Source organism: Prunus avium, chromosome 3 (assembly GCF_965620075.1).
Source record: "Prunus avium chromosome 3, drPruAviu1.hap1.1, whole genome shotgun sequence".
Taxonomy (NCBI): Eukaryota; Viridiplantae; Streptophyta; class Magnoliopsida; order Rosales; family Rosaceae; genus Prunus; species Prunus avium.
In genome coordinates this window covers 6,862,977-6,925,007 of record NC_142286.1, presented here as the reverse complement: position 1 = coordinate 6,925,007, position 62,031 = coordinate 6,862,977, and the positions used below count along the sequence as shown (strand labels likewise).

The following is a 62,031-nucleotide window of genomic DNA, read 5'->3' as shown; positions in this document are numbered from 1 at the left end:
CTGGGTCGTGCTGATGGGCTTGAGGTCGTCTGAAACAAGCGGCCTAGGAGATGGTGTGGGCTTTTGTTTTCGGCGTGCCAAATTTGGGCCCAAACAGATTTGTGTGGCAAAGATAGAGCCACTGGAGAGGGCGCTGAAACAGGTGCAGATGCAACTGAGGTTATGACTCCTACTGATGAAGTTGATCATGTTGATTTGGATGGTGATACACAAGATTTAGAAGATATTCATGTTATTGATGATATTTCACCAACCTCAACAAATGGTCAAAAGAGAAGAAATCATGCATCAAATTCTTCTGATATTCTTCCTACAAAGAAAAGAGGTGCTGTCAAAGATGTTATTGCTGATTCGATTGCTAGAATGGCTTTATCATTTGAAGAGTTTATCCGTGCTGATACTAAGAACCTTGATCCAGCAGAGGTATATGCTGAAGTACAAGCAGTACCAGGTCTTAGTGAAAATGAACAACTCAAAGCATGTGCTTGGCTGATAGAAAATGACAAACAATTTCAGATGCTGAAGGCACTCCCAATTGAGAAAAAAGAGAGTATGTTGCTGATGTTTATTGCACGTGGGGAGTGATTTGGTTTGCTAATATGTTCTATTTGTTTAAGTTGAGTTATTTAGTTCATCAAACGATATGTTATTTTATACTTCGAGGAATACCTTCTATGTCGGTTATCAGTTTTTTTTTTCTTTCGAAATATTTAATTTCTATCATTTATAATTTACATGAGATATCCAAACATTGAAATTTTCAATTTCTGTCATTTACGAAATCCGACATGCATAAATCCAAACACTGAAATCTTCAATTGCTAGAAATTGAAATGACGGAAATCTAATTTCCGTCATTTTAGAATTCTATGTAATTGGCAATTCCTTCATCCAAACGGACCATTAGCCACCTCTTGTGAGCTTGTAACAGCGTTTCCTCCCCGGCAGCCTAGTCCAGGCAAAAGGTCCTAGGCCTCAAAATCCATTTCGAGTGCCCAATTCTTGTCTGGGTAAGAGATGGGCTCCACCAATTCGAACAAGGTCCAAGCCAAGATGAGCCTGAGCTCTTGTTCGTGGGCTGTGACGTAGCGCACAAAGTTAATTTTTTTACCTTTGGTGCATTACGTACATGTGGGGACTGCGCACATCACGCATGCCAACGGTAAAAAAAATTTGAATTTTTTTTCGCTAATGGCTTTCCTCCAACAGCTAGAAGCCACGTGGCCCAATTTGAAATGTCCGATCAATTTTTTTGCTGCCATCCAATGACTTGAAGAAAAAAAAATCATTGCATATTGTGCAAGTGCAAGTTATTGCTTCTACAATACACTTTTGTTTCGCTGTGTTACATGCTGTAGTATATATACAGTTTTTATAATATGAAGTTATAAAATAAATAAAAATGGAGACACTATGCAATGACACCACTTGCATCGTGCCAGGACGCCCCTGCACCCAATGTCACAACATCTTCTAAAACAAATACTGGTATGATAATCTAATAAAAGGTTTTGTCCACAACATTAGAACAATCAGAAGCGGAGCCACAGTGGGGTCAATGGGGTTGCGCAACCTCTTGGAAGCCATGAAATTAAGCTTAGAGGTCCCTTGGAGCTGCTGGTGCGACCTCTTGGAGCTGCACGCCGAGTGGTCGACGAAATGACTGAAAGAAGAAGGGTCTGCAAGCTGAAGAAGAAGGCCTGCGCACGGGACCTTTTTTTTTATAAAAACGGCCTGGGTAAAACGACGTCGTTTTGGCCCAGGGAATTTTTTTAAATGACCTGGCAAAAACGACGTCGTTTTGGGCCAGGTTTGAAATAAAAAAAAATTAAAAAAAGGGGCCAGCATCCTTCTCTAGCCACTGCTTCTCTCCAGACTCGATTCCTCAATTCTAACCCCCAAAGACTAGACAATTACCATAGTCAAGAGAGCACAACTTTGAGAACTCTGGCCAACCCTTGTCAAACCAAACCCAACCATCGTTGCATCTTCTGAGTTCTATTTCCATTTCTGCACCACTTGGAAGCTTAAGATGTGCAGGACTTGATAAATTCTCTCCATATCTCATCAAAAACTTAACTGGAATTTTCTGCATAACAGAACATGTTAAGAGAAAACATTCTTAGCATAGTAATAGAGAGAGAGAGAGAGAGAGAGAGAGAGAGAGAGAGAGAGAGAGAGAGAGAGAGAGAGAGAGAGAGAGAGGTGCTTACAATTCTGGTGTTTTTAGAAGTCTTATCTAGAATGATCCTGAAGAAATGGGGTATGGAAGCTGGACTGTCATGAAGAGAAGCCACGTATGAATTAACTCTAAAGCTTGGTTGAGTTTTATGGGAAAGCTTGCAATTGGATGTATAAAAACTTAAGTGCTGGAATGAAGAAGAATAAAAATCTGCTCTGTTGTCGTGAAGAGAAGTGACTAGACGGAGTCGATCTTAGTTCACTACGCTCAAGAAGGAATCTAATAATTTCAATCAACTCAACAGTCACTACTTTTTTGGTTTTTATTCATGTTTTTATAGTTATCTCTTCATTTTCTTTTCTCTCTTGAGATATAGTTATTTCTTTCATTTATCAGTTAATTAATCGAGATACCATTGAGGCAAAATAAAATGAAATCTCAGACTAGAGTTAATCAAATTTCAAGACCGAAATCAAGTGATTGTCTTGTTTGGTAAGAGCACATCACATTATTCTCCAACCATTTCCATGGATGCCCACAAATTATTTCAAAGTTACAATACTTTTCAATCTTCGAGGCTTTTCAAAAATAATGCCAACATTAATTAATTCCCTACTTTTCCAATCCTCAATTTGACAGGAAACATCACAAACATCTATGTATGTGAAAAAACCATCCAAATCCATCACCCTCTCTGTCAAAAACTCAAATGGTCATGTGTTCACTTCTCCATTCGCCGGCTCAAACGGAAAATCGATGGTCCTATACTTGTTGTCCGCCAATTTACACGCCGGATCACAATAAGGGTTGACATGAATGGTATAGAATAATCCTCACAAGTTACAAACCATAAATCTAGTCACACACCATGAAGCAATAGTAATTGGAACAATAAAATAATTTTTATTTTATATCTCCAATATTGTCTTTCCATGTACAACTACCCAACAAAATTTTTATTGAGACTTTTACACTAAGACCCCGTGTGGTAAGATTCCTGGCTTCGCCACTGAGAACAATGGTTAAGAAATTCGAAGCTTATTAAAAACAGAACGACATTAGGGATCCAGAATCCATGAATATGTAATCCAACTTTCCTTTCATTATAATACGATAAGTAATCCTAGAACTTAAGAATATAATATGTCAAAATGAATAATATATCACATTTGAAAGTTTCTTCAACATGCAACTCGTCCACATGATAAAGGGTTTGTACACTGTAAACATCTTAACTTTACAATCTATTACACGAGAGAGAGAGAGAGAGAGAGAGAGAGAGAGAGAGAGAGAGAGAGAGAGAGAGAGAGAGAGAGAGAGAGAGTTCTATATATGGATGAAATGAGTAACAGCACTAGTAGAGTACTTGCGGTCTCAATTATCATGGTTGAATATTATGGAGTACTAAAACTCCCATTAATCTTAATCCCTCTTCTAGGTTCAACTTCCCTTCCCTTTTTCTTTTCATTTGATTCTGCTCCTCAAGACCCAAAAGATTGCTATGCTACCTGCAATAAAAAGTGTTACAAGTATATAGCTATTCCCTTGATACAAGCCAAATGTACATATCCTTATTTTTTTGGGGTTGCAATAAATCTTAATCACAAGCCTTCTCTAGATCTGTGCATGCACGCTCCATGAGAATTGATGTAATGTAGATGTTCGGTTCATTTTTACACATGATTTTTCATGTTATTCACCCACTATTTTGAGTTAGTTCTTGACATTTTATAGCTTTTTACTTCTTTTTTGTGTTTTCTTAGATTTTACCTTGGTTGTGATGAAAATGAGCTAAAAGTGCATTATTAGTTATAAATTCTGTTTTTGTTCATTTTCGTAGGTCAACTTCTTGGCCTGGGATCAACATGCTCTGGTGCTCGGATGAGGTCATGATCTTCATGAGACTTGTTCCAATGGATGTTAACTACAACATATCCAAATTTGAGCTCCATTGGACAAGTATTGCCTATCCAACCAATCCAGCATGTTACCACAGCTCTGGAAATCCGGATTTGGCCAGCTTTTACCTCCTTTGTGTCATCTTAATTTCTTGTTACCATAACTCTTGGTAACAAGGAATTACCTTTGTAAATGAGATATTTTCTGAAGCTTTTGGCATCTTTGTGAGGACAAAGCTTCATCATGGCAAGGGGACAAGGGCAAAGGCTTTAAGGAAAGTATGAGTTTTATATTATATTTGTGAGCTGGAAATTGATGGGCAATGGAAAGGAAAGTGCAATCAGATTTTGGGAGAGGTTTTGAACGTGGGTAGCCAATTCATTCTATCATTCTACACATTGAGAGCAGATTTTGGAGAGTTTGGAGCTAGGAGAAAGCCAAGGTGCAGCCAAGCAAAGTGGAGAAGAAAGCTTCCACCATTGATGACCTTGAAGCTTTCACAATTTTCTCAAAATCTGTAAACTCTTTCTAATTTTATTTTGAGTTTGTATTTGGAATAAGTATGAGCAACTAAACTCCATAGCTAGGGCTTAGGTTGAAGCCCTAAACATGATTACCTTATTGTTTTGATACTTGAGTGTATGAATTTCTAGATATTGTTGATGAATTCCAATTCACCAAATTAATCTATCCTTGATGTGTGTTTTTCCTTGGTTGGCCATCTTTGAAAGCATGCTTCTTGAGATTGTTGGGATTATGTGTATCTTCATGTTATCCTAAGCAATAAATGGATGAAGTAAGAATCATCCATGTGAATTGGTTTCTTGAATACCTAATGTAAACACCATGCTATTAGGATTCTTGTGATGTTCATATTCTCTTTGAACTTAATGGGTTCTCCTTGTAATTGAATCGAAGTACGAACCATACCTAGGTTCGGTTATGGGGAGGGCACAAGTATTGTAGCACGAACCATGCACTTTACGTATATTAGAGAGAATCAATGCGTCTTGAGCCACGACCCATGGTCTTGATTGCGAACATCTTCATCAACACATTTAGAGTTCATCACTTGAGTATTCATGAACTTTGGTAGAATTGTTTAGGGTGGATTCCGAAACCCTAGTGTTTGTTACATTTTAATTTCACAATTTGATAATTCATCTCTGCTATTCTCATTTAAATTCAAAGTCCATTTACTTTCATGCAATAGAAATAGGTCACTTGAACCAAACCAAAACCCCTCCCCCCCAATGTGTGTGTGAGTTGTGTGTTTGATACGTTGTGTGTCTTGTTTACTGAATTCTGTTTATTTTAGTAACTGTTTTGGACTTTTGGTCCGCGCTGTGTTCTTCCATTTTCTGTGCTGATTCCAACCGTATAAAGAACGTGAAATTTGGATAAACGGTTGGAAAGTTATAGGCAAAACACTGGACAGAGGTCGAAACTGGAAAAATAGAAAAACGAATCTGTCCAAATGGTGATAAAAGGGTGATAGAAAGTGCTGTTTGTGTTTTTCTCTAGTTTTCTTGTATTGTTTCATTTCTTTTACACTTTTTTTACTCATTTTTAGTTTCCATTTTGCATTTGTGGTGTGTCAATTAAGTGTTCTTTACGTACTCAAATTAGAACTTATAGGAAGCCGACAAGTTCTTCGTGGGATCGACCCCGTACTTACATAATCTATACTTCGATAGATCCGTGCACTTGCGGGTATTTTTAATTGGTTGTTTGCACATTAATTTGTGTCCTCTTAGGAATGCAACAGTAGAGGGCATTTAATCTAAATATAATACATGATGTATAAGATTATGTGAAGGCATTCAATTATATAAGATGGTTGTTTTGATTGAAAAATAAAATTATAATAAAATTAATGTCGCAGATGTGGATAATAACAATAATAATAATAATAATATTATAGATGGCCACATTTTTTTTTATACAAGCGAGGGTGGTATTTTCACAAACACTGTCAATGTATCATAAGAGTTTGAACCTGAGATCACTGGTTTGCAAGTTAATGTCCTTTTCTATTAAGCTAGACCCCGTTAGCATAGATGACCACTTTTTGGCTAGATATGTTATGATTATAATTTATATCTGCAAGAATTGTTAGTAATTTTCTTTCTTTAATGAAGTAAACAGTGCTACACATATGTACTATGGATCATCTTGGTACATCTCATTTTTCAAGATGTATATGATGAGAACCAAACTTGTATACTGCTTGATTATCAACAAAAAATTTCCTGATTTTCAAGTTCTGGAAATTTTGGGTATCCTTTTCCGGATTTTTCATAGCTTGGAAAAATATGTGCGTAGACAAAGAAATTTGAATGAAACAGGCCCTGGCCATGAGGAGAGTCCAATGGTGCAATTCAGATTCCAACTTTTGTTTTTTCATGAGCCAATACAAATAAGCCCAAGTCTTTTTTTTTTTGTGTGTGTGTGTGTGTGGAGAGATTTGTTTGCTGAATTTTTTACTTGCAAAAGAGTGGAAATGGGCAAAAAAGAGAGAAGTCAGATGCTCACAACATGTCTTATTTTATTAAAGTATGACAGAGGGTACAAGATTAGGGTGTATAAGAACTCCTTTAATTTGCAAATTTCTCACTCTTTTCCCTCTAATTGACAAACACCCTTCAACCCAAAACCATGCCCATTTATTTCCATCTCCAACTTCCCTCCAAACTACCATTCCTGACCAAAGATCTCTATACAAATAAATAGCCCCATCACTCCCTACACACTTTGTACCTCCCCAACTTCCCCTTTCCCCTAAAAATCTCATCTCCAATTCACTTGGCACCTTCTCAACCAAAACCCAAACATCTCCCTCCCCAAGCTCCCATATACAAACTCCGAAAACACATGCCCCTCCGCCGACAAGTGTCAAGCTCCCATTGCGCGAAACCAGCACGGCGAATTCCAGCTCGTCTGCCATTGGCACACTCAGCTCCCTCCACGTGTTCGACCCAATCTCATACCCCATCAAGCTGTAGGCCCGGGCTGATGTCATCCAATACAAAACCCCATCACAATACACACTCTCCTTTGGGGTCCAAACTGTTAGCCTCACCGCAAATTCCATTGGCATGGATCCCACAATTCGCCACGTGTCGAGCTGCGGATCGTACATTTCCAATGTGGGCTCGTACGTGGCGCCCTCGCGGGATGATTCAGACATCCCGCCTGCCACGTAGGCTCTCGAATTAAGACAGAATGAATTTCTTGGGAATGGAAGCGTTGAGAGGTGCACAACGCCAACAGCTGGGTTGGTCCTTCTGATGTTCAACATTGGGAAAGGCTTGTACTGCCTAGTAAATGGGTTGCACATACCGAGCTGGAGAAATGTGGAGTTACATGGCCTCAGCAAAAGGAGGCTTTCAAGTGGACCCACAGGCCTAACTGGGTCCGGCAAGAAATCCAACGACAGCACATACCAATTGTTGTTGATGGGATTGAGGGCATAGCAGCACAGGCCATGGTTGTGCAGTGGCAAGGCTATGAACCAATGAGGGTGAAAATTGTGGGGCAAAAATGGGCTCTTCGTGAGGCCATGAGGGTAGTGGTTATAATCAGCTGTGGTGCAGGCGCAAGCTTGCCAATGTCTGCATGTTGACTTGGCGCATGCAAAGGAGTCAGCAGAGAGGAAGGAGAAGATGTTGGTGAGCAGATCGGAGGGGAGGTTGCTCCACATAGCGAGAAGGAAGAACTGTAAAATTTGAAAGGTTTTGTAGAAATGTTTTGGATCTTATAATTGGAGGTGAATTATTTGAAGGGCATATATTGACGTTGGGATGCGTGTCCGAAATGAGATATCAAAGTATAAAACGTTATCTGATCTGGCCCACATGTGACAAGTTGCTTGATTGAGCCACCAAGGGACAAGAGAGACATCAATGAAATTGGACACGACCTCTCTTCACTCTTCACTCTTTCTTCTTATTCAATGATTTAATCAAGCACTAAACTATTATATTATTAATTGTTAGTGGAGGGATCTTGATACAAACTATAATGTGTAAGTTAAGTATCGCATCGGAGAATAAAATAATGATATATTTTAAATATAAGTAGTTTATTTTTAATTATACCGAGACTTTTTAAGTTAAAACCCTACATTTAGATGCTCATTGAGTTTAACCCAAAAGGACCTATTAACACAACTAAGAGCCCCTCCAGCCATGCACCAAAACCGGGCAAAAGGCCCCTCGGGCTAGCCCATTGCAGCTCCAGCGGAAGAAAAGAAGCCCGGGCAAGTGGTGGGTCCTACGTACCTGGGCAAGCCCACGGGCAGATCTTGCCTGGGCTGAAGCCCGAAGGCGCTGACGTCAGCCGTGACGTCACGCTGACGTCAGCGGGCGCAAATCAAATTTTTTTTACCGTTGGCGCGTGAATTTCACGCGCCAACAGTAAAAAAAAATTGATTTGCGCCCGCTGACGTCAGCGCCTGCCAGCCCCAACGGGCAGAAGCCACGTGGCGATCCCCCAGCTCTCCGATCCAGTTTTTTTGCAGAAATCCGACGATCCTCGTTTTTTCTACCAAAAAAATTGTAAAAAATTCGAAATAAATTCATAAAAAAATTTAAAAAATATCAAAAAATTCTAGATTTTTTCCCTATAAATACCTATCAATTTTATTCACCTTCCACACCAAATTTTCATACCAACTCTTCTCCTTCCAATATTTTTTACTTTCCACTCGCATTTTTCTCTTACAAAATTCCATTTGTGGAAAAATATAAATGGCCTCTTCCATCAAAGCTGGAGGCTCGTGGACAAACTTTCGAAGAGGTCAAAATCTTGGCGACGAGGTAAAATTTATATATATATATATATATATATATATATATATATTTCTTTCTTTCTTTCTTTCTTGCATTTCTAATTTCATTTTTTAAATAGATTATTCAAGGCAAAACAAAAAAGAGGAAAACCATTACACATGGCTCCTCAAGTGAGCAATGCCCGCAATCGGTTCCAGTGGTGCGTTCCGTGTCGAAAATAATGGCACTATTACGTCCTCTGAAGAAAAATACTCCCCCACGTCGTGATCCGGTGGAACCGCCTCCGCCAATGATTGATTCGTCATTGTACTCAATTATGTCGGACTATGAAGACCGGGAGTATTTCAATTGTATGATGAGTGAGTAGGTATTTCAATTGTATGGTGAGATGTGAATTTTATAATAAAAATGAACACGTGGCAACCAAAAATTTTATCCGAAAATCTTATCCGAAATTTTTTTCCGAAAATGTTATCTCAAATTTCAGGTGAGAATTTTATAATAAATAGTGACACATGACAACCGAAAATATTATCTAAAAAGGTTATAATTAATGGTTTAAAGTATAAAAAAATAAAAAATAAAGTATAATGAATAGTATTTGCCCTTGCCCTAGCCTTCCAAGGGTGGAGCCAACTAAGGCAAGGCTGCCACTATTCACATGAATAGTGGCAGCCCTTGCCTTGCCTTAGCCTTGCCTTTGCCTTTATGGGTGGACTTGCTCTAAGAGAAAATGAAATTTATGATCCTTATTTGTTAGGGTTCTCAACTAGGCACTTTCCATAAATTATATGGTTATTTGATTGGCTTAATTGGGCTGAAAGTGACATATTTAATTGTTATAGTAACCAACCTTATAAAGATTGAATTTGTGATGTCTATCATCTACCAATTTAATCAAAGAATAGACTGTTTTCTACAATTAATTTTAAATAAGTGAGGAATTTGAAACTTGACTTCAATTTAATTTTTATGGTAATTAATATGAAACTTAAGTTGATTAAGGTAACATGTAGCCTTCTTTAAATTGATCAAAATTATCTTTCATTATTCAAACAGTTTGTGATATAAGAGTATTTCCATCCATTTGTCGTGGCAAAAGGTAAGGGGAGATAAGGGTTGTTATTATTCACATGAATAGTGGATGTCATACCAATTTTTGTTGTTGTTTTCCATCCATTGGCATGGCAACCCAAGGACAATCACAATTCACATGAGATATGAGGAGATGAATTTGTATAGATTTTTGGTGTGGGAAGTGAAGAATATGACGTATTTAAGAAGAAAAAAAAAAGTTTTCTGAAAGTTTTTGTATTTTTTTTTTCAGAATTTCTTATGACTTTTTTTTAAATTTTTTCATTGCTGACATTATCACTGACGTCACAGCCCTCAAGCAACAATTCGGACTATTCTTGCCAAAGGGCATGCCAGGGCTTGGTGGAGGCCACGTCTTACCTAGGTTGTTTTGTACTGCTGAAAACGACTTGAAGGGCCTAGGCCCCCTCTTGCCCGGGCTTAGGGGTGCGGTGGAACTGCTCTAATTGGACCATAGCAAGAGCCATAGGTGTTAATTAGTGTATGAAATGATTGTAATTTAATCTTTTTCGGCTCCCCATAAAAATTTTAAAATAAAATAAAATAAAAATTTTTAGATTTGTCACATGACTCAAAGTGTTCCATGTTATTCAATATGATTCATTCACATGTATGGCTTATTTGACTACATACGAATCAAATGAAAACATTTCTTACTGTATCAATAAGTGCATGAATAACTATCAATCGTTGATGCATATAAATCAGATAACACATCAACAATTAACAGTTATTCGCTCACGTTGGCAACTATATGCTTAACATAATTCATCTTAAAAGACATTGATTGTGCAACTTAAAAGGAATATCTCACTTGCTTATCAAAATTAGTAACTACCGCGGTAATCATGCAATCACTTAATAGCTATACTCAAGTACACATGGTTGGTGCAACTTTCTTATATTGTATCAATAAAAACGCCCACAATCACGGTCTTCATTAATTGAATTTTCCTGCACAGGGTCCCTTCACACAAGTGTCAGTGATCCTTTGTTTGTTTATGAAAGATCTGAACTTCTTTGTGCGATTGGTGCTGGAAGAAACATATATCTGGATCACATGCTTGGGGCTTCTCAATTTCTGGGGATTCGAACCAGGTGAACAAACATGTCTGCATCACATGGTTGTCTTACTTGGGAGAGCTTGGCTCTGTGGGCCTATGCTGATGATGGGCAAAGAAGTGGCTCCGGAAGGGATGCTCTACCTAAACTTTTATCCTCTTTTGCTTGTAATTGATGATGCTTTCCAATTAATGAAATTCATTATGTTTGATAATAATAAAATAAAATTATTGACAAAGTAGGTTAGGTCCCTTGTAACCAAGTTCGAATCGCATTTCTCGTAAATTAAATTAATTTAGAATAATATAGACTATCATTTGTATTAAAAGAAAACACAGTTGACATATATCATTGTTTCTTTTACATAAATAGGCCCCAATAAAGAGCACGAAAATGCTAATCCTAATTCATGGGTTTATGTTAGATATGAGTGTATAATTGTATTGAAAAAAAGCATTGATTTGCAGACCAGAGATTTCAGATTCAAATTTTCATGACATTTTAGTTGCCTGTAGCAGTGGGCTTTCAAATCGGAAAATCAGAAAACTGAGCCAAATTGGGTCGAAAAAAATTGGAAAAAATTGGGTTAACCAAAAATAGAATCGAGTTGACAAAAAATGGACCAAACCAATTTGGTCAAGTTTCGATTCTAATTCTTGTATTGAAAAACCAAACTGGACTGACTGTATTTTTTTAATAAAATATTTAACCCCAATGCTAAATATCCAAATCCATAACTAATCTTTCCCTAAGCCCAACTTCAAATTACCTCTCTTTTCTAGACCCAATCACCTCAATTTGCATAAAATTGAACCATTTGTGAAATTTTAAGCCCCAAAAATAAAATTTTAGTTAAATTTGTTAAAAAAGAAAAAGAGTCAAAGCCCAAATTATTGAGTATATGGACCAGTGTTATAGGATGGGCTTTATGTCTTATTCCACTATAAATATAAGACAGTTTTGTTTTTTGAGTACATAAGACAGTTTTTTCAGAAAATCGAAAAAAAAAAGAAAAAAAAAGGAGAAACTTAATGCGACCAAAAAACAATTGTCACTAGGTCAATGTGCAGGGTGCACTCCATTCCCTCAGCGTCTTCCCCTTCCCTTGGTACTCTGTACGGATCCTCTGGGCAACCCATTAAAAAACTTCCTTGCCATGGCTTCTTCAAAGAAATGGGCAAGCATCATATCTTCCATTGCTTCATGTGTATATTTCCTTGTCATTATCCTTCAAGTTCCTCTTTTCAGGTAATTTCAGTTTTGTCTTATTTTTCTCTCAATTTCAGTTTTTTTCCCCTTTTTCTATAGAACATTAAATGCCTAAGAGAGAAACACATTCAAGTGCCTGGGCTTTAATGACAAATTCTTCCTACATTTTGTTGCAGAACATGTTTAAATTGGAATAAATTGAGTTCATATGTTAGAAAATTTTACTTGCTACCTAGTTTGCTTGTTACAATGAATATGGGTTCTCTTCTCATTTGCCCTAGTTTTAATGGGTTGGATATTATATGCAACAACAGATGTATTAAGTCATATACAAATCCATTATGAAACTGCTTTATTTTCATTTGTGAAATTTCTACTCATTCAGATATTTCTTTGGGTTACATTTGCACAAATGGCAAACTACCTACTGCAAAATGATCATAAAGAAATCATAACTAGCACAACTTTTTTTTTTCCAATTTCCTGAAGTGGTATCCATTTCAAAAATAGTAATACAAGAAGCATTGATTTTTTCTTTTTTTATTTAAATTGTAATCGTTAATTGATGTGGTAGTTAATATGTTAGTGTTTTAATTGCTAAAGTAAACAGGTTAAAATGGGAACAATACCACCTCATTTGGTATCCGAAATCTTGGGATTTATTGCAGACATGGGCTTAGCCAAATTGGCTAAAGTGGACGTGCTCCCCACTCTGTACCCGAGTTCGAATCCCCCTCCCCGTAGTTTAGATTAGTTTAAAGCAGAATATTACTTGTATATATTAAAAAAAAATATCTTGGGATTTATTTTGGTGGCTTTAGTACTTATGCCACTAAATCCTTCCTGCTTATCGTCATTCATCCTCTTCTTGATATGAAAATATGCTTCCATCCAACAACTAACAAAAGGAAACAAACAATCATGTTAGGCATCCAATATATTTTCAACGGTGAAACATATTGTTCTCTTTGCTCCACAGGGTCCCCTGCACAGCTGGAATATGCAGAACACCAATAGAGGTAACATCCTCACAGTTAATTGCGTGTGAACTTTTCCCTTTAGTTGTAGTGAAGGCCCTACTTTACCCTGGGGCCTTTGCAAATGCATTGATAAAAAACAGATCAATCCCAAGCTATGATAGCTTGAAATTGTATAAGTTCACCAATGTGAAGGCAGCTGATGCAATCTCTGAGCTCCAGCGCCTAGAGGTTAGTATATCCATAACAATCTCACTCAATATCCTGTGTTATATCTACCAAAACTTTATTGTATTTTAGTTTTAATAAGGTGAACTAAGTGGGGTTTATGTGTCTTATATTATATATATTGTGATAATTAAACCGTAGGTTCTTCTTCCAAATACTGATAAAAATGCAACAAGACGAGAATTTACAGCTCTTTGGTAACTTTTTCTCCTATCATACCTGATAAGGAATAATGCAGTAATGGAGCATTTTGAATGAAGAGAAAAAAAAGGAAATCTAGTTTTTCTCACTATGGCCTGCACCAGGTTCTTGCTGGAAGCTACTTATCAGTGGCAGGAGCACTTCTAGGTCTTATTAAACCAGGGAGAATGAGCCTTTGCGGTATGCTTCTGATCGTATGGGGCTTAGTTAGGGAGATCATTTTGAGAAAATCAACTAGCACAACTCATGTGTATATCTACCCTGCAATGTCAATTGCCCTGTTTTCTGCCTTCTTGTCTATAACAAAGGATGTAAGGAGGATAATTCGTAGTTGCAAACGTCCGCGGAATGTAAAAGCAAAACTGTTTTAAGCCTGCCTTCGAAATTCAGATTTTTTTAAAAAAATCTTCTTTCAGTTGTATCCTTCCTTTTTGTTTTTCATGAAAAGGACTACTTGATGTAAATAAGTCTTTATCTTTCTCTACTTTAAGTATAAAGAAAGGAACATATTTGTTGTTTCTATTGCATTCAGAAAGCAATTTTGACCAGATGCTGCTATGTGTTACTATATATGGTGACTGTGGACCAGATGCTGCTATCTCTTACTATATAAGCAAGATTAATCACATGGTGGGGTTTAGAGGCAATCATATGCACATGGCATTAAGTATAGACTTTGCAAAAGCATTTGGCAACCACTGTTGACCTTACTGATTAAAGAACCAATAATCTTTTTCTGGTTGATAATATTGTCTGGTTTCATATGTGGGGAAACCAGAAAGCAGTGGTTAGGTGCGACTTTGTCCAAATGAAATAATGAAGTTCATTTCAAGTTGCAACTTGCAAGTATCCAATTTTTCTCAAGCAATTAGTTTAAGTGATTGAAACAAAACATAAAAAGAACAGAAAATAAAGTTCAACGATGTTATTATTATTATTTTGTGTAAACAGATTTTATTAATTTTCTTCTAACTTATTTACAAAAAAAGAAAAATTACAAGACTACAATCATGCATGCCAACCCGAACCCTCATCAGTTCATGTTTAAAGGAAGTTCCTCTCGTATGAGCCGGAAGAAAACCGCGACGTTAAAGCTTGATTCATGTTTTCTGAATCCAATTTTACTCTGTCTCCCCCCTTCCAAATCCTTCTCACGATCCCAAGGCTTCCACGGATGTTTCCCCACCCAGTCCTCCTCCTCTGTCTGTTGTTTCTTGGATTTTCTCATTGAACGCTTTGCAGTCTCTTCCTTGTGTTTTTGCAAAAGTGATTTTGATCGTTTTTCTTTATTGTATTTGTCCACCAAATCTCCATCTGAAACCTTCCTTTTCTTTTCCTCCGCATTTGAAGCAAAGGCTGCAGCCTCATTACTACTGTTAAATCTTGTCGATCGCCTAGGAGGCATACCGTGTTTCCTTTCGGATGGCAGCGTTGTCATCCACTCATCTATTTTTGGTGCCACCTTAACATCCATCATGTCTGCTAGGAGCTCAGCATCTCCCTCCATGCATATTCCTTGTAACTTTCTCCACTGTGCAGCCTCGCGCATTGCCTTCAACTCAACCCTAAATTTTTCACGTTCCTCCTTGAGTTGAATTTTGTCATCCAGCACTTTTCTCTTATCTGGATCTTGTAATTCTTTGAAAGCTTTGTTCAACTTAACAAATGCTTGTTGAGCTCGAGGATGCGAGCATTTATCAGGGTGCACCAAAAGAGACATCTTCCAGTACCTTTTCTTTATATTCTCAGCTGACATATTTTGGTTGGCTCCTAAGATATCATATAAACTATCGTCAGCAGAATCCATGATCCTTGTAACCTCTTCAAACCGCTCAGCTTCATTAGCTGATTCAGTTTCTGCAACCACGGCAAGTGGTGGAGGTCCTATAAAAAGTTTACTATCTTCTTCTTCCAACACAGCTTCTCTGAGCTCAGCCTGTGCTTCTGTCAATTTGGCTGCAGCAGCAGGTAACTCAGCTGATGGCAACGAAGGGCCAATTATCCTTCGTTTAGGACTCGTATCATCTTCCTCCATGCATCTGCTCGAGCCGCCAGCAGCAGGTCTGGCCATGTTGCAGCAGCGGCGCGATTGTAGGAAGAGAAGAGGAGAAGAAGAGACGCAGAGAGCAGAGCAACGAAGGAAGAAACGCTAACAATTTAATTTAATTTTTTATTTTGCTTAGAAACCTTTAATATTGTTGTTATAAATAGTAAAGAATATAAAAGAGAGAAATATTTGAGGGAATTGTGAAAGCGTTTTTCCCTTCCTCATTAACCTCTTATTTATAGGGAATCAGGTGATTAGAGATGGGTGGGGCCATCTAATCTCCTAGTTATACATGGATTCCCATTTTAGTATGGAAAAGGATTTTAGCCTTTTCAGAAGCACGTTAAATCATATTATTTCTAATTACAATAACAAGAAAACATTTCCGTCACCAAATTATATTAATATAGTCTAAGAAGAAGTATGATAACATTGATAGAATTTTAATCCATTCTAATTTTATCTTCCACATAAAAAAGTGTTATAAATTCACCACTCTTTGTTCTACATAAATTTCGTCTACATTAATAGGACCCACCTCTCAATATATTTTTTCACCAAAGTGAAAGAATCTCAGAGTAGGGTTATTTTAATTACTGCATTACTGAAGTTAAAAAAAATCAATTTCTCACAATCACAAACTGAAAGACGGAGAAGAAGACTTTCATACTTGAGATGATGAAATGGACCCCCAGCCCCAGGATCAAGTTGCAAAACATGCGCAGCCGCACACCTAACGCCGACACGTGTTGTCTGAATACATTAAAATCATATTATTCGTTACAAAATCAGTGGCTTTCCATTGGTTTAGGGACAAACAAGGCTTCATTTGTTTAAGTGCTGAACATGATGTAATGCCAACTTTGATACTGTTAGACGCACAAACATTTGTCCCATTTGTTCCATTGATGAATTATGTCTTTCTTGTGGGGCCCCCAAAGCAAATAGGTCCATTTAGTGATAACAACCCCCAAACCCTGGAAAACATGTACCTTGGTCTTTTGTTCTTCTTTGTAGCTATCCTCATAGAGAGAAATACAGAGATTTTTGGGGTTTTAGAGTTGGGTTTTGCTTTTCTCAGTTTAAGAAATAGAAAGGGAGAGAGTCCATGGATTTGCTTATTTAGACTTGGTAGTTTCCTTGGGAGTAAGTACGCTACAATTCAATGATGGCATTTACTGCATAATTCTAAAACCAGATTCTTCTTTTTTTTGGTGAAGTTTGAAATGTATATAGAATTATAAGCTTTTAGCAGTGATTTTGGACTTTTTGGTGTGGATTGTTTGATGGAAGCAATGTCTTTGTGCATTTGGAAATATCCTTTCTGCAAATTGGGCTTTGTGAATACACGTAGAACCCTGTATAGGACAAGGTTGAATGTTGGTCTAGCTTTAAGTCCATCCCCAGTGCTCTTACACACGGATGGAAGTGGAAAGTTTCAAGAGTATAAGAAGGGTTCTGGTTCAAATACAGTTGGTATAATAGGAGGGTTATCTGTTAATTCTACTCTTAATTTTTTGAGAAACCTTATCAACTGGAGTTCAAGAGATGGAGAAAGTTGTCCTCCTTTTGTTCTTTGCTCTGATCCTGCGTTGAATAAGGAGCTGTTATCGATTGAGAGACCTTCTTTTCCTTCTGTTATCAGTAAAAATGAAGGTACAGAATTGGATCCTACTCTGATTGTGGAGAATTTGAGGAGTAAGAGGATTTATCTTGAAAATTCGGGATCTCGTTGCATCGTAATGCCTTGTCATATTTCACATTCTTGGCATGATCAAATTTCAGAGGGATGTTCTGTTCCTTTCCTTCACATGGGTGAGTGTGTTGCCAAGGAACTCAAGGAAGCAAAGTTGAAGCCACTTGAAGCTGGGAGTCCTTTGCAGATTGGAGTGATTGCAACCTATGCAACTTTGAAAGCAGGATTCTATCAAGAGAAACTGCGGAATGAGGTAATTCGATTCTGCATATTTTCTTTCAGATTGTCCATTATTGTATAGTTGGGACATGGTCCTGGAAATGGTCAATCTGTTTATAACAGATGACCAATTCCCCAGGAAGAAAACAGATGTTTTATGCAGACATGTCAAATGATACTGCTGCAGAAGAAATACCAAGATCATGGTTTTGAGGGAATTGGATACCCAATGTAATTTAGGTTACATCACAAGAGAGATGAGCTTACTAGTTTTCTTAATAGGATTTTAGAAAGTTCACACACACACACACACACCATTCTTGGCCATTCTTTCTTTTTTTCTTTGGTGAAAACACACCCCATTCTTTTGATTAATTAGGGTAATTTAGGTTTACATTAAGACTTTGTGTCATTTTGCTGAAAATTTTGGTTGAAATGAATACACTGAAATTCCAAATAGCATCCTGTTCTTGCCTGTGCCTGCTAAAGATGGCCATTTTTCTGAGTGCACTAAATTGTGCAAGATGGTTATAACTGAGACTGATTAGAAGTGTACATTTTTTTATTGCTACATCATGTTATGGTATTCATTTAACCACTCATTAAATGCAGGGTTTTGAGGTTGTTCTGCCAGATAAAGCAACCATGGAACACACTGTAATCCCTGCTATTGAAGCCTTAAACAGAAAGGACATAGAAGGGGCACAGAATCTCTTGAGGATTGCAGTCCAGGTTCTTCTAGTGAGGGCTGCCAACACTGTAATTCTTGCCTCCGATGATATGCGGGATCTTCTTCCCCCGGATGATCCTCTTGTTAAGAAATGCATTGACCCTATGGATGCATTGGCTAGGTCAACCATAAAATGGGCTCAATCTGCTAAAGAAGGTACATAAAAGAGAAAACAGTTCCTCCTACTTGAATCTTGATATTAATGTAAAATATATAACTTCATCAATTAAATGTTGCCCCTGCATTCTTTTGTAGTGACTTTGTGAATTAAATGTTATTCGAATGATGAAAGAACTCTTTGAAGATTACCAATGAAAGAAGTAGCTCATACTAATCCTTGATTTTATTAAATGGCTCTGGTTAAACATGGTATTTGACCATACTGCTGCAAGGAAATGGTGAAAATCCTAGATTTATATTGTGTGGCATCATGGTAAAAGCAAAACCCTTTACAAATCCAGCATCTATTTCAGCCTTAAAACTTCCTACTTTGACTTCTTAATTCTTTTTTGAAGATGGTCTTTAAAGATCCTAATAATAATTTGGGGTTGCCTAATGCCTAAGCTATGGAGGTGGTCAAACAAAAAACGGTTCGATATGTCAAATAATGAGTAAAAATACAGGGGAGCAAGCTAGGATCACTATCTCCAGCAGGGCCTTTGCTATCCCAGAGCTTACCTTGTTTCCTGTTCTAAATTTCCTATTATCTTGTGGTAAAATCCAATATGCTATAGCTGAGTTATGGTGGGTAAAAATGGTGAGGAAGGTAGCAAAGCAAGCAAGGGTGCAGGATTATTTAGAAATTGGAACTCTAGGGCCTTGAGATTGAAAGTCCTAAAAGGGCTGTATGCTCCACATTCAGACTTTCTGAAGCTAATTACATTTGCAGGAACTATGGACAAGACATTACATCTCATTGACATATAACACACAATAACAATCTAGTATAAATAAAATCGTTCTGTCGATTTTTCAATCATACATATAATTCTCATCCTTGTATACAGTCGATGAGAACTGTGGGTAGTTTTTAAAGCATTCAAGGAAACAAAATATCTTGTACACCTTGTTTTATTGCAAAGACACACACACATATATAGAACCTTTCGTTTCAGTACGTAAAATATCTACTGTTAATGATTCTTGCAGCTGTTGTAGCAGGCTCCAAAGTAGCTTTCCACTTGAGCCATACCTGTCACATAAAGAATACCAATGATTAAATTCGAATCAATTTTACGTCTAGCTAAGATCGTACACTTTTGATTATGGGTTCCTGCATCTTTCCATATTGTGGATAATTACATTTATATCAATTCCATGATATACATTTTCCTATTTGTGTAAGGAATCTCAGTGAGGTTCACATGTATAAAGTCATTATTGTTATATGTTATTTCACACATGAATACAATCCTTATGTAACTTGCAAGGGTGGGCGCGATCTGGTTTGGTTTCGTTTAGGACTCAAACCGTAAACTGAATCATTGTAACATAACGGTACGGACTAGTTCAGAGCAGGGCTCAAAATAGTAGCATAACCAAACCAGTCCATTTAGTGACTAGTTGAGTCTGTCATTACCCTTGCAACTAAGCAAATATTCTATCTTCTTTTACTTATATCAAAGGGAACTCAATTGAACTAGAGTTGAGAAAACTTTTTATCATAGAAGACAGAGAAATTTTGAAAGATGTCTAGAGAAAGAGGCCTAGGGAAGTTTACCAGTTGCAAACTGGGTGCTCAAGGACTTTGTACAACCAAATGTACAACTGTAGACACCATCCACTAGAGTTCTAATGCAGGGCTCCATACATGTAGTTGTGCATTTTGAGTAGACTAGCGGTACTCTGATGATTCCTTCATGCATCTGTTCACACACCATTCCCGCAAGCATAAACTTTCTTATTTATCGGACTCATAGGAGCCTGATCAGGAGATGGTGCAGGAGCTAAAACTGGGAAGTCACTTATTATGTCATCATTATCATCAGCATCAGCATCAGCTAGAACACTTGTTGCCAAACACACCATTAACACTACCAGCATCACCAAACCTCTTGGTACAACCATTCCACCCATTTGCTCCCATCTCAAGTTCTGTACTTTTTGAAACTTAATGTTGTGTTGTCATTTTGAAGTTCTACCCTAGTTGTTTTTAGGTAGGGTCTGTAATAATAATAATCCTTGAATTAAATCGAATATTTTCTGTGTATTTTGTTACTGTCATTGATCTTGATTTTTCAAGTGAATAAATGGTTTACAGTTTATGTGCCTTTCGGTTGAAGTTACCCTTAATATATGTTTTCATAAGTAAAATTTCAACTGGCTTTTGAGCTACTCAGAGTTAAATTGTTGTCCTTTTGATCAAACCATAGAGCAATTTGAGAAGTTGACTATTGGAAAAGTATTTGTAACAGACGAAAAGGAAGAGCTGAAGGAGATGAAGGAGATGAGCACGAAGTCAGAAATAATTGAAAGAAGACGTGGAGATTGTCAACGCAAATGCACTCATCAAGGGAGAAGAATCAGGATCTGATTCTTCTCACTCCTAACCATTGACCTGCTGTGCAAATATTCTGTATTTACTATCATTTAAGGCTATTACCATTTATATCTCCGTTGTACAAATATAAATATTGTAACCTTTCCCACATATGAAACATAAGATTCAAATATTCTACATGGTATCAGCCTAAACCCGATCCCTTTCTCTCTTTTCCCTATTCCTCCTACCCAAACCCTCTCATGGCCTCTCAATCTTCTTCAACCTCTCTTCCTGGTCCAAACTCTTCATACTTTATCAAACTCACAGACACAAATTACCTTCTATGGCTCCGTCAAATTAAACATTTTCTTATTGGCCATGGCTTATGGAAATATGTTGATGGCTCCTCCCCTCAACCCTCTCCTTTGCTTCCTCTACTAGCATCCTCCCCTGGCCAAACAGCACCACAACCAAATCCCGCGTATGAAACCTGGTTCCAACAAGACCAACTCATTGTCAGCTATCTAACCAGCACTCTCTCTGAGTCAGTCTTATCTCTCACCATTGGCTGTGACTTATCCAAAAACATTTGGGATTGCCTACAACGACACTTCTCTCAAACCTCAGTGGCCAGTGAATCCATCCTTATATTTCAACTCATGGACTTACAGAAGGGCACCCAAACCGTGGATGAGTACCTCTGTCATGCCAAATCCATTGCTGATTCCCTGGATGCGATTAATGAACCGGTCTCCAATAAGAACCTCGTCACTGGCATTCTTCGTGGCTTGGGTCCCGACTACAAAATGCTTGTCACCGCTCTCTTAAATTTTCCTCCTCTTCCTGATTTTGCTAATCTGCGTGCCCGTTTGCTTTCATATGAAGCGCAGAATCCTCGCAATGACCTTGTCCAATCCGGTCAATCCACAGCTCTCTTGGCCGTCCAGCCTCCCACCTATTACTCACATCGTGGGGGCTCTGTCAACCGCGGCAGTTCTCGTGGATGTGGTCGTGGCAACCGTGGTAGTCACGGCCGTGGCTGGAACCAGTCACAACATCAGTCTCCTTCGTTGCATCATAATGGTCCTTTTGGTTCCTCCCGTAGCTGGCAGCCATTCCAACAATCCAATTCCTCACCTCAATGGCCTACTTTCTCGCCGTGGCAACCTGGGCCTCATCCACAGCCCCCATCCTCTTGGTCTAACAACAGCAGTCAACGCTCTTCAGCTCCTGGCATCCTTGGCCCACCATGGTGCCCTACCTGCAACACCGCTCAACATTCTCATGCCACCTGTCCTCACAAATTTCGTGGACCTGAGTCTTTCCCACCCTTTGCTGGTGCTCAATTCCTACAACCCACTAACAACACTTGGAACCTTGACACCGGTGCCACCCATCATATGACCGGTACTGCCACTCATCTTCAGAATCCACAATCCTACATGGGTAATGATTCCATCTACTTGGGTAATGGTGACTCTTTAAACATTTCATCCACTGGTACAATTCCTATTTCTTTAGGCTCTTCGTGTCATTCTCTTCATAATGTCTATCATGTTCCTTCTTTACGCACTAACCTCCTTTCTGTTGCTCGTTTTACTTGTGACAATGCTGTCTCATTTATGTTTACTCCTGATTTCTTCCAAATTTATGACTTACATACTGGTAATCTTCTTTTTCAGGGCCCATGTAAGGATGGTCTCTACCCTCTTTCACTTCCCTCCGCTCCTTTCTCTGCCAAGTGTGCCCTCACTTCCATTCATTCCTCCGCTTGGCATCGTCGTCTTGGTCACCCGTCCTCCGTTGTTTTGTCTCGTCTTTCATCGTCCTTAGGTTTTAAATTTAATAAGGATTTTTGTAAGCCTTGTGCTCTTGGAAAATCTACTCAATTACCTTTTCCCATCAATGAAAATCATGCTACTATTCCCTTCTCTATTATTCACTCTGATGTTTGGATGTCCCATGTTGTCTCTAAAACTGGTTTTAGGTACTACGTTCTATTTACTGATGAATATTCCCGATACACTTGGATATACCCCATGCACCGTAAAAATGAAGTATTTGCGCACTTTCAGTCTTTCGTTTCTCTCATCCGTAATATCTTTAACTCCACCATCAAATTTCTTCAAAGTGACAATGGCACAGAATATGTCAACACCTCATTTACTCAATTTTGTCAACAGTTGGGAATTCAACAACGGTTCTCTTGCCCTCACACTCCCCAACAAAACGGTCTTGCCGAACGCAAGCACCGCCATATCGCTACCATCATTCGCACCCTACTCACCACCGCCCATGCCCCACACTACCTTTGGGTTGAAGCCGCTCTTATAGCAGTTCATCTTATAAATCTCCTGCCCACACCCACCCTTCAATGGCAAACTCCATACACCACACTATATAATCGTCCCCCTGTTTACTCCCATCTTCGGATTTTTGGGTGTTCTTGTTTCCCGTACCTTGGTGCATACACAGAAAATAAACTTGCCAACCGCACCACTGAGTGTGTGTTTCTCGGTTATAGTCCTAATCACAAAGGCTATCGCTGCTTGGATCCTTCTATTGGCCGTGTCTACACCTCACGCCATGTTTTTAATGAAAATAAATTTCCCTTTGAAAGCTTGCAGGTACCTCCCTCTCCTTGTTACACAGAACTGGAATTTAATCCTGTGTGCCCAACCCTCATGGGTTCCCTTACCAGGCCCATGCCTCCATCACATCCTCCAAGTCCATCACTTCATGACTCATCCGACCTTGCAACAACAGCACAGCCACCGGCCCCTTTTCCAGCACCTCTGCCGCCCCCATGTTCCAGCACCTCCATCCTCCCACAACCTTCCAGCACCTCAATCCTTCCACAAGCTTCCGGCACCTCCATCACACCACATGCTTCCGGCACCTCTATCCTTCCACATGCTTCCGACACTCCTCCATCTTCACAACCAGTCCAGCCCTTGCTCCACACATACTCCAGAAGACATCGCATACCAACGGCGCCAGCACAGCTAATCCATGATCCACTTGCCACTACGGACCTTGCACCCCCACAACCTACAGGACCAGCGCCGCTGCCACATGTTCATCCAATGTGGACTCGTCTCCATGACGGCATCATGCAGCCCAAGCACTACACAGATGGCACTATACGATACCCTATTCCCCGTGCTCTTTTAACTGTGCTTGAAAATACTGAACCAACTTGTTTTTCTCAGGCTACCAAACGTCCTAAATGGCGTGCTGCAATGTCGGAAGAAATCAATGCTTTGCTACGGAATAAAACTTGGTCCCTTGTTCCTCCATCTTCCAATCATACTCCTGTCGGATGCAAATGGGTCTTTCGCATCAAGCGTAATTCTGATGGCACTATAGAACGCTATAAAGCACGCCTAGTTGCTAAGGGCTACCACCAACGTCCAGGCATTGACTACTCGGAAACCTTCAGCCCCATTGTCAAACCACCCACCATTCGCACGGTACTCAGTCTTGCTACTTCCCGTGGCTGGCCCTTGCGCCACCTAGATGTCAAGAACGCTTTTCTTCATGGGTTTCTGAACGAGGACATGTACATGATTCAGCCCCATGGCTTTGTGGATCCTGCTCACCCTCATCATGTGTGCAAGCTCCACAAATCCCTTTATGGCCTCAAACAAGCTCCACGTGCATGGTTCACTCGCATTAGCACTTTCCTACTCTCTGTGGGCTTTCACCGAAGTTTGGCTGACTCCTCACTCTTTATTTTGCAGCATGCTTCTCATACTATGTTTCTTCTCCTATATGTTGATGACATAGTCATTATTGGCAGCGATTCCTCTCTCTTACAAACCTTTATTGCTCTTTTGGGTCACAATTTTGACATTAAGGACCTTGGTCCTCTTAGCTACTTCTTGGGTTTACAGGTTCATTCTCAGGATGGTGCTTTTCATCTTAATCAACTTCAATATGCTCATGATTTGCTTCAAAAGAGTAATCTCATACATGCACAGCCTGCCCCTACTCCCCTTGCCGCAAAACCACTACTCACAGCAACTTAGGGTGCCTTGCTTGACTCTCCCACTAAATATCGTGAACTTGTTGGGAGTCTACAGTATCTCACACTCACCCGCCCTGACATCTCATTTGCAGTCAACACTGTTGCCCAATTTATGAGCTCCCCTCGCTCTAATCACATGGTTGCTGTCAAACGGATCCTTTGCTATGTCAAAGGCACACTTGATTTTGGTCTCACTTTCCAGCCGCAACATGCCTCTTCTCGACTTCTGGTATACTCAGATGCGGATTGGGCAGGTTGCCTTGACTCGCGCCGTTCTACGACTGGCTACCTTATCTACTTGGGCTCCAACCTTATCTCCTGGTGCTCCAAGAAGCAACCCACTGTTTCCCGCTCAAGTACAGAATCTGAGTACCGCGCTCTTGCTCATGCTTGCGCCGAATCCTCGTGGCTCTGTTCACTGTTATTTGAGTTAGGTGTCCAATTGCACTTTCCTGTTCTCCTGCACTGTGACAACCTTAGCACCACTTATATGGCTGCCAACCCGGTTTTTCATGCTTGAACGCGACACATCGAACTCGACTATCACTTTGTTCGTGAGAAGGTTGCTCTTGGTAGTCATCAAGTGTGCTTCATTCCCTTTATTGATCAACCAGCTGATCTCCTTACTAAGCCTCTTCACAAACTGCGTCATCATCTCCTCTGTAACAAACTTGTTCGTCCTAGGCCGCTTAGTTTGCGGGTGGGTGTCAACGCAAATGCACTCATCAAGGGAGAAGAATAAGGATCTGATTCTTCTCACTCCTAACCATTGACCTGCTGTGCAAATATTCTATATTTACTATCATTTAAGGCTATTACCATTTATATCTCCGTTGTACAAATATAAATATTGTAACCTTTCCCACATATGAAATATAAGATTCAAATATTTTACAGAGATGGGCACTAAGTTAGAAAATAATTCAAGCCATGTGGGATAATGGCATACAAGTTTTCATTTTAATTGAAATAAAATTAAATTTGTCGAATTTTAATTTTTTATAGGTTAAAATGTTTAGAAAAATTCACTACCAAAAAAAAAAAAGAGTAAAACTATTTTAAAATAATTTAATAAGGCTACAGTGAGTCTGGAGGGTTGGGGGAAAAATTGTTTGAGTCCGGACAATGCATTAATAGTTGTGTTTTAAAAGGTGAAAATTTGGATTTAGCCCCTTTAGCATTGGGGATGGCGTTAGAGATTTGAAACATCTTCAAAAGGTTTTCCGAATAGATGGAGATAAATTCCATGCTATCCTGTTTCTTTGCATTGAGTCATTGGCAGTGCACTATTTTGAAATCAATCTCTTCTGTTTGAACGATAGAGCAAATTTGCACAAAGCTAGTTAGTCTTATAACCCCTATAACTAAAAACAAAAGAATCATAGAAAAAGAACTTTCTTAAGATAACCCTTATAATGTTAGTTAAGACAAAGACAAGACATAGACAAGTCCCTAAACCAAGGAAAAGCTTGTCTACCATCTCTCATATTTTTCCATGTTTACATATCCATGTTTTAGTGAAACACAAATCCTGGAAACTCTCCATGTTTTGTGATATTAGGTGTAACTAATAATTAACCATGTACAATTGCATATATCTCTCCATGTGAGTAATACAATTCTAGATTTGCATTCTCTGCAAAACCTCTCTATTTTCAGCTTCTATACTCTCTCAATTACACTATCTTTGGCATATAATGCATAGATGATAGACCTATGAAAATAATCAAAACTGCAGACATTGATCAGTGAAAAAGTAAAGAAACTCCATCAATACAAAAGAGATTTGATGCCTCTTCTAACATTCAAGTTCATGTCAAATATCCATATCCTGGGTGCCTCTTCTAACATTCAAGTTCATAATCTTCTTTTAATAAGTAAAGCTCTACTGGTTGGTTCTGGTTCTGATGAATCAGTGAAAGGAATCTATAGCTTTTATAGGCCATGGCCAATGGCGGATCCAGAAATTTTCTATAAAATAAAATAAGAAACAACTTCCTATGCATTTTATATGCTAAGTTCATAAACTAATAATAAATTTTAATTGAAAAACCACTGTTTCTTTATTACATTAGTTGGGTTGGATTAATAAAGGGAAATATACGAACAGTATAACATCTCATATTACCAAACTTATAACATGGAAACATTAGCAAATTAAACTTAAGCTGGATCCAAAAACTAATCAACATTTTCGACCAATTAAACTTAGTAGTGTCAAAATCCATAACCTAGAGACCTCTTGTGGTAAACATGTCGGAACGATTTGTTGGCTTTAATAAGATCAATAAATTAGCAATAACATCTCGACAATCATGTAATTATTAAAATTCAGACATCATGTACAGAGCTGGACTATAATACATTGCCTTAAATGCTATTGGAATAAATTCAATTAAACTGGAGAACGGACATATCAGGGAAGCCCCTCCTTACTTACAGGGTCTGAAGCAGGGAAGAAAAGCATTTCGAGCCGCTTGGTCCTCCCACTCTAAGCCATTCCACCACTTTTCCTCTCCTTCAATAATGAGATTACTTGTTTGAGCACTGCTAGAGTTGAGAGGCAGCTTACTGAGCACTGGACATCCAGATATAAGGATTTTCTTCAGAAATGGAACGGGCAAGGGATTTTCGCATATTCTCCGCAAGCGGGGAAGTTGGCTCAAACGCAAAACAGTGAGTTTTGCAAATGGGGTCAATGTATAACCCACAATTTCCTCACAAACGAGTATTGTCGTCATTTTAGAGGAGCCATATACATGCAAGTGGATGAGATTTGCAGCAAAAACGAGCCATTCCAGGTTCTTGAGATTCATGCAATCTACTACTTCTACGAACTGAAGACCAAGGAAGCAACTCGGATTTTCCAAAGGTATTTTCCACGAAAAGTACACATCCGCCATACGTTTAATTTGAAGGGTATCAAGGAATTTCATATTTGCCATTGCCACAGGTGATAAATTAACATCACTTGAAGGGTACCCGTAACTAAACCCACCCTCGCCCTTGAGGCATAAGGTTAGAGTGCAAGTCACTAATATGTGGTGGCTGTCCAAATTCTCGAAACAAGAGGTACTTCCTACTGTCAAAGTCAAGACGTCAAGGTGTTTTAAACCCTGCAGTTCGTCTATCATGGTTTTCTCATTATTAAAAAAAATTCCGCTAGAAGAGCCACAATCTAGTATTCTCAAAACTTTAAGAAGCGGGAAACTTGATAATAAATTTGGTGGAACAAGCATGAACGTCCGCTCTAAGTTCAAATATTTTAGGCATGCACATGCCGTTATCTCCATCGGCAACCGTTTTATGCCTGTTTTGGACAAGTTCAGATGCTGTAATGAAACTAGATTTGAAACTCCAGATGGCAGTTGAGTTATACGGCTATTTTCAGACAAATCCAAAACTCGTAGCGTAGGCATGAAATCAAAGAAGTCATCCACAATCCTCTTTAAAAAACTTACTCTGAGAAATAAGGTGAACAGATTGGGAGATCTTGGTTTTTCATCTAGACATTTGATACCACTACTACCCATCAATGAAACCCTTTTCGCGTTCTTCCATTTCGCAATATTTGGTGCTTGATAAGCACCTGTATCCACAAGGATGTTCTCGCCTTCTTTCCCAAGGTCACAAGCTAACCACAATGCCATGTCACGAATTACATCATGCATTTTTACTGAATCTCCTTCATCTTCCAACAAACATGAGGTAAGAAGAGTTCCTATGATATGGTAACTCTCATTTTTGGCTTCCTCTACATTACCATATTCATCTAATATATCCTCACACATCCAAAAATATACCAAGTCATCTTTAAGTATAACAAAATCTTCCGGAAACAGAGCACAGTATAAGAAACATGATCTAACTTTCTGACTTGGTATAAGAAACATGATCCAAAAATATACCTAACATACCTCTTGTTGTGTCAAAATTCATACCTCGAGACCTCTTGTTGTAAAATTAACCAGAACCATCAACATGTCGGAACGATTTGTTGGCGATAATAATATCAATACATTAGTGATAACATATTGACAATCATGCAATTATTAAAGTTCAGACATCATGTACATAGCCGGACTATAATACATTGCCTTAAATGCTATTGGAATAAAAAGATGTATCCAATTAAACTGGTGAACGGACATTTCAGGGAAGCCCCTCCTCACTTACAGGGTCTGAAGCAGGGAAGAAAAGCATTTCGAGCCGCTTGGTCCTCCCACTCTAAGCCATTCCACCACTTTTCCTCTCCTTCAATAATGAGATTACTTGTTTGAGCACTGCTAGAGTTGAGAGGCAGCCTAGTGAGCACTGGACATTCATATATAACGATTTTCTTCAGAAATGGAATGGGCAAGGGATTTTCGCATATTCTCAACAAGTGGGGTAGTGTGCTCAAACGCAAAACAGTGAGTTTTGCAAATGGGGTAGTTTCCGTTGTGTTCAAACCGAGTATTCTCGTCATTTTAGAGCAGCAATATACATACAAGCGGATGAGATTTGGAGCAAAAACGAGCCATTCCAGGTTCTTGAGATTCCTGCAATTTACTACTTTTACGAACTGAAGACCAAGGAAGCAATTCTGATTTTCCAGACGTGTTATCCACGTAGAGTACACATCCACCACATGTTTAATTTGAAGGGTATCAAGGTATTTCATATTTGCCTTCGCCACATCTGATAAATCAAGATAGCTTGAAGGGTTCTCGTAATCCTCGCCCTTGAGGCATAAAGTTAGAGTGCAAGTCACTAATATGTGGTGGCTGTCCAAATTCTGGAAACAAGAGGTACCTCCTACTGTCAAAGACAAGACGTCAAGGTGTTTCAAACCCTGCAGTTCGTCTATCATGGTTTTCTCATTATAAAAAAAAACTCGGTTAGAAGAACCACAATCTAGTATTCTCAAAACTTTAAGCAGCGGGAAACTTGATAATAAATTTGGTGGAACATAATCAAGCCTAAGTGTATGCTCTAAGTTCAAATACTTTAGGCGTGCACATGCTGCTAACTCCACCGGCAACCATTCTATGCCTGTATTGGACAAATTCAGATGTTGTAATGAAACTAGATTTGCAACTCCAGTTGGCAGTTGAGTTATAAGGACATTTTCAGACAAATCCAGAACTTGTAGCGTAGGCATGAAATCAAAGAAGTCATCCACAATCCTCTTTAAAAAACTTCCTCTGAGAAATAAGGTGAACAGATTGGGAGATCTTGGTTTTTCATCTAGACATTTGATACCACTACTACCCATCAATGAAACCCTTTTCGCGTTCTTCCATTTCGCAATATTTGGTGCTCGATAAGCACCTGTATCCACAAGGATGTTCTCGCCTTCTTTCCCAAGGTCACAAGCTAACCACAATGCCATGTCACGAATTACATCATGCATTTTTACTGAATCTCCTTCATCTTCCAACAAACATGAGGTAAGAAGAGTTCCTATGATATGGTAACTCTCATTTTTGGCTTCCTCTACATTACCATATTCATCTAATATATCCTCACACATCCAAAAATATACCAAGTCATCTTTAAGTATAACAAAATCTTCCGGAAACAGAGCACAGTATAAGAAACATGATCTAACTTTCTGACTTGGTAAACTATCGTAACTGAATTTTAAAAGAGGGAATACCTTATCTCCCATTCCTGAAAACTCGGAGGCATATCTTCTCAGGACATTACCTGCATGCTTCCACTCTTGGGGTGTTTTCTTGCAGGCCATGACCCTGCCCACTGTGATGAGTGCCAGTGGCAAACCCCCACACTCGTTCGCCACAATTTCAGCAAGCTCGAGGATATCTGGATGAAGAAGAAGTGTTTCTTTCCCAACCTTCTCCTGAAATAAGTTCCATGCTTTGTCCCAAGTCAAACACCCCACCTTAATCTTCTTCTGGGCATCCATATGACCACATACCTCCTCAGAGCGAGTTGTGAAAACTATCTTGAACTTGTTCCGACTGTCAGGAACTGGAACCCCTACTTTGGTTAATTCAACCGGCTCCCATAAATCATCCATTAATAACACAAACTTCTTTGTGTTCAAGATTCTGAAGATGTCTTCAGCTTTTTCATGCTGCTCTTTAAGCTTCCATTCACCACTAGACAGCCCAATCTTTTTACCAATCTTATCTTGAATAACTTCAATTTTGTGGCCCTTGGATACCACAATCCAGATCACAAGATTGAAATCATTACGAGTGCGGTTGAAGTTGTTATGGATCTGGGTAAGGAGGGTGGTCTTCCCCACCCCTCCCATTCCATATAAGCCAATCATTCCCACTTGTTCATCTTCAACGTGGCTCCAAACCTGATAAAAAATCGGCTCCATGCCCACTGTTGGCTCACTAGGTTTCACATCGACTAGAGCTGTAGGTAAGCTTTCCGTTGCCACCTCTTCAAAAACTCCCTTGCTTTTCAAAGCCTCCACTTCCCCCAACTTTCTAGCAACTTTTTTTCCATACTTGTAGCTGGACCTGTAGTTCTTGGAGCAGTAACCTCCGCAGCATAATTTCTCAATTTCTTGAGTGCTATGGCTTACAATAACTTCGTTCATTTCAGTCTCAAGAGCCTCCACGCTTAAAATCCAGTTATTTACCCGCTCTAACCGCTTTAATCGCGGCTGCCGCTCTGCAAGCTCAACCTTTCTTTGCACATCATTCTTTAAAGACTTGAGTTCTTGTAAAGAAGTTGAGAGAGCTTGAAGGTTTTCTCGTAGCTTACGTACATACGGTTCTCTTCCAAAAACGGAATTCCAGCAGCGTGAAACAATGGCATCGCATGATAAGGAGATTGACAAGCAGCTACCCATTGCTTTGCTTGCTCTGCGCACAAGATTGTAAGAGAAATTCACCAAAGATTTCTTAATCTTTCTAACAATAATTCACTTACAGGAAGACTTTACCCATTGCTTTATTACTTTACAGGCTGTAAGGTAACGTGGGAGCTTTTATATTGTGTAGGTGTAGCCTGTATGAATATTGTCGCACAGAAAAGGTTATTCCTCAGCCTAAAGCATACGCTACAAGAGCAAAATTCTTTTCATTTTTACAATCATAGCCAGCCTTAGAGACATATTCAATAAAATGCATACATATATCACAAGATAAAGGAGAGGATTTTTTTCTTCTAAAATTTCAATTTATCTTGGTGAAGTACATTTAGGCTTTTATTATTTGTTGTTGGTTTGAAATATGATGAGCCCTTTTCTTTTGCCCGGAGCTTTTGTAACGTTTAGAAAATTAGACAGATCCTTGCAAAAAATTACACACCCCATGGTCATGTTTTAAGCAAAGCTACCTTCAGTAAAGTTTAGAACTTTTGATATTTTTTAACATACTTCTACTGGTAACTTGGTAAGCAAAGCTACACTAGTTTTGTAGCTTTGTAGAGCAACTTGCTCTACAAACATCATAAAATTGAAAAAAACATCATAAAGCACCAGTTTTGTAGAGCAACTTGCTCAACTTCTTGGACAACCTGTTACAAATAGCATGTCTGCTGGCCTAATCATTCTGAGGTTCATCAAATCTTAAAGCACTCTGCATGCTTTTCCCTCATCACTTCTGCATCCAAAAAATGGCATGATGATAAAGAGATGAACAACTGTGTCGTCGCAATTTTAATTCGATAAAAAAGGAATATTGGGAAAGTAGAGATACATCAAGAATTTGGCAGCAATAGAAGCTATATTGTGCTGTTCTGCTACCATTGAACCATCGAAACAGTAGGAACAAGAGCATAAGAATTTGAAACACTGAACAATAAATGCACAGAGCATAGTTATCAAATGTTGTTGAGAACAACATTTAAAAGAAACACCAACCATTCCTCATTACTCATTTTCTACAAATTTAACAACTGGAATTAACTAGAGTCTAACACAACAGCAAACACATAAGGTAGATTTTGAGCAGCCACAAATCAGATTCATACACACAACCAAGAACACACATAGCTAAGGAGCATTCTCTGAGAGTTACTTGCAAATAACATTTTCAAGTCAGTTCACACTACACAAACCAATGTTCTGCTAGTTACATCCATTTGACACACCACATCTTGTAAAAAGAAAACATGCCTTTACAAAAAGCAAAGTAACGACTGAAATTCCTGGATAACAGAGATAGGGGAAAATCAAGATATAAGAAAAACCCTCTTTGTAGGGACTTAGGTTTGCTGGTTTTCTGGTCGAGTTGGATTCTCCTGATTCAGCAGAGTTGGATTCATACGAAGCATCTTCTGATTATTAAGCCATAAGCCATGTATCGAGATCAAATGTCAATCCCGCACATGTTCAACAAAACTAAGGTGTTAGGTCTAGGAAAACACAGCAAACTTCCTATCTGTGCAGGAAGAATACAGAACTAATCTCTTCCTTTACACATATCAAACTAAACTCGATCAGCACTCCGCTTTGCTTGATGAGCCATGTACAAGGGGGATATCTTCAATCCAATCAGCATGGATGCGACTCATTTTCTCGAGTTCGTTCCACTTGAAGTTGCATTCCATACCCTGCACTTGTTTATGATAAGTAACCCCAATTCCCATCCTACGTTTTGACATACTTGTAGAAGAAGTCCTCGAATTCTGCACACTTCTAGATCCTACTGCCATATAGCCACAAAGCTTCATTAGTTCTGTAAAACAATGATACAACTCAGAGTTTAGTTTTCTGAGAATCATTGCACATCCCACAATATTGAGCATCTCTTAGTCAATCAAAAGGGACATTGATGAATTTGAACAATCAGCAATTCATGACTCTAGATTGGTTCTGCAGGATATCATAATGGCCTCTGGTTCATCACTACAAATGGCTACCGATAATGGGTGCCATTTTTGCAATGATCAGTACAAAATGAAGGTTATGTACTTTAAAAACAAAATAGAAAAGATACTGCTCAAATGCCTGATCGGTTCATAATTGTATATTATTTCTTACCCTTCTAGCTTATGATTTGGTTATGTTTTTGAGTTAAACTTGTGCTTTTAATCCTTTTTGTGTTTATCTTTCAGTTAATTGAGCTTTAGGTAACAATGATGGCTTTGGAGAACATAATTCATTCAATTCAAGCATGTTAAGGCCTAATTTGGATGAATTGATGAAGAGCTTAAAGACAAATTCATTATGGCTACAGCCCCCTGCCAGTCCAGTTCCGTAGGTCATATTGCAAGCTTTGTTTCAGCAACCTACATAGCTTGGATGAGGCCGCATTCTTCATGAAAGTTGTTCCAATGGGTGTGTACTATAACATATCCAAAATTCAGCCCCATTGGATAAATATGGAGTCTGTTACCTAGCAAACACAGAGCCATGCTCAGGATGGATTTTATCAGCGCGCAAAATGAGTTAGCAATTTGTTTTGGCCTTAACTTCCTCCTCCGACCTTGGATTGGCCCAAATAATATATGGCTGGAAAGAAGACATTCTGAACTTCAATTTTGAGTGCTTAAAGTCCTAATTTGATTAAGAGAAGCCCAAGTTGTAAGCCCTTGAAGTTGCTGGTCATGCTGACCTCAGCATGTGCTGGTTGGATGCTTGGTCATGGTGAGCTAGGTATGAGCTATCATTTCTGGTTGGAAGCTTGGTCATGGTGACATGAAGATGAGCTAGGGCTGCTGGTGGGATTTAGTGGTGAAGTGCATCAACCAATTCAAGATTTTCTAATACAAGTGCATCACCCATTTCAGATTTTCTAATACAAGTGCATCAACCATTTCAGATTTTATAATTCAAGTGTTGTATGCATTAGTCTTATTGAATTCTGATTTTCACTTCCCCTAGGCCTATAAATAGGGAAGTTCTCTAAGCTTGTAATAAGACCCCAAGGGGGGGAGCTCTCAAGCACTTCTCTAGAGCTCCCTTCCCTTATCTCCCTCAAATTCTCTTAATTTCCCTTTGTAGTTCTCAATTGTTGTAATATGATCCTTTTACTAAATCTTCAAACACTTCCCAAACACTTCTCTATTCTCTTCCAAGCATTCTCCAATTCCTCAAACACATGTCTCTTCCCTTCCAAAGTTCTCAAAGTTCTCCAATTTTCCAAACACTCTCTCTTCCAAAATCCACAAAGTTCCCAAACACAATTCCCATTCTCTTCCAAATTCCCCATGTTCTCAAACACTTCTCCCATTCCTTCATCAAATTCTCTAAACTTCTCAAACACCCTTCTCTCCCTTCCCTAAGTTCTCAAATTCTCCAAGTTCATAAACATTCTCCAAACTTCTCAAACACTTTCTCCTCCCGTCTCTACGTTCTCAAATTTTCCAAGTTTCCAAAATCCACAAAGTTCCCAAACACCACTTTCCTTTCTTCTCCAAAAAGCCTACATATTCTCAAACACTCTCCAAACACTTCTCCCATTCCTTCATCAAATTCTCAATGTTCCCAAACACTCCTCCCTTCTCTTTCTCAAACACATCTCTCCTCTCTTCCAAAAGTCTCCAAATCTCTCAAACACATGTCTCAACCTTTCCAAAATCCTCAAAGCTCTCAAACACATGTTCTTCCAAAATCCTCCAAGTTCTCAATACTTTCTTCTCCCTCTCAAAGTTCTCAACACTTTCTTCTCTTCCTCAAAGTTCTCTTAATTTCCTTAATGTTTTCGTAGTTGTAATTTATTTTTCTTGTAATGTACATTCTTTCTTCTTGTTTTGTTTCTTTTGTTTTTATTTATGTTTTGTGTAGGAAAACTGAATTGGATCATTCAATCACCAATCCCTGTGGAATCGACCTCGCACTTACATACGCTAAACTATCAACGGTTCGTGCACTTGCGAGTATCACAAGTTGAGGATGCAGTTGAACCCATTTTGGTGCAGCTGAATCTACGCAACAAGTTTTTTGGCGCCGTTGCCGGGGATCGGTAACATTGTTTGATTCTATTTGGCTTTCCTACTTTATTTTTTTTTTCTTAACTGGACAATTTCAAGTTTTAAAGTTAATGACATTAATGGACAAGTTGTGTTTGTAGTCCAACAGAAAAGGACAATTGCCCAACAAGCAAGAGAACTGGGTTTAAGTCCCAGCTTACACAACCCATTGGTGCTTGTTGCTTTGAAGCATGGAATTGGACATGTGTTGATTTTTCCTTTTCATTTTTAGTTTTTTTTTTTTATATTTCGTAATCCTTTAATTCTGTTTCAAGTTTTTTGTGTTCGTTTTAGCAATTTATGATAGCTTAATAAAAATGGAGAGAGATGGCAACCTCAATCATAAGAATGGGGAGTGTGGAGCAGTGGGAGAAGTCGCGACCTCCAAATGCATCATGCTCAACCTAATCGCTTCAAGGGGGAGTATTCCAATCCTTTCTCTTTAGTTGTTTTGTTATTACTTCAGTAATTTTAATTTTCTATTTCTTTTATTAAAAAAAAATTAAAAAAGATTTTTTATATTAGCTGACTCGTGATAACTCCGGTGAGCGTCTCCGTCAATACAGTGTCTAGGAGTTCTTTAGGCGACACCTTCGGTGTCTAAGAAGTTTGGGTTTTAAGTGGGACCTTTGTGACCCCTCCAACCTTCCCGGATCCCCTGGCTGTGTTTTCTGAGGCCCTTAATTGGTCATCCATGAGTTGCTTGTATATTTGTGTGTTTTTTTTCAAAAAAAAAAAATAAAACAAAACAAAAATAAAAAAATAAAAAAATAAAAAAGTTTAAAAAAAAAATTGAAATTTGAGTTTTTATTTAATTTTCCTTGTAAATTGCAATTTGGAACTTCTTTGTTGTTTTTTTTTTCTTTGTGTGGTCAGTTAGTTGTAAATAATAATAAATTAAAAAAAAAAAAAATCAATTTGGAAGTTCTTTGTTTTCTTTTATGTTCTTTTTTTTGTTTTGTTAGGTTAGTTTATTTATTTACGTGGTGTGGTTAGTTAGTTTATTTCTGAGTGTTAAAAACACATTTTTATTTCATTTCAAACATTACAAACAAAGAAGAAAAAAAAGTAAAAAAAAACAAAAAACAAAAAAACAAAAAAACAAAAAAAAACATTCAAGTAAATTAAAAATAAAAACAACTTCTTCATCTTCATCTTCATCTTCATGGCATGCCTCTATTGTCTCTTACTTGCAGAATCTGCAGCAGCTCCACATGGTCCTCATTTTTTCTCTGCAGTGCTTCCACGTGCTGATTGGCACAGTAGAGCCGCTTCTGCAAGTCCGCCACCATAGCCTTCAAGGAAGTTATTTCCTCGCTCATCGCGGCACACTCCCGTGTTCTCGCCAGCAATCGCATACCCAAATTGGTAGCCGAGACCGCATGGAGAACAGTTAAATTATTGGACTCCTCCACCGCTGCTTTGTCAGACCTCTGTGCCACATGCAGATGATCTGTCGGTGTGAGCTTGCTGCCAATCATGCCTCCAAGCAGCGCTGCTCTGTTCGGCATTGCCTCAGAAAAGTTCGGTATTACCTCAGCAAAGTTTGAGGCCGTACCGTGATGATATGTGGAGTTTGGGAAGACATGGTTTTGAGGAGCCCTTATCTGCGCATTCGGTGGTGCAAGGGACAGTTCAAGGCTAAGATCATCAAGGTGAGTGCATGAGGATGCCATTGTTTTGTTTTTGGATTTTTTGATGTTTTCTCTAAATTTGCAGGAAGAAATGCGGGGTGCTCTTCTACTTCACCGAGATGAGTTTAAATAGACTTATGCAGATGAGGGAGCCGAAAGCACTTCGGATCTCGAGGGTGCTATCCTGTGCTCTTTTCTCTCGGATCCCTTCATTTCTGGCGCAAATTGCGAGCACGTTTTTTTTTTAAAAGGGAGCATGTCTACACTTTCACTTACTTTTGCCTCCCTGTTTTCTGATGTTTGTGTTTTTGCTTTTTCAGTTTTTATTTTATTTTATTTTATTTTATTTTATTTTCAATTATTTTCTTCTTGTTTGACTGGTTTCTTAATAATGTAGTTGGAAGAAGAGACAAAATTAAAGATGCGTCTTGGACACCTGGTGCAAGAATCCCAACTCTTCTTTTAAATTATTGTTTGAATTGCGTGTTTATTTCAGTTTATTTATTTATTTATTTATTTTGTTTTTTATTTAATTAGGTAGTATAATTTAAAACTCATAGGATATTCTTTGAAGGAGCTAAATTTTTGGTAACTCCAGTGAGCAACCGCAGTCTATACAGTGTCTAGGAGTTCTTTAAGGCGACACCTTCGGTGTCTAAGAAGTTAGGGTTTTAAGCGGGACCATTGTGACCCCTCCAACCTTCCCGGAACCCCTGGCTGTGTTTTCTGAGGCCCTTAACTGGTCATCCTTAAGTTTTTCTCTTAAAAGAAGAAGCAGTTATTTGTGTATTTACTTAACTAAAAAGAAAAAATAAAAAAAATAAAAAAATCTTGTTTGGGTCTTCGTGTTTTTGTTTGATTGTCGTTCTTTACATTTAGGGTCAATCGTTTCTTTGAGATAGCTAACGTTTTTATTTTCCAATTAAAGAAAAAAAAAAACACACATACACTTTAAAATTAAATAATAAATAAAAACTGAAATCATTTCTTCTTGGCGCTCGGTGTCTCGACCATAGGAGCTTTGAGTTTGGCCCTCTGGCTGTCCTCTTCCGGGGCTTCACGCACAGCCTCTTGGGGCTCATCACTTGAGCTCCCAAAGATCGCAATCTTAGCTTGAGCGTAACTACTCTCGCGATCTGCTTGCTTGCGTTTACCCGGTCGGTCTAGGTCCTCCAGTTGCTTTCTCATGTCGCGAGAGTACAACTCTACCATCTTTGATAGATTTTTATTCTCGTCTCGCAATACTTCTAGCTGGTGTCGATTCACCTCCACAATCCTTGACCTCTCCCTTTTCAAGCTTTTTATAGCACTCTGACAGTCTTCAACCATACTTCGCTCCGCCGCCAACTGAGCTTTAAGCACCTCTACCTCATGGGACTTCGCAAGTAGGCGATGACCCAAACTTGCGACACATGCTGTACTCTGCACGCTCAGTGCCAGGGCATCACTCGTGACCCGGTTGTCATCCCTTGTCCCGAACACACGTATATCTTTGGGAGTCACTAAATTTCTGCAAACTCCAATGGCAACATCGTTGTCCAGGAGTATTGAGTCATTGACAGTCACAGGCCCCCGTGCGGAGGCAAAGTAGGGCATCCATACTGGTGCTACTGCTTGGCCTCGTGTCTGAGTCGGTGGAGCTAGGTTGAGATCTAACGAAAAGGGGTAGGAAGAAGCCATTTGATTTCTCACTTTTTTTTTCTTTTTCTTGCTTCTTTTCTCTTTTGTGTTTCTGAGTTTGTGTGTTTTTTGTTTTTTGTTTTTTTCCCTTCTTTTTCCTTCTTATAGATGTAGTCTTTGACAAACAAACCCTAGCCGTTGCAGCGTCTAAGCGTTTTCTGAATATCCAGCGTTCCTCGAGTCCCACAACCTTCTCACTTTCCAACCGTTTCCAACACATTTGTCACGACTTGCTTTGTCTGAACGGACGCGTTCAGCAAAGTTGTCGCGCCTTTCCATGAGCCCGTAATTTTCGCTTGTGGATCTGCGGCGCCTCTATGCGTCGACACGTGGCTCCTGCTTTCTGCCCGTGACTATCCATGAAACGACATCAGGGACCACATTCCCTCTTTTTAGAAATCCCGCTTTGCGCTCATAATTCACGTTTTATCTTTTTAAGAAAAAAATTAAATTTAAACGTGTGGGCTTCAGATTTCATGTTGGGTCGGGTTTTACCGTTGTTGGGTTAATTTCATTTTGGGTTGGGCTTTCAATTGTTTGGGTTTCAGTTTGTGTAAGACTATCTGTTAGGGCTTACTGTTTTGAGTGTTTTACTGTTTCGTATTTTATTTATTTATTTATTTTATTTTATTTTATTTGATTGTTTATTTTGTAATTTTTATTTTGTAATTGTTTTATTTTATTTTTGTATGTTTTGTGATTTTTATTTGCTTTAATACCCTTCATTTGTTGTTATGACATTGGTTGTGGCTAATTTTTAAACATTGAGGACAATGTTCATTTCTAGGTTTGGGGGTATTGGAGTTTAGCAAGTAAATTTGGTTTTTCTTAAAATTAAAAATAATAATAATTGAAAAAAAAAAAATTATTTATTTTTTTGCTTGTTTTTATTTTAAGTATTGTTTTGTTTTGTTTTTGTTTTGAGTCACTTTCCGAACACTTATGATGAGATAGTGATAAATGTTTGCATGACTTAAATAAAAATTGGATTTCATTTTATTTTAGTGTTTTTTTTTCTTTATTAAAAAATAAAAAAAAATTTGGCATTGTTCTAGCATGATATGTTTGAAACCTTCTTTACACTTGCCATTTGTTTCATAATTTTCCAATTAAAGGATTTGCATGACCCAAAGAATTGTATCAAGCACAAATTAGACTTATATAACCATATAAAGTGAGCTTTTGAGCCTTGTACTTCAATTCATGAGTGTTATATACATACTCTTATTTTCTTATCATCAAAGTTGTTGTTTGATCTCATTATTTATTGATTTGGTTGAACACTTAAAAGTCATTCATTCTTGTGCAATTTGACTTCATGACATTTAAAGAAATGATATTAAGGCCTTCTTTGGATCGTTTGTGCCTTTCAAGCTAACCTTATGCATGCTTAAGCATGATTTTCCATTGTTAACCATTTTGAGCCTACATGTAAACCTTTTCTTTCATTTACCAATTATATTTCCTCGCCTTAGCCTGAAAAACAAATATTTACCTTTCTAAGGAACTCATGAGCTTTAATTGGGATGTGTTTTTCATACTAAGTTTGGGAATTTCGAAGAAAAAAAAAAATCACACAATTGGTGAAAGAAAAGAGAAAAGTTGTGATTAAGTGGTGGTTGAATGAAATTTCATTTTTGGGTTTCATTTTTGGGCCTTCAAAATAAATTGGTGGTTGTTCAGGAAAGGAGTGAATCAATGTAAATGAAGGGTATAAGGAGTTTTGATCAGGTAAAAGAAAAAAAATCTAATCGTGATGATTCGAAGTCTTGTAAACAATTATTTTATGCTCTTGCATTGTGAGTTCCTTGGACTTTGTATTATCCATATCCTTCATTTCTTACTCACCTTACACCCTTGGCCCCATTACAACCCATGTTAAAGACCTAAATTGATCTTAAATGTCATGTGGTTGAATTGCATTCATTTTTCTACTTTTAAGTGTTTGACATCCTTCTTGAGATCATATTAATGTAAGTTCTTCATATTTCTATTGCGAGTTAAGTCCCTTATGGTTTAACTCTATTCTCATGTTTATAACTGAGTGTGCATTATAGCCCTCTTCTGAGTGATTCATTTGTGAGAGGACAACTTTGGTGAGATTTGAAGTTGAACTTGTGCTTTGTATGATTTTTGAAATTGTGTGAAAACTAAGATTGGGGAATTTGTTGCATTTGGCTATCACACTACTACACTTTTAGCATATTGTGTTTAGAACTTTGCCGCTTTGTAAATAATGTCTAAAAATTGAGCTTTTATTGTTAAAACGTTTAAGTCATGTGCATGAGTCATTTCTCTTCAGAAAATGTTCGGAAAAATTGTTTTAAGTTCTTTGTGTTTTTGTGTTTGTTTTTGGTTTTGGTTTTGCTTAAAGACTAACAATCTTTTAAGTTTTCTAACCATTTTGTTTTGTAGAGTTAGAAAAACGTTTGTGGGTATCGTATCTGTTAAACCCTCAGGAGACACAACTCCTCCTACTAGGGATGCCTAGAGGTTTAAAGGCTTGTTGCATATGCTAAATGCAATCGAGTTACCTACGAAAGTGGTTTAGTTAACTTCTAGTTTTGTTTTTAACTTTGTTTTGTGTTGTTTTGCTCGAGGACTAGCAAAATCTAGGTTTGGGGGTATTTGATCGGTTCATAATTGTATATTATTTCTTACCCTTCTAGCTTATGATTTGGTTATGTTTTTGAGTTAAACTTGTGCTTTTAATCCTTTTTGTGTTTATCTTTCAGTTAATTGAGCTTTAGGTAACAATGATGGCTTTGGAGAACATAATTCATTCAATTCAAGCATGTTAAGGCCTAATTTGGATGAATTGATGAAGAGCTTAAAGACAAATTCATTATGGCTACAGCCCCCTGCCAGTCCAGTTCCGTAGGTCATATTGCAAGCTTTGTTTCAGCAACCTACATAGCTTGGATGAGGCCGCATTCTTCATGAAAGTTGTTCCAATGGGTGTGTACTATAACATATCCAAAATTCAGCCCCATTGGATAAATATGGAGTCTGTTACCTAGCAAACACAGAGCCATGCTCAGGATGGATTTTATCAGCGCGCAAAATGAGTTAGCAATTTGTTTTGGCCTTAACTTCCTCCTCCGACCTTGGATTGGCCCAAATAATATATGGCTGGAAAGAAGACATTCTGAACTTCAATTTTGAGTGCTTAAAGTCCTAATTTGATTAAGAGAAGCCCAAGTTGTAAGCCCTTGAAGTTGCTGGTCATGCTGACCTCAGCATGTGCTGGTTGGATGCTTGGTCATGGTGAGCTAGGTATGAGCTATCATTTCTGGTTGGAAGCTTGGTCATGGTGACATGAAGATGAGCTAGGGCTGCTGGTGGGATTTAGTGGTGAAGTGCATCAACCAATTCAAGATTTTCTAATACAAGTGCATCACCCATTTCAGATTTTCTAATACAAGTGCATCAACCATTTCAGATTTTATAATTCAAGTGTTGTATGCATTAGTCTTATTGAATTCTGATTTTCACTTCCCCTAGGCCTATAAATAGGGAAGTTCTCTAAGCTTGTAATAAGACCCCAAGGGGGGGAGCTCTCAAGCACTTCTCTAGAGCTCCCTTCCCTTATCTCCCTCAAATTCTCTTAATTTCCCTTTGTAGTTCTCAATTGTTGTAATATGATCCTTTTACTAAATCTTCAAACACTTCCCAAACACTTCTCTATTCTCTTCCAAGCATTCTCCAATTCCTCAAACACATGTCTCTTCCCTTCCAAAGTTCTCAAAGTTCTCCAATTTTCCAAACACTCTCTCTTCCAAAATCCACAAAGTTCCCAAACACAATTCCCATTCTCTTCCAAATTCCCCATGTTCTCAAACACTTCTCCCATTCCTTCATCAAATTCTCTAAACTTCTCAAACACCCTTCTCTCCCTTCCCTAAGTTCTCAAATTCTCCAAGTTCATAAACATTCTCCAAACTTCTCAAACACTTTCTCCTCCCGTCTCTACGTTCTCAAATTTTCCAAGTTTCCAAAATCCACAAAGTTCCCAAACACCACTTTCCTTTCTTCTCCAAAAAGCCTACATATTCTCAAACACTCTCCAAACACTTCTCCCATTCCTTCATCAAATTCTCAATGTTCCCAAACACTCCTCCCTTCTCTTTCTCAAACACATCTCTCCTCTCTTCCAAAAGTCTCCAAATCTCTCAAACACATGTCTCAACCTTTCCAAAATCCTCAAAGCTCTCAAACACATGTTCTTCCAAAATCCTCCAAGTTCTCAATACTTTCTTCTCCCTCTCAAAGTTCTCAACACTTTCTTCTCTTCCTCAAAGTTCTCTTAATTTCCTTAATGTTTTCGTAGTTGTAATTTATTTTTCTTGTAATGTACATTCTTTCTTCTTGTTTTGTTTCTTTTGTTTTTATTTATGTTTTGTGTAGGAAAACTGAATTGGATCATTCAATCACCAATCCCTGTGGAATCGACCTCGCACTTACATACGCTAAACTATCAACGGTTCGTGCACTTGCGAGTATCACAAGTTGAGGATGCAGTTGAACCCATTTTGGTGCAGCTGAATCTACGCAACAATGCCCAAAATGAAGGTTATGTACATTAACAACTTACCATTTCTCTTTAGAGCACATGAAAAAAAGAAACCCTGTCAATACAACAACAACTCAAATTTAAGAGGAGTAATCAAGTTCATGTCAAACATTCGATGCATCAAGCAGACAACCAGGCACTGAAAGACTATATCTCTCTCTATAAACTTATAAACCAACTTGCAGCAAGAGCAAAAACCTTATAAGGCCACTATGAAATCATACATATCTAATATCAATTTCCTTGGAGAAGCCTGGTCAACTTCTAAAAAGGAATTGAGAAAATTGCAACAGCATTATGAATACCATCACCAATTCATGCATTCCAAATACCAAGTCCATTAGACCAATATCCCCTGGGTGCCTCTTCTGACATAATGAACCAGTGAAACGAAACTAGAGTTCTTATGGGCCATGACTCATGAGAAATCCATTGACCCTCATACAATGGGCCAGACATACTTTAATGAAGTCAAGCGACCAATTTGTTTTCATGTTCTAGGCAAAATAAGTAAATAAACAATTTCCTATGTCCCTTACACGATAAGCTATGACTAATAATAAATTTTAATTTTGGCACACCAATGTTACTTCATTACATTAGTTGGATTAATAGAGGTGAAATATACTAAGAATATAACATGTAAAATATTCATATGACCAAACTTATAGCAAGTAAACATCAGCAAAACTATCATATGCTGGACCCAAAATAATCAACATTTTCAACAAATTAAACTTTTAGTAGACTCAAAATCCATACCCAAAGACCTCTTGTTGTAAAATTGACCAGAACGACCAATGTGAGCCCCAGTAGTTGAAATGCTTATCGCTGACTTCTCTCTGATGTTTTCAGGAGTTAGCGGCATTTGTCTCCATATGTGCATTTTCCCCCATTAAAGAACAATCTGCATACATCATTAGAAGTTCTTCTATGATCACAAGTCCTGGCCTTGAAGCCCTCCTCAGTTTCCAGTCCTTGCCAATTAGGCCAAGTCTTGTGGAGATCACTAATTCCATGGGCAAAACAACATCCCGGCCCATAATGGCAATTACCCATTTTGAAGTTATTGCAAAGTCTGGTTTTGAAATTACAATGCAACATTTTATTCTGGGCCATGGGAATCGTAGAGATCAATACAACTTCAGAAGTTCTGGGTTTCTTGAAAGGTTGGCTTTCAATGTCAGAGAGATCTTTGAAATCTTTATCAACATTAGGAAATTCAGGCTTTAGTTGATGCCTGTTGTCACCGGATTCAAGATATGGGGCAAAGAATTGGCAAGTAGGTCCAGAATCGCTCATGTTGGTACAGAACTTGAAACCAAGTTGGAGCTCAAACTGTTTGTTGAAATGTCAAAGAACCCAGAAGAAAACTATGCTCGAGACATAGTTGGAGCTGAAATTCAAAAAAACCCCGGTGCAATTTCAGAACAAATGAGTGGGTATCGATCAAGAAATGAGAGCCATTCTGTTTCAATGTTTGCAAATTCGCAATGTATCGCAATCCAGATGAACATTTCTAAGTTGGGAATGGACGGAATGGACCAAATTGAAATATTCAGAAAACCCAGATGAGAAGGTACCTAAGTGAAAGTTCATTATGCGCCTCAGCTAAATTGTTATGAAACCAAAATGTTTGTGAAAAATGGAAAACCCTAAACCCTGACTGTATTTTGCATCCATTAGTGACATGTTTAATTGAGTAGATGGGATGACAAGGGAGAGTGGGTCGAAGATGAGTATGCTATTACCGTTTGGCATTCTGCCGGGTAACCGGAAGCTCGTCGAGTACATGGAGACCCGATATTTTTGTCATTAAAACTTTTTCCTCAAGAAAATGATTTTAGAAAATTATAATGCAATACATGAAAAATGGAATAAGACATAGGATTTTATATGATACAATAATATATAATCACAACCATCATACAATCATGGATCATAAAATAAACTGGGACTTGACATTTATAAACGAGTATACATGTAACGACCCGGTCCTAAATAAATAGGTAAATATTAATTGAACCAAGTAAAAGACCATTTTGCCCATATAATATTTTATTAGGTTTAAAGTTGACTTTTTGACCGGGAAGGAATTTGGGAATTCCGATTGTACCGTTGCGTAGAGCATGGCGAAATGAGTCCGTAGACACGTATTGGACTCGAATCGGAGTTGTAACGAGAGAGATACGATCAAAATACCCTCAATGGCATAACCGTAATTTTGGCGAAAACGGTTTGATAAAAGTCAGAAAAGCCCTCATTTCTCTCTCTCTCTCTCCCTACGCGCAGAAACAGCCCCTTGTTACTATTCACCACCGGGGTTTTTGGGCCACCACCGTCACATCCGGCCACTGCTTGGGGTGGCACCGGTCCCAAAAGAACCGGGCCACCTCCCTCTTTCCATCCCGACCAATCTCAGCCGCTGGAACCACCTGTGATCGCCGGAAAATGCAGAAATCCGACCGGTTTTAACCCAAAATTCACAGAGCTCGTTCGGACGCCTTCGGCCACCATTTTCGTCAATCCAGGTATGCTTTCTCAACCTCTCGAGATGATCTAGCTGCTGGTTGTGTTGGATAGGAGAAATTTCTGCGTCTAGGGGGTTATTTAAGCGATTGAAATTCTGCCGATTTTCGGCCCTCAATTCCGTCCACTTCCAGCCAATTTTTGGGGTAGGCCCAAGAACAAAAGTGGTTCCAAATAGGGTGTTTTACCTAGGGTAGGAAGCTGGGTTTCCAATTTTGGAGATTTTCCGGTTGCCAGAATTTGATCAAGCCACCCACGCGCTGCCGGCGCGTGGGCCACTTGTTGGCCCGTCTTTGAGTCCTAAAATCATCCTCATGTCTTCCCGAGCACGACGGTATGCTCAGATAGAAATTCGGATATCGTTTGATCGTCGATCGGACGTCGCATATTGTGCGTTATCTGGGTTCGATAGCTTTGAACCATTGGATCGTCGTGAATTTAATATATGTCAATCTAGACATTCCTAGGATTGTGTAGGATTCGACGGATCATGGAACGGAGTCCCGGATACTCCGGAAATGCCAACCCTAGGGCTAGGTTTACAGTAACCGTCCGATCGTGCGATGGTGAGCGATCTGACCGTCCGATCTGGACCAAACTTGCAGGACGTGTGTCCTAAGCTTTTTTGAGCACATAGGAACTTTCGGATCGGAGTTTGGAGGTCGTGGGCCCGTTTGACCAAGTTTGGGTAGTTTGACCCTTGGTTGATCGTGAGTCTTCCGAGTAAGTTTTACCTTCCTAGGAGGATTATAATGACCCTAGTGACAGGTCTTGAGCGTTGTTGAGTTATGTTGATTATGTGGGATTAGGATATTAATTTATTGTTTTAAATTAAGAGACTATCGGATGCTATATCATGGTTGAGGTTTATGTAATAGTGGAAATTATATATATATTATAAAGTGGTTAAGATGTTTGATTCCACTGTAAGCACCATCCTATAATATGAGATGAGAGGTCACACGTGGCGTTGGATTTTCCGGCGTGTTGACAGACCCCATACGTGGCGTTGGATGTTTCGGCGTATGGGGGGATTATGTGATATGAGATGAGAGGTCACACGTGGCGTAGGATTTTACGGCGTGTTGACAGACCCCATACGTGGCGTTGGATGTTCTGGCGTATGGGGAGATTATGTGATATGTGATTGTTAGGTCTCGCATGGCGTAGGATTTTCCGAAGTTGAGACAGACCCCATACGTGGTGTTGGATGTTCCGGCGTATGAGGAGATTATGTGATATGATGGTTAGGTCCCACGTGGCGTAGGATTTTCCGGCGTGAGGACAGACCCCATACGTGGCGTTGGATGTTCCGGCGTATGGGGAGAATATGTAATATGAGATGAAAGGTCACACGTGGCGTCGGATTTTCCTGCGTGTTGACAGAACCCATACGTGGCGTTGGATGTTTCGGCGTATGGGGAAATTATGTGATATGTGATTGTTAGGTCTCGCTTGGCGTAGGATTTTCCGGCGTTGAGACAGACCCCATACGTGGCGTTGGATGTTCCGGCGTATGTGGAGATTATGTGATATGATGGTTAGGTCCCACGTGGCGTAGGATTTTCCGGCGTGAGGACAGACTCCATACGTGTCGTTGGATGTTCCGGCGTATGGGGAGATTATGTAATATGAGATGAAAGGTCACACGTGGCGTTGGATTTTTCGACGTGTTGGCAGACCTCATACGTGGTGTTGGATGTTCCGGCGTATGGGGAGATTATGTAATATGAGATGAGAGGTCACACGTGGCGTTGGATGTTCCGGCGTATGGGGAGATTATGTGATTATTAGGGAGATAAATTAAAGATATTGTTCGATGAATTGTGACTTAAAGTAAAGGGTTTAGGGAAAGAACTATGTGTGGCTTGATCTCTCAGTAAGGGTACGTAGGCAGCCTAGGGTAGTGCCTAGGTGCAGCCGCAGACTAAACTCTATTTATGTTGTTTTATTGAGATTGGTTCGGACCTTGTTGGTCTTGAAATTTGGGGTGAAAACGAGATGTAATCGTGCTAGGAGGTTAAAACCTCATATGTTGAGTATTTGGGGAGTTAGATGATGGAAATTACATTTGGCACTCGTAAGTGTGTTTTAATTTATATTTGCCATGTATAAGGTACTTTTTGGCTTAAGGACTTTGTTGGTAGTTTGGTTACGGATTATTTGAAGGCCGGAGGCCGTTTATGTGAATTGCATGAAATTATATTGTGCGTGCTGCCTGTTGGGATATTAAATTGTGAATTTTGTGCATGTTGAAATTTGGGGAATGTTCAATTTACAGAGGAGACTCTGCCTAAATTTCGGTAGAAAGTCTCGTACCCTTATTCCTTTTTGGGAAAAGAGGATATAGTTTCAGAAGTGGGCCCGACATCGGTGTGATGTCGGGAATTCCACAGGATTCATCTCGGGTTTCGAAAAATTCGGGGCGGGTCCTGTCAATACAAGGGAAGGTAGGAATAAGTAGAGAAAACGGATATTTACATCTAAGCTTGGCATTTTATTCTGAAAAACAAACAAATTGACCGAACCGAACCGATCGGTTTTATCGATCTCTTCCCTCTTTTTTGTCTCGTGTCTCTCTCGATCTGTATCCGTCTCATCTCTCTCTCTCTCTCTCTCTCTCTCTCTCTCCTCTCTCTCTCTCTCTCTCTCTCTCTCTCTCTCTCTCTCTCTCTCTCTCTCTCTCTCTCTCTCTCTCCTTCTTCTTCTTCTTCCTCTTCGCACCATATCCAAACAACGCTGACAAGCGCCAAACCCCACACGACAACCATTGCTCCATATCGCACCAGATTTCTCTTCGTCGGCAACCTCTAGTTCCATGGCAGCCACTGCTCTATATCACGAAGATGTCATCCCAAACTGACGGCCTCCCACCAAAATTGAAATAGTCGATAACCGACCGTCGACGGATTCATTTTTGGCCATAACATAGCTTCTCGATCGGTAATTGGTTTTGTCTTTTCGGTTCGGGACTGAACCGAAACCACCCATGTTTACATCCATGCCCATATAAAGTGGGGCCACACAGGGCAACTAGGAAGATATTGTAATCCCTAATAGGAATGAGTCATGCTTACTAATTAAGAGTGAGGGAAGTCATAAATTAGGGCACCTAAGAATAGCGAAATTAAGGAATTGGAATCATATTAACTACCCCTTAGTTGATCCATTTTTTAATTTTGAGAGTATTTAATTACATATTTTAATATAAAACCCACATAATGTTTTATTCATAATGAGTTAGTAAATACAGGGGATGAAAATATATTTAAATTATAAATAAATAAAAGCTTTCTCAATCCAAAACTAACAAAGGAAATGACTTTAAAAAGTGCACAAATGATGCATGAACTTATCCGGTTTATGTTGTTCCCACCTAAACTAATTATTTTTACAATTAACTACTTAAATTTTACATTGCATTACAATTTGACACCTTTGTCCACTTTCATCACCTTTTCGTGAAAATCATGAAGGCTCTTTTTCAATAGCATTCTTGTCATTTCCCGCAACTAGTAGGGTTCATAAGAACATTTTTCGACAAAGAAAGTCGAATTTTGCTCAAACTGAACTGAATCGGTCTAAATCCATTCGTATCTCAGTTTTGTCTTGAAAGAGCTGGTCCAAACCAAATCGGACAGGTCATGTTAATTTTATTTATTTTGTATAACCAAATCTATTAATAAGCACACACAAAATATCCAAATAAATAAGCACACAAAAAATATCCGAATAACATTAGTAGCCCGGGTAATATCTAGACCCTTTAGCTCAATTAAGACCAAAATGACAACTCTAACCTTCTTCTTTGTCTTTCAATGAACTATAACCCTCTTGTTGTGCCTCTTTCTTTCTCTCTTTTCTGCATTGTTCTTTCTCTCTTCTTTTTCATGAACCTGCTTCACTAGGCACTCATGGTTTTGTTTATAGGCTCAAGTTTATGCTATATTCCCCAAAAAAACATCTTTCTAGGAATTTAAGTGCCCACGCATATATGGCCCTTCACCTTTCCCTTCCCGAGGAATGTGGGATTGCTCATTGATCTTTCCCCTTCTTGCCTTGCGTCCTTTAGGGCTCATAGTTCTTACCATTCACCCACTTGGGGCCCAGCGTCCTTGCTAGTATACTTTTGGTCGGGGTCTAGCTCTAATACCATTTTGTCCTGACCTTGCTTCACTAGCAAGTTATTGTCTGCTTGGGTTCTAGGCCCTAGCAGTTTTGTTATTTGGCTCAAGCTTATGTTATCTTGCCGAAAATGCCTATTGCCAGGAAGTCAAGTACCCACACATATATCGCACTTCACCTTTCTCTCCCCGAGCAATGTGGGATTGCTCACTGATCTCATCCCTTCTCCATTTCCATCCTTCACAGCCCACAAGTCCAAGTGTACCAACAAGAATGTTGGGCCCAAAGAGGGGTGGGGATTGTGAGACCATGGGATGGTGCCACAATCCCACATCCCTTGGGTGAGGAACGGTGAAGTACCTTATATGTGAAAATTTCCTCTCACCTAATAAGATGGGTTTTGGGCTTGAAAGCCCAAGAACAAATACGTGTGTATGGGGCCCAAAGTGAACAACATTTTGCAAAGACAGTGGGCTATGACATTCTTCCTCTTTCTATCTTCTTCCTTTTTCTTTTCCCTCTTACTCGATTCAACAAATCAATGGCTCGCCACTGTCACCTCTTCATAGCATCTCATCTTCCTAAACCAAAAAATCAGGCAAACTGAACCGGAATCGTATTAGTTTATATTTGTTCGGTTCCCCTAAACATTGGTAAGAAAATCGATTCGAACCAGACCATATGTAAGGTTTAGTTTCAGTTCAAATTTTAGGGGTAAACCAAGCCAAACTGAGCCATGCCCACCTCTAAAATAACCTATTCAAAGAGTCCAGACTCGAGACTCATGACCAATCTTGGGAATCGGAACATAGTCTGGCGCCTCCAGACACTAGATCTGGCATTATATGCCTTCTTTGTTCTTGGACTGAGTGAAGTACACATCATGAATGATTAAATGAAAAAGAAATACAATAGCAAATTTGACTATGTTAGTAGATTTTGTCCATTAAAGAAGACGGCTATTCTTCGCATCTCGAAATTGAATTCTGTCTTAGCCGTGGAAGGCAGAAATCCCCTGATCTCCTTTCTTGCCTTAAGCCTGGAGACCTGAAAAGACTGATTAAACAAGATATGCCTTGCCTGCATTAAGATTTAAAACTTGTAGTCTACTTTCAAGAAATGTTCGGAATAGAGAACTTACAATAATACAACGCCGCATTCTCTCCCTTCTTTCTTATGAAGTACCGTTCGGCTCATGTCGGGGAGCCTCACTCTCTTGCAGATTTGTCTTCAACTCAGGAAGCTAGAGTTACTAGGGAGCTTATATTTTAAAGTATATTAAAGGTAGTATAAAATCAAGATTATCCCGACGTGAACATGGGAATTAGCACCATTCCTATGATTTGTCTCGAAAAGCCAACGGGCAAGCCTCTCTCTCTATCTCGGTCTCGGTTTAGCATCATATATCAATCTTGAGAAAATTAAACAACACAATCAGATATAGCAATCAAACTTGAAATGGTAATTATATTACATAAAATGAAAAATATAGAAAAACTCATACATTTTTCACGGAGAAGAAATCTGACTTACTTAGGTTGTGAGATCTAAGAGAGACAAGGCAGGTAGTAAGATCCGAGAGAAAGATAAAGAGGAGACGATGAAATCGGAAAGAGTGAATGTGAGAGCTGAAGAGGTCAGTTGTTCCGACTAAGAAAAGTGAGATCTATTAAAGAGTGGAGAGATTTAAAAGTAAAATGAAAAAAAATTTAATTAGCCTAATTTTGAAATCAGTTTTCTTTTTGTCAAGAAAAATAGTTACCAAAAATGTTTTCATTATTAAATTTTCAAAAAAGAGCGGCGATTTTCACACGCCTATTTTGTATATTGGCACTTCTTTCTTTGGTTTTTAATGCATTCATTTTCTTATTTGGATAACAAAACGTCCCCGGAGTTTACAAAACTATCAAGTTGCGTCTTTTCTTTTGTTTGTGTAACCTTGGGGGACCACGAATGACACAAAAAAAAAAAAACAAAAACAAAAATGCAAGCTGATAGTTTCGTGAACCTCAGGGACATTTTGTGATTTTAAAAAACCTTATTATTTATATTCAACTATTGAAATTTTATCACGACTAGTCCCTGAATTTTTTAAAGATTCCTCATTTTAGTCCTCAAACTTTCAAATCAATTAATGTAACCCTTAATCTTTTGGTCGACATATCAATTCGATCCCTCTCATCGCATTACATCAAAACCCTTGTTAAAGTTGCGCACTTGATAGCTCGCACTAACTTTATAGGGGTGTTTTTGTAAAAAAAAAAATACTACATATCCACCCAAAAATATAAAAAATATGAAGCTCGTGTCTTAAGCTCAACAACGTGAATTTTGTTTTGTCTCCTTTGTATATAAGCTATACTAGCCTCTCCACACGTGCTTCCGCGCCTGCGAGAGGGTTTTTTTTTTTTTTTTAAAAAGTAAAATTTTATTTTAGAATTAAAAAAGATAATGAGTAGTTGTTTTCCATAAAAATAGGATCCATTATCCGATTTTTATTTTAATTTTTTTAAATATGAAAAAGTGTGAATTTACCATATTATCCTCATTTAATGAAGCCGAGAAATAAACAAGCTAACAAGTACACCGACGGAGACAAAGAGTCCAAAATGAAGCACGAGAAATCAAATTTGAGTCCCAAATCCCAACAAGACATCCCTACATCCTGACAGTGTGCCAGCCAAGTATTTCCATTAATGCCTTTAAGGAAGCAGGAAATTCAACAATTCTTTCGTTAAAATTAACAAATTAGCTGAAAAATATGTACCTCTTTACATGATGGCGGAGCACGCTTCCCCTTTATCGTTCGAGATCTCCTAAATAACCCCACCTGCACCATTGGTTGTTTTAGTATCCAAATTTTATTAAATGACAGAAACATTTAATTTGGGTTCTTACTCGTGGAGAATGAATTAACACCAAGCCATCATCTGCAGCTCTATCTAGCAATGTCTGGATATTCCTTGAAGAATGTTCTTGTCTAGTGATAGGCTGATAGCTAAAGATTGTGTAGGAACTGAGCCATTCGAAGCAGGTGCTTCAGCACTCGCATTCACACTAACAGGAGCAGGACTTGGGGGAGGTAGAGTGCTAATTTTTTCAGTCAACTCCCTCAGCACATGTAACCGAAATCCACCGATCTGATTATATGGTTGGAATGAGTGAAATTAATAATAGACTGAACGGAAGATAAATCAGCAGCATCCAATACTAATAGGAAGCATAAGGGAAAAAGGGAGGGGTTGTGAATGGAATATTTATTAGTTGTTAAAAAACAAAAAATACAATTCATAATATAAGCACTATTAAGAAAAACAGTCTTGCTTACTTTTATTTCGAACTCAGCAACTGAAGTTGTATCGCATATTGTTGTGATAAAAGATTCTACCTGCAAACCAAAGTAACCAAAAGACATGTTTTAAACTCATAAAAATGCTTTTGCATTAAGTGAGGACATGCATGCGTTTGTGAGTATGTAAAGAGAAAATTTTAAGATGAAAAGTTTGTTGGCAATTGCATGGTAACGTTAACAGAAGGAAATTTTACAAGAAGCATAGATAAAATCAGTGAATCAATATTTTCTTCAAATATGAGCTTGAAAGAAAATAGGGTGTGCATGTATTAAGATAAAAGTTAAGGAAACAAAAATGTAGAGGAATTTCAAGAACATTATAGGGATATTTCACGATACCATCCAGGTCTATAATAATCTGACCTAACAATACATATTTTCAAGTCTAAATTGATTAAATTTGTCTTTTCTTTTTCAAATTTGAAGTACCATAAAGCATGATTTTGCGATGTACAATAACAATAGCAGAATTATTACCTACAAGTAGTGATGAAAATAAAATGCATGCAACTTGTGGTTTATAGTATTCTACCAATAACCTATTTTTACATCCCTCTTTTTCAACACAAGCCAAAGAAAATAAACTTGTGTATTTGAATGCAACTATTCAAGAAATCTAGCACACGAAAAAAACTGCAGAGGCTGCACAAGATTTTTTTTTCTTTCTTTCTAAAATAGTAAATTTGAAGTGTAGGGATGTGCTCTTTAAAGATGGTGATTATAACTATCTTATGACACCCCAGAAATAGAGAACTCGGACATCTACATGGTGCATATAAAAAATTGGCAGATACCAGAAAAGAAGAAATTTACATTTTTCTCTCTGTCTTATTATTTGATATACAGAAAGAATAACCAAGCAAAAATACTTCTTGGATCATAATTCCTCCAAAAGTAAAACTCCAAGAAACAACTGTTGACCTTACTATATTCACAACTCCACTAAGTATAGACTTTGCAAAAGCATTTGGCAACCACTGTTGACCTTACTGATTAAAGAACCAATAATCTTTTTCTGGTTGATAATATTGTCTGGTTTCATGTGGGGAAACCAGAAAGCAGTGGCTAGGTGCGACTTTGTCCAAATAATGAAGTTCATTTCAAGTTGCAACTTGCAAGTATCCAATTTTTCTCAAGCAATTAGTTTAGGTGATTGAAACAAAACATAAAAAGAACAGAAAAATAAAGTTCAACGATGTTGTTATTATTATTATTATTATTTTTGTGTAAACAGATTTCATTAATTTTTTTCTAACTTATTTACAAAAAAGAAAAATTACAAGACTACAATCATGCATGCCAACCCGAACCCTCATCAGTTCATGTTTAAACGAAGTTCCTCTCGTATGAGCTGGAAGAAAATCGCGATGTTAAAGCTTGATTCATGTTTTCTGAATCCAATTTTACTCTGTCTCCCCCCTGCCAAATCCTTCTCACGATCTCAAGGCTTCCACGGATGTCAAATCTTTCAGTTTCCCCACCCAGTCCTCCTTCTCTGTCTGTTGTTTCTTGGATTTTCTCTTTGAACGCTTTGCAGTCTCCTCTTTGTGTTTTTGCAAAAGTGATTTTGATCGTTTTTCTTTATTGTATTTGTCTACCAAATCTCCATCTGAAACCTTCCTTTTCTTTTCCTCCGCATTTGAAGCAAAGGCTGCAGCCTCATTACTACTGTTAAATCGTGTTTCCTTTCAGGTGGCAGCGTTGTCATCCACTCATCTCTTTTGGGTGCCACCTTAACATCCATCATGTCTGCTAGGAGTAGGAGCTCATCATCACCCTCCATGCATATTCCTTGTAGCTTTCTCCACTGCGCAGCCTCACGCATTGCCTTCAACCAGGCCGTCCGTGAGATTTTAAGGGCCCTGTGCGAAACTTAAATTGAGGCCTTGCATAATATAATATGAAAATACTATAAATAAAAATTTGCCATAACTTAATGTCATAAACAATTTTTTTATAACTAAAAATCACCATCAATAAATATGTAATGACAATTAGAAATCAAATTCATAAAAATTTAAATGTTTCTATTTGATAAAATTAAATGTTTGGTACAAAAATAAGCTCCTTGTGCCCTTATAAGGTCCCTTGCTGCCTCCAATAAGTAATCTGTGTTTAGTTACATACCTGAATTTGAATTGAAATTTGAATCTGACTATTTAATTTTGAGTGGTCTTTATGAATTTAGGAATTAGAGTTTTCTCTTTTTGGTGTTGAAATTCCTGAAATTGAAAGAATAACAAAAATTGTCAAAGGATTGAAAAAAGAAAGAGAGACTGATGAATGATGATAATTCCTTACTAGAAAACCAGAGTTTAAGAGAAAGAAGAAGCCATGAAGGTTTTTATAAATATACTCCTCCTATGGTTAGCTTTTTTTTTTTTTTTTCCAGGCCTCATGTGGTTAGCTTTGATGTTTCCTTTTATTTAAAGGCTTTCTGTTTTTATTTTTATTTTTTTTATGTTAAAATAATTATGTAAAGTTTTTAGTTATAATGCAAAAATAATATAAAAACAAGCAAGAATTAACATGAGAAAGATACAAGTACCCAACCCGAGTCCCGTATCCAATAGGATACACCCCTTGTACACCCTCTCTCATAAATATGAAAAACACTCTCTCTCCAAGAGATATACCCTCTCTTGAACCCTTGATGAACCCAGCTAAATACCAGCTGAAACATCTCCTGGAGTTCGTGGGACTGCTTGCTTGCATCTCACAAGCAGTCCACTCCCTCCCATTTCTCCTCTCTGCCGTGCTCTCTCTCTGGCTCTTCGGTGCGACACAAGCACACGCACACTTCTCTTTGCCAAGCCTCCTTATTAAATAGGAAAAGCAAAGACAAATAATGCAAAGCATTATTCAATCACCCAGACAAGCAACAAGAAAGCAGCCGCACCTTTTCTCCTTTGGTGCCCATTTAATAGTCAATAAAGTAAGGCTGATTTTTCTCTCCAAAATCAGCCACACACACATGCCAACAAAGGGACCAGCCACATGCCCACATGCACAAAGGCTCATAAAGAAGCCTCGAGCCATGCACCTTCAGCAGCCCACAAATTTCTCTTTTCCAGCTGCTTCACATGCCTTGTTTCCTCCCTTTAACAGCATGCCCACGTGAGTTGCTGCACTCCTTTACTCCACTAAGGAGGGATTTCCAACAATATTTTGGTTGGCTCCTAAGATATCATATAAACTATCATCCGCAGAATCCATGATCCTTGTAACCTCTTCAAACCGCTCAGCTTCATTAGCTGATTCAGTTTCAGCAACCACGGCAGGTGGTGGAGAGGTCCTATAAAAAGTTCACTATCTTCTTCCAACACAGCTTCTCTGAGCTCAGCCTGTGCTTCTGTCAGTTTGGCTGCAGCAGCAGCAGCAGCAGCAGCAAGTAACTCAGCTGATGGCAACGAAGGGCCAATTATCCTTCGTTTAGGACCAGTATCATCCTCCTCCATGCATCTGCTCGAGCTGCCGGCAGCAGGTCTGGCCATGCCACAGCAGTGGCGCGCGATGGTAGGAAGAGAAGAGGAGAAGAAGAGATACAGAGAGAAGAGAAGAAAGAGAGAGGAAAGATACCAGAGGGCGTTCAGAGAGAGTGACGAAGGAAGAAACACTAACAATTTAATTTTTTTTATTTTTTATTTTGCTAAGAAACCTTTAATATTGTTGTTATAATAAGTAAAGAATATAAAAGAGAGAAATATTTGAGGGAATTGTGAAAGCGTTTTTCCCTAACCTCTTATTTATAGGGAATCAGGTGATTAGAGATGGGGCCATCTAATCTCCTAGTTATACATGGATTCCCATTTTAGTATGGAAAAAGGATTTTAGCCTTTTCAGAAGTACGTTAAATCATATTATTTCTAATTACAATAACAATAAAACTTGTCCGTCCCAAAATTATATTAATATAGTCTAAGAAGAAGTATGATAACATTGATAGAATTTTAATCCACTCTAATTTTATCTTCCACATAAAAAAGTGTTATAAATTCACCACTTTTTGTTCTGCATAAATTTCGTCTACATTAATAGGATCTACCTCTCAATATTTTTTTTCACCGAAGTGAAAGAATCTCAAAGTAGGGTTATTTTAATTACTGCATTACTCAAGTTAAAAAAAATCAATTTCTCACAATCACAAACTGAAAGACGGAGAAGAAGACTTTCATACTTGAGAGATGATGAAATGGACCCCCAGCCCCAGGATCAAGTTGCAAAACATGCGCAGCCGCACACCTAACGCAGACACGTGTTGTCTGAATACATTAAATCATATTATTTGTTACAAAATCAGTGGCTTTCCATTGGTTTAGGGACAAACAAGGCTTCATTTGTTTAAGTGCTGAACTTGATGTAATGCCAACTTTTGTGAACTATATGAGCAGCTGAGATGCACAAACATTTGTCCCGTTTGTTCCATTGATGAATTATGTCTCTCTTGTGGGGCCCCCCAAAGCAAATAGGTCCATTTAGCGATAACAATCCCCAAACCATGGAAAACATGTACCTTGGTCTTTCGTTCTTCTTTGTAGCTATCCTCATAGAGAGAAATACAGAGATTTTTGGGGTTTTAGAGTTGGGTTTTGCTGTTCTTAGTTTAAGAAATAGAAAGGGAGAGAGTCCATGGATTTGCTTAGTTAGACTTGGTAGTTTCCTTGGGAGTACCAACTAAGCTTTTAGGAGTGATTTTGGACTTTTTGGTGTGGATTGATTGATGGAAGCAATGTCTTTGTGCACTTGGAAATATCCTTCCTGCAAATTGGGCTTTGTGATGAATACACATAGAACCCTGTATAGGACGAGGTTGAATGTTGGTCTAGCTTTAAGTCCATCCCCAGTGCTCTTACACACGGATGGAAGTGGAAAGTTTCAAGAGTATAAGAAGGGTTCTGGTTCAAATACAGTTGGTATAATAGGAGGGTTATCTGTTAATTCTAATCTTAATTTTTTGAGAAACCTTTTTAACTGGAGTTCAAGAGATGGAGAAAGTTGTCCTCCTTTTGTTCTTTGCTCTGATCCTGCGTTGAATAAGGAGCTGTTATTGATTGAGAGACCTTCTTTTCCTTCTGTTAGCTGTAAAAATGAAGGTACAGAATTGGATTCTACTCTGATTGTGGAGAATTTGAGGAGTAAGAGGATTTATCTTGAAAATTCGGGATCTCGTTGCATCGTAATGCCTTGTCATATTTCACATTCTTGGCATGATCAAATTTCAGAGGGATGTTCTGTTCCTTTCCTTCACATGGGTGAGTGTGTTGCCAAGGAACTCAAGGAAGCAAAGTTGAAGCCACTTGAAACTGGGAGTCCTTTGCAGATTGGAGTGCTTGCAACCTATGCAACTTTGAAAGCAGGATTCTATCAAGAGAAACTGCGGAATGAGGTAATTCGATTCTGCATATTTTCTTTCAGATTGTCCATTCTTGTATAGTTGGGACATGGTCCTGGAAATGGTCAATCTGTTTATAACAGATGACCAATTCCCCAGGAAGAAAACAGATGTTTTATGCAGACATGTCAAATGATACTGCTGAAAAAGAAATACCAAGATCATGGTTTTGAGGGAATTGGATATCCAATGTAATTTAGGTTACATCACAAGAGAGATGAGCTTACTAGTTTTCTTATTAGGATTTTAGAAAGTTCACACACACACACACCATTCTTGGCAAAGTTAAACAATATGGTAGAATATTTTCAGATATATTTCATTCTCCGAAAGGAGGTATTTATAATACAGGTTACAAACCCTAGTAGGGTTTAATTAGGAAATAAGTGGAATCCTAATTACATAATATCTACACAAAAGGTAAAATAAATAAAACCCAAATAGAATAGGACTAGGACTCGCCAACACTCCCCCTCAAGTTGGAGCAAAGACGTCACGCATGCCCAACTTGTCAAGCGAGTTGAGAAAGATACTTGTAGAAACAGCTTTCGTAAGAACATCAGCTAACTGATACTCTGAACGGATGAAGGGGAAGGACACAATCTGCGCATCCAACTTTTCCTTAATGAAATTTCGATCCACCTCCACATGCTTTGTACGGTCATGTTGTACAGGATTATGAGCAATTGCAATCGCAGCCGTATTGTCACAATATAACTCCATGGGTTTATTAGGCCCAAAACCAAGGTCTTTCAACAATCTTCTCAACCATAGTAACTCAGATACACCATGGGCCATTCCCCGATACTCAGCCTCAGCACTAGATCTAGACACCACCTTTTGTTTCTTGCTCCTCCACGTAACAAGATTGCCACCCACAAACATAAAATACCCAGATGTCGAACGCCTATCTGTGGCTGAACCTGCCCAATCAGCATCTGTATACCCTTCTACATTTGTATGGCCATACTTGGAGAAAATTAACCCCTTGCCAGGAGTTACTTTCAGATACCTTAAAATACGAGTCACAGCCCCCATATGATCTACACTAGGAGAGTGCATAAACTGACTCACTATATTTACAGCATACGCAATATCTGGACGAGTATGAGCCAAATAAATCAACTTCCCCACAAGTCGTTGATAACGTTCTTTATCAGTTGGAACTTGATCGGGATATATCCCCAACTTATGATTCTGCTCACTAGGGGTATCAATCGGTTTACAATCCAACATTCCAGTTTCTGCAAGTAAATCCAAAACATACTTTCTTTGGGATAGAAAAATACCATGTTTAGATCTGGCAACTTCAATCCCAAGAAAATACTTTAAATCACCCAATGATTTCATCTCGAACTCAGAAGCCAGATACTTCTGAAGACTCTGTATCTCTACATGATCATCTCCAGTCACAATCATATCATCAACATAAATAATTAAAGCCGTCAATTTACCTTTATGACGCTTCAGAAACAAAGTATGATCAGAGTTACTTTGCACATATCCAAACTTCTTCATAGATGCAACAAATCTTCCAAACCACGCTCTTGGAGACTGCTTTAATCCATACAAGGATTTTCGTAGCTTGCACACCTCACCCTCCTTAGAAGTCACAGGGATACCTGGCGGAGGATCCATATATATTTCTTCCTTGAGATCACCATGGAGGAATGCATTTTTGACATCAAATTGTAGCAGCGGCCAGTCACGGTTAGCAGCTAAGGATAAAAGTACGCGTACAGTGTTGAGCTTAGCTACCGGAGCAAAAGTCTCTGTGTAATCCACTCCATATGTCTGAGTATACCCTTTTGCTACCAATCTTGCCTTGTAACGGTCAATGGAACCATCAGCCTTGTGCTTCAAAGTAAACACCCATCTGCACCCAACTGCCTTTTTTCCTTTTGGTAAAGGAACTAACTCCCAAGTAGCATTCTTGTTCAAGGCTTCCATCTCAACATGCATTGCATCTACCCAGTTTTGATCAGATAGAGCATCCTGCAACTTAGTTGGCACACATACACTAGATAATTGACACAAATATGATGCATATGACTTAGATAAGCGATGAGTTGACATATAATGGTTAATGAGATATTTAGATTTGGCATGTATATCAGGAGAATATTGTACTTTAGGTTTCCCACGGGTAGTACGTGGGGGCAAAGAATAGGTAGGCATATCACTAGAAAGTACCTCATTATCACAACTTGATTGAGGCAATGGCAGGGCAGAGAGGGGTATATTATCAATTTCATCTGTACGAGAGTCGCCAATATCACTGTTATGTCCTTCTGAGAGAGGCTCGAAAAAACCACAATTTTGGTCTGGCGACCGGTTGTGGATTTCCTCGCGACCGGTCGCTTCGCTCGTAGACGCGGGCGATCGGTTGCTTCCTATGTGCGACCGGTCGTTTCCAAGCAGATTCATTAGCGACCGGTCGCCCACTTCTACGCGACCGGTCGTATCTAGACAGGTTCGTTCGCGACCGGTCGCGTCCTCACTGCGACCGGTCGCTTCGCTCGTATCGTTACTGTAGTCCCAGCTCGACGCGAGCGACCGGTAGCGACCTATGAGCGACCGGTCGTTTTCATCCTGTTCTGGAAAAATTTCCTTATTTTCCACTCCGAAACTCTTCAATTCACTCCCCCTCTCCCCCTGAGTTGAAGAGGAGGGAGACACATAATAGGGTACTTCTTCATGAAATGTGACATCCAAAGTGACATGTACCTTCTGAGTAGGCGGGTGATAACACTTATAACCTTTCTGAGTCGTAGAATAACCAATGAAGACACAACGGAGAGCACAAGGATCAAGTTTACTCCTTTGATGAGAGTAAACATGAACATACGCAACACACCCAAATACCTTCGGAGGTAACTTAGAGACCGAAACCGGAGGAGTAAGAGCACATAACACATCAAGTGGAGTCTTGAAATCAAGAACCCGACTAGGAGTACGATTAATCAAGTAGGCGGCGGTTAAGACACCATGTCCCCAAAGGTGATGGGGAAC

General features: G+C 38.7%; 5 protein-coding genes and 2 pseudogenes across 16 annotated transcripts in view; 3 read left to right on the top strand and 4 right to left on the bottom strand.

Annotated features, from left to right (window-relative positions):
• Positions 1-6,609: 6,609 nt before the first annotated feature.
• LOC110750051 (F-box/kelch-repeat protein At3g24760-like) lies at positions 6,610-7,879 on the bottom strand. The gene has a single exon (XM_021950310.2). The coding sequence runs from the start codon at positions 7,782-7,784 to the stop codon at positions 6,633-6,635; it is 1,152 nt and encodes a 383-aa protein (XP_021806002.2). The 5' UTR covers positions 7,785-7,879; the 3' UTR covers positions 6,610-6,632.
• A 4,141-nt stretch (positions 7,880-12,020) lies between these two features.
• Positions 12,021-14,196, top strand: LOC110750058 (uncharacterized). 2 transcript variants are annotated; one of them, XM_021950319.2, is made up of 4 exons: positions 12,021-12,279; positions 13,220-13,448; positions 13,587-13,642; positions 13,751-13,934. In XM_021950319.2, the coding sequence occupies exons 1-4, from the start codon at positions 12,188-12,190 to the stop codon at positions 13,791-13,793; spliced, it is 420 nt and encodes a 139-aa protein (XP_021806011.1). In that variant the 5' UTR covers positions 12,021-12,187; the 3' UTR covers positions 13,794-13,934. The 2 variants fall into 2 exon arrangements, with proteins under 2 accessions (XP_021806011.1, XP_021806010.1); XM_021950318.2 differs by lacking the exon at positions 13,587-13,642 and having other exon boundaries at positions 13,751-14,196.
• A 355-nt stretch (positions 14,197-14,551) lies between these two features.
• Positions 14,552-15,873, bottom strand: LOC110750063 (uncharacterized; annotated as a pseudogene).
• A 700-nt stretch (positions 15,874-16,573) lies between these two features.
• LOC110750044 (uncharacterized) lies at positions 16,574-24,285 on the top strand. Of its 11 annotated transcripts, none has more exons than XM_021950295.2 (3): positions 16,574-17,642; positions 18,221-18,494; positions 20,270-20,608. In XM_021950295.2, the coding sequence occupies exons 1-3, from the start codon at positions 16,980-16,982 to the stop codon at positions 20,443-20,445; spliced, it is 1,113 nt and encodes a 370-aa protein (XP_021805987.1). In that variant the 5' UTR covers positions 16,574-16,979; the 3' UTR covers positions 20,446-20,608. The 11 variants fall into 11 exon arrangements, with proteins under 11 accessions (XP_021805987.1, XP_088106509.1, XP_021805989.1 ...); XM_088250383.1 differs by lacking the exon at positions 20,270-20,608 and adding an exon at positions 20,711-21,017 and having other exon boundaries at positions 16,575-17,642; XM_021950297.2 differs by having other exon boundaries at positions 16,575-17,642; positions 20,282-20,608.
• A 2,835-nt stretch (positions 24,286-27,120) lies between these two features.
• On the bottom strand, positions 27,121-28,746 carry LOC110750067 (putative disease resistance protein At5g63020). Its single transcript, XM_021950330.2, has one exon. The coding sequence runs from the start codon at positions 28,741-28,743 to the stop codon at positions 27,283-27,285; it is 1,461 nt and encodes a 486-aa protein (XP_021806022.2). The 5' UTR covers positions 28,744-28,746; the 3' UTR covers positions 27,121-27,282.
• Positions 28,747-28,774: 28 nt separating this feature from the next.
• On the bottom strand, positions 28,775-31,824 carry LOC110750066 (putative disease resistance protein At5g63020 pseudogene; annotated as a pseudogene).
• Positions 31,825-58,163: 26,339 nt separating this feature from the next.
• The window catches only part of LOC110750061 (uncharacterized), a 6,813-nt gene continuing 2,945 nt past the window's right edge, over positions 58,164-62,031 (top strand). The window contains exon 1 of the mRNA XM_021950323.2: positions 58,164-59,013. Coding sequence (XP_021806015.1) covers positions 58,348-59,013 — 666 coding nt within the window. The 5' untranslated portion in view covers positions 58,164-58,347. The remainder of the gene's footprint in view (positions 59,014-62,031) is intronic.

Bases quoted from the DNA above. Each gene is read 5' to 3' on its own strand.
- LOC110750058 (XM_021950318.2), top strand. From the start codon at position 12,188: ATGGCTTCTTCAAAGAAATGGGCAAGCATCATATCTTCCATTGCTTCA. The intron at 12,280-13,219 runs GTAATTTCAGTT...TTTGCTCCACAG, and splicing joins CTTCAAGTTCCTCTTTTCAG to GGTCCCCTGCACAGCTGGAA. The intron at 13,449-13,750 runs GTTAGTATATCC...GGCCTGCACCAG, and splicing joins CTGAGCTCCAGCGCCTAGAG to GTTCTTGCTGGAAGCTACTT.
- LOC110750051 (XM_021950310.2), bottom strand. From the start codon at position 7,784: ATGTGGAGCAACCTCCCCTCCGATCTGCTCACCAACATCTTCTCCTTC.
- LOC110750044 (XM_088250381.1), top strand. From the start codon at position 21,081: ATGGCCTCTCAATCTTCTTCAACCTCTCTTCCTGGTCCAAACTCTTCA.
- LOC110750067 (XM_021950330.2), bottom strand. From the start codon at position 28,743: ATGTTTCTTATACCAAGTCAGAAAGTTAGATCATGTTTCTTATACTGT.